Consider the following 67463-nt stretch of genomic DNA (forward strand, 5'->3'; position numbering starts at 1 on the left):
ACTTTCAAAAGACTATAATTAAAATATCAAGTAGACAACCAAAACCCATAAATCAGACAACTGCAATTCTCAAAGAAAACAAGCATTCTGAGAGTATTGCATGGCAATACATAGTCCCCTACCGGTAAAAAATTAATTGTACTGGAACAAAATGCTAACTTGATCTATAACTTGTCATGGTGTAAACTTTATAACTAATATCAAGTCAATACCTTCAAGCATGACGAAAAAAAGTGTGGAAAACTGATTTGCTGGACAGACAGACAGACAGGCAGGCGAACGAAATTTAAACCTAAAGTCCCATTCGATTTCGTCGGTAGGGGTCTAAAAAAGATTGACGAACACGAACCTCACCAAAATTCTGCATTAAATTCATTTCTTTGAAAGATTTAGCAGTTCCTGTTTTCTGTATAGAAACTTATGTATGTATTTTATGGTAATATTCTTTACAAAGCACAAAAATGTCAGTATTCACCACAAAAGCTAACAAAACCTTTAAACAGACTTATTAAGAAGGGATATAGTTACGATACTGTTGTCAGGTCATTAAAGATTGCATATTTTGGCTTTAATATTGATTCACTTATAGGGTCTTTGCATCGGAATTAAAAACATTTATTCTAAAACCAGTTGTTGGCATGACACGGGTTATGTTCTTCTCATATATTTTATGACGGTATAATACTAAACCCCTAACAGGAGGGATTGTGCCTGATATTCATATGATGAAGACATAATCTTTCAATCAGTTTAATTGAGGTCTGGAGCTGGCATGTCAGTAACTGCTAGTAGTCTGTTGTTATTTATGTATTATTGTCATTTTGTTTATTTTCTTTTGTTTCCTATTCTGACATCGGACTCGGACTTCTCTTATACTGAGTTTTACTGTGCGTACTGGTGTGCGTTTGTTTTTGGCTAGAGGTATAGGGGGAGGGTTGAGATCTCAAAAAACATGTTTAACCCCGCCGCATTTTTGCGCCAATCCAAGTCAGGAGCCTCTGGCCTTTTTTGTCTTGTATCATTTTTAATTTTAGTTTCCTGCGTATAATTTGGAGTTTAGTATGACGTCCATTATCACTGAACTAGTATACATATTTGTTTAGGGGCCAGCTGAAGGACGCCTCCGGGTGCGGGAGTTTCTCGCTGCATTGAAGACCCATTGGTGGCCTTCGGCTGTTGTCTGCTCTATGGTCGGGTCGTTGTCTCTTTGGCACATTCCCCATTTCCATTCTCAATTTTATTGATTATTCAATACGATAGAGGACGATCCAGTTCTTTGTTTGAGAATAAAGTTCCAAAGGAACATTAAACAGACATATGACAGATTTTCTATGCAGTAAATTCATTACCAATTGAACCGTGAATACTCAATTGTCAGTTCGATCAGATTGTATATTGTACTTTAAACACATAACATTATCAGTTGGAGCTATTTCTGCAATGACAACAACATTGTTGTAATTGAGAAAAAGACAGGTATCTGCCAACAATGGTAATAACAAATAGTTTTTAAAGAATGCAAGAAGGTTAAACTTATCAACAAAAAGACAAGTTAAGCTTTTTGTAGATGTAATAAAATCCAAGGCTATAGTTCATACCCTTTATTCACACACTTTTAACAACTTGAAATGCAGTAACAATGACAAAAAGTATTTACAAAATTAGCACTCTTTTGAAGTTGCTGTTAGAACTGTCAAGTATAATGTAACGACAACAGAGTTCTCCAGCACTTAGGTAAAATGTGTAAAATTGTTTTGAAAAAAATCCCATCGGCAAATACAAGCAAATGATAATATTAATACAGTGTTTTGCATGTTAAATAATAGATAACTGCAAGCTTAGACTGCATCCATTATTGACAAACATAGTGTTCATTGGCATTAATAACATATTACTGTAACAAATGACCATAGGTAAAAACCAACGCCAAAGCTGTTACTATCCTTATGGAATACGTGTAGTTGAAACTTAACTTTAGCATATTTTCAGATAGGTATTAATAAAATTTAAAATGTCATTTTAAAAACGAATTCCATTTGATTTGTTATCTCATACTGCCTAAATGCAAAACAACAATGAAAATAGTTGATTGTCCATTGTAGAAATATGGATAAAATGCTGACACAGGTAAAATGTGGTCTGAACTACACATAGTTCTTATTTCCATATTATTGTGTTGTTTCTCATATATACAAAAGTACAATATAAGAAATGCATAGATACTCTGGTATTTCAACTTTCTCAAATGTTTCTTACGTTAATTTTTATCAAAAGTAAATGCAATTATGATATACATTTCATAAAGAAAAAACAATAACAAAACAAAATGACACTAGAAAAATTTACTTGGCAGATCGTCTAAATTGTCATTAGAAGATTTCCCGGCGAGAGACCTTAAAATATGCTCTGGCCAGTTTTCTCATTTAATCTATTTACAAGAGGAAGGAATATTAAATCTCTCTCTCTCTCTCTCCCTCACTCTCATCTTTTATGCTCTTAAATGTTTACACATTATATACACTTTCTTATCGATCATAAACACACTGTGATGAAAAACTCACACACCCGTATTTCAAATTAAGTCACACTTTTAATCTTTTTTCATATATGAAATTTATAAAATCCGAAAACATTTCGTCAAAATAGTGTTTTACAAAATTATCATCCATGGAATGATTTTAATTTGTGATGAACATCTGATTATGATTCTAAACCAATAAAATTACCACTTTAACCTTCAAATGCAACACCAATGTCGACTACGGAGTTGAAGAATCATCCCGGAATGCCCAAATAATTACAATAAAAAACAGGGTCTACATTTCTAAGGAGTTTCACTTTTTACAGGTACAAAGTGACATGACCGTAACATTACATGAAAAGTACGTCTTAACATTGTACTAACATATTTAGAATTTAAAACAATAAACCAACAAATTAAAACTACTCAATCATTATGCATGATGGTCTGTATGGGGCTTCCAGAAAAGAGAATAATGGAACAATACTACGGAATAATGGTCCAAAAATAAAGAATAAAGAAAAATCGGACAAATAAATTGAGAATAGAGATAAAGAGGTGCTAAAATATAAAGAATAGAGAATGAAAGACAAAACATACAATGGCCTAAAAATAAATGGAAAGAAATGAAGGACCACCACACATGTCAAATTAAAGCAAATATTTGTTCTAAATCTAACTTTCTTCAAAGTGGTAAAATCAATAGTTTTATTCTCCATTTGTAACGTTATGGAAAATTTATCTTTTCCTAATGCCCCCATTGGAAACAAATGCATAAGCTTCAAATAGTGTATGATATCCGTGAAAATATGAAAAATAAAGGAATATCACATCAATGTTGAAAGTATACAAAAATCAAAGTGATACCGTGTTGTCCAAGACTGGACTCGTTTTTTTTTAAATAATAACTTCCTTCATGTTGGATGTATATTATAATAAATGTCTTATCTCAAAGCTGAATATACATAAATAAACTCACAGACAAAACAATAAAATCATTGCAAACAACACACCTATTATGCATCAAGCAGAAAAAATACACGTATAATAACTAAATAATAGTTGACATATTATTTAAGGTTTAATCATTATTTCTCAATAAATAGTATATTCTACTAAACCCAAACACAATATATAGTATTATTGGTTCAGGTTACCAAACCTATTCAGACTATAATCCCAACAAAACATTTCTCTGACACTTTCAGTTTCCAAACATTTAATGTAAAGCTAAGATCTATTCCTAATTGAATGTAAATAAAAAATATTTGAAGAATTGCCTGCCTTTGCTAAAAAAAATCAAAACCAAACAAAGTGGGATGGACATACAAAGCCAAAAATATCATGAAATACAAGGACAAAGGAACAGCACTTTTATTCATGATGAGTCTGTAACAGCAACCAAATTTTTTTTTCTTTCATCTTGGTATCAAAAAAGAATGAGTTAAAACTGATTCAAGCAAGGATTTGGAAAGAGCAAACTTACTCAAATGTCCCTATCATATTGACAGGAGAATCTCGATTAAAAAATCTATAGAATAAATACAGAGTCTTCTTCATGATTATGAAAATAATCATATTGTAATTTATGAATAAGTGGATATGCAACTGTTTCCATACTTTCTACAACCACAATTATTGGCACTCGATGTACATGAACAGTGATTATGGCTTTAATCAATTCGTTTTTTTAATACTACCCGAGTCTAAAATTAAAACAACTGATTATCTTTTTTTGCATTAATGCATTAAACTTTTTCAGCTTGATTTCCAAATGTAGATAAATTCTATGTTTGAATATTACTGTGGACAGATACGTTCTGAGACTAAATGTATGTAATCAACGAATATTTTTAATAAATATAATCAAATTTGTGAAACTACGAAATGCAAGAGATTAATGTAATTTGAGTAACATCAAATAGATGAAATAGAAGAGTAGTCAACAAAAACAAATTACAAATAATTAATTAACAATTATTTAAGTAAAATTTTCAATCAATGATATAAATAATAAAATAATCAATAAGTAAAAATTAACACATACTATGACCTAATTAAGAAACTATTTGTACAGAAATTTCTGGAAACTAAAAATTTTGGTTTTGAGTATTAAAAAACGTGGTGCAGTGGAATAAACAAGCATTTGAAAATATTTACTTATGCAGCGAATTGTAAAACTAAGTTCAATTTATTGCACAGGTAGAATGAAAACAAATATATGCTTTAATTAAATTATAAAATGTCGATTTAAATAACTTCCAAAAACATCTTACTTAACTAAAATTACAAGTATTAGTCTGTAAAAAAGGGTTTTTTTTTAATACTAGTACAGTAATATTATAAACTAAATAAAGACAATTATGAATGCGGTAAAATACATAAATCAAATCATGATAAAGTGTACTACTTTACAATGCAAAACATTTTGATGAAACAGAAAATAAATTGAATTTATTCAAAATAAATGTAACAACGTAATGTTGCATGTCAAGGATAGCTGAAACTAAAAAAAAGTTAACTTATTTTAGCCTTGATCATAATTTTATTATTAATAGGTTAACAAAAAGATAAAATATGGACACTTTAGTGAAGAAATGTCTCTTCTAAAGTCACTATAATATCATAAAGATTTGCAAATATGCATATTGGACCTTGATGGTAATTTTATACATAGGCTTTTGTAAAAATAGATAGTTTTTGCCTTTTGACGTCAGATCTTTACTATTGATATTTAATAAACATGCTACACATTATGCAAGTTATCATTATATAATCAAAACAAAAGTCTGATTTTATGTACCACTTATTGTAGAATTCTTGATACATGACTTTCGTTATCTTATCTGTTATCTATATACATTAGAATTTTAATCCTAAGCCATTTACACGATTTTGTACAAGAGGAAAGACAACTGTAATTTTTCTTTCGTATATTCTTAGTCTTTTGTTGATGTAAAGCTACATGTATATGTAAATTGTAATGTTGATTGTCTGTGTTACTCCATTATGCACATTAATCGTGAAAAAAAGTATGTTTATCAAACAGTCTTATCTTTATCCTGTGTATTTTCTAAACATCAGTTTATTAAATTTATTATTTCTTCAAATTCTGATGAAATTGATTACATGCATGTTTAAGATTCACAGGGGGAGGAATAAAACATATACGTTTTCCCCAAAGTTCATTGTCCTAGAAGAATTTCTTGTATATATTTTGTATTTTTTATGTACACGCCGCATAATTTTCATTAAAACTGCTTTGAAAATTTCAACTTTTCAACTTAAAACATACATGATACATGTCCTTGTGCGCAATAGCGGCTCTTCCTTATAGAATGTTTTAGAAAATGTCTTTGATAAAAGTACAAATAAAGTAAGTCCATGTTCAAGATCATGTTTTTACTGGCTCAATATGAGTTTCACAACCATAATGTTGGCATAAACCAAAACACATCATAAATGTTATACTATTTTTCAAAAGGGTATAAGAAAGCAAATTCAAATCTCAAATCTAAAAAATGTGTTGATATGATTTTAAAGATAAAGAAAATATAAATAATGAAGTAGTAGTACTAGAAGTTATAAAATTCAAAAGACTTTGGAAGTTACGAGAGCAATGAAAAGGTTTTTTACCTAGATTAAAAAATAATGAAAACGTTTAGTTTAACTATATCATTTGATATAGGACTACATTAAACTAATACAAGCTGCAGTAAATTTTGTTGCCGTTTCGCATCCGAATGAAAAAAAAATAATCAATCGAAATCCCTCTTCTTTTAAACATTATGAGAACAAAGTCTTCATCAGAAATATTGTCGAACGGTATAATAATTCAACAAGCGGGTAGTCGTAGACAAATGACCTCTGCCTTGAAGATGTTCGGAGATTTAATTACACATGCACAGTTATGGATGATGTGATAACGTAAGCTTACATCATATGAATATTTCAATGAATAAACACTTTCTCACCTCCCCATTTAAGTGGTATCACTTCTCGGCAGTCTTCGGATGTGCTGACAAGATTAAATTAAGCGTCGGTGACATCAACAAGTGAACTATTAAAGTTGTTTTTATTTGCAGTTAAGTGGCTTTTTCGAATTCATATTGCTGCTTGGAGTTTTTATTTATCATAAAGTTTTACTATCTACAAAATTTATCAGTATTAAAATTAATGATTTGGCAGATTGTATTAATTTATTCATAAATAATGTGAAAACATACTGTGAAAACTTTCTAAGTATTTCATTACTTCTTTTTGGACATCTTTAATTTCATGTTTTGTATACTAGTAGTCTGTTTATTTAAAAATTCTAAATGCAGGTTTAACCATTATCCATGGTCAAACTTTCCTCAACAGGCATTTTTATAGAATTTGTGTATTAGTAAAGGAACTATCAATAAAGGTGCAGATACATGTATAAAAGTAAAACATTTAACAATGGATTGCTGTACTCCTGGTTGAACAATTACTTTCTTTAATATGATAAATTTATACCCAAATGAATATTTTTTTAAACTCAGTTTGGACATCTTTATCAGTTTATTTGAGGATTTTGAAACATTGGTAGATCAACACTGTAAACTGGGTAAACAACGTTTTACTAGAAAAATGAAGGATATATCACCGTTCATGTGCAGTTATTGGTGGTGTTCTTTGTTGCTCAATCTTAAGTTTTCTGTGTAGTCTTTTGAAGACCAATGCTTGTTTGCCTTTTCTTTTTGTAAGTTTTTGATTGATATTTGGTTTAAAATATCTCCCCCTCTTTTTTTGTACTTTCATTTTGCATTAGTTTTGTGACTTCTAAAGGATTCTTTAATGTGCAAAACACCTTTCCTACCTTAACTAATATACAGCTAAAAGTCAAATATTCAATGAAATGCTGCCTTTATGTAAAATAATCTCGGTAGCATAAATGCTTCCAGTAACTTTTGACTAAAACTCTCGACTTCCATAGGAAACTTTAAATATATCTCTTGAAAAGTGATAAGTTATAACAACAGCTGAATATACAATTGACTTAAGGTGAAGAATTATTCTTAAAGTTTTACATTATCTTCTTCTTCTTCTATAGCACAACTTGTGTCTTTATTTTCTAGAAAAGGCGCAGTAACTAGTTCCTCTGAATTATGACCTGAATCACTGTCCTCTTCGTCATCCCCTGTCCTAGAAAATGCTACAGTTGAACTTGTCACACCATGCATATCAGCTTGTACTTTCTTGGAATAACTCATTTTCAATATTCCAAATTTACGCAACAATGCATTGCCAGGAATACAAAGGACAGAACTTAATACAAGAATAGACGCTATCATGCCAGCAAACCAGGGATATGGACTATCTTTGGTTGAAGCCTAAAATGTAAAACGAGATGAAAGCTGTGTAAATCTGACAGATATTTGTAGGAACTATCCTTAGAGGTCACAGAATAGATGGAAACCGTCTCAAAAGTTTACATTGGGACTAATAAGACATTTCATAAGTATAAGACCTTTTCATTTATGAAAAAAACTACACAACAAAGTCTTCTTGTTCCATACAGGCGATAAGGTCTTGAAGATATCAATACAAGCATTATGGTGAATGCTACAGACATTTGTGTGTTAATGGGAACCGGCAGGCTATTTTGTGTTGTTGAGAAGCTACAGATACTTGTGTGTAACTAAGAAGCTATAGGCATTTGTGTTACAGTAAAGCTAGAGACATGTGTGTGCTACTGTGAAGCTAAAGAGACGTGTGTGTTACTGTGAAGCTACAGACAGTTGTGTGTAACTGGGAATTCAGACACTTTCGTGTTGTTAAGAAGCAATAGACACTTGTGTTTTACTATGAAACTAGTGACACTTGTGTTTGAAAAAAGACCGTCGCACGCATCAAATCGCCAGTGGTGACTTTTGTAGTGATCATGAAATAATTTCGTTTGTATTGTATTCAATATATTGTCAAAATATCCGATCGTTACCTTAAATTATGTAGACGTTAAGAATGGTAAAACACAGTTTTGTTACAGTAAAAGTGATGTCAGTGAACCTTTAAAAACATGCATGTATTATATTCATCATGCAGGTTGAAAAACATGATATAGTTATCAATGCAGTCCATATTTGTCCTTTTGATCTAGTAATATTTACAATTTCAGTGACAGGTTGTCAGTTGAAGCCCTATTTATGTTCAACTCTGAGTAGAGTCTTTAATAAATTGTGTTTGTATATAATGTCATTTTACGATAAATATACATAGTATATGGTATTGATGTACCTTTTGTTCATTTGATAAGGGACTTCCCGTTTCGAATTTTCCTTGGAGTTCGGTATTTTAGCAATTTTACTTTTTTCCAAACTATTGCAAACAGACTTACCTCTGACTTGTCATAAACAGTGTATGTAATTGGATTTACAATTTTACTGATAAATGTAGCCAACAACAATCCAGCTATCATAAAAGGAGCCACAAATTTCCACGTTATCTTCCAATATCGACTGATGGGAGATCCAATCATCTGTCTAACATCATCTGCAAACCTGCATTTTAAACAAAAGCTTGTATAATTTTATGTTTAATTGAAAATAAAAATTGATTATTAGTCAGTTTAAACTGACAGCTTCTTTAAATTTAATGAAAGAACGGTCCATTCAGAATGTTCAGTTTTTCACTTCAAAATGCAAAGCAAAGCAAAATTATTTTATAACCTGATGTGATCGCTATCACCAAAGCATACGAGAGATGAAATTAAGTTTGTTTTTAAATTTTCAATTCATTTTATCTAGTTATTAATAATAATAATGTGTTATAATTTGACGATAAAAAACAATGCAATCTATTTTATTTCAAATAGGTTGATTTGATTGTAATTATCTGTTGGTGGACTGTTAGTCCCCGAGGGTGTCACTAGCTCAGTAGCCAGTACTTCGGAACTGGCATGGAAATACAGATATTTTCTTATTAAAATTTGCTGTTACAAAATTTTAACAATTGTTTTAAATTAAGAAATACATCTCCCTCATGAAAAGCTCTGATTCCTTGCCCAGCTTTGACTGTATTCCTTTTGTCATTTTCGGTTTATAAGCTATCTATTTTTAAATAAGTTTTGCATTTGTAAATATGTTGGCCTCAAGCATCACTGAAGAGACAATATAATAAATATAAGACAACAAATAAACTAACCTGTCTACTCCATAAACCCATCCTATAGAAATACTTTCAAATAAGGCAACTGTAATTAATGGAAATGAACCTGCATAGGAATCAAACAAGGCAACCCAGTAGGAACCGCTTCCAAGTACAAAAATAACTCCAATGCAACAACTCACTAAACATAATATTCCTACAAAAAAGTATAACATGCATTTAAATATATTTTCTAGTCATAAGCGATTCCAAAAATTACTGCACTATTGGACAACACGTTTTTCAGCTTTTGAATTAGAAAGGAAAGTATACGAGAACTTTAGACCTAGCTATAATTACATTTGACTTTCCCTGACTTCTTGCTTGTCTATCACAAATAAAATAGTGTGGATTAGCATGACAGGTGATACATACATAGCAGAAGACGCATACATTGTCGAATAACATGGTCTCTCTCCCTCAGGTTTTGTTTGTTACTTTGATTTGTCTTCTTAATCGATTTATGAGATTTGAACATCGGTAAATCAGTATTGCCTTAACTCATATAAAACCAGGCGTGAACATCGGTAAATCAGTATTGCCTTAACTCATATAAAACCAGGCGTGAACATCGGTAAATCAGTATTGCTTTAACTCATATAAAACCAGGCGTGAACATCGGTAAATCAGTATTGCCTTAACTCATATAAAACCAGGCGTGAACATCGGTAAATCAGTATTGCCTTAACTCATATAAAACCAGGCGTGAACATCGGTAAATCAGTATTGCCTTAACTCATATAAAACCAGGCGTGAACATCGGTAAATCAGTATTTCCTTAACTCATATAAAACCAGACGTGAACATCGGTAAATCAGTATTGCCTTAATTCATATAAAACCAGACGTGAACATCGGTAAATCAGTATTACCTGAACTCAGATAAAACCAGGCGTGAACATCGGTAAATCAGTATTGCCTTAACTCATATAAAACCAGGCGTGAACATCGGTAAATCAGTATTGCCTTAACTCATGTAAAAACAGGCGTGAACATCGGTAAATCAGTAGTGCCTTAACTCATATAAAACCAGGCGTGAACATCGGTATATCAGTATTGCCTTAATTCATATAAAACCAGGCGTGTTATGTAATTCTACGAAATAGAAAAGAAGGGATTTCATTTTCTTTATTTTCGAATTCATCCAACAGCCATTACTTAAATACTGTAACAATGACAGGTGAAATTTACTGCAAATTTGTCTGGATTGATTTTCTTATCTATTTGAGAAAACATACCTGAGACCAACCATTTCTTTTGAAGTATCGGTACACCTTGTATGTCATAGATAGATGTTGTGACACCTTCCAACGTCCCAAACTCACTGCCGATACCCAGTGACAGGAGCATCAAAAAGAAAATAATCGACCAGAATGGAGCTGATGGACCAAATTCGACAATGGCCTGAGTGAACACAACAAATGCAAGACCCGTTCCTTCTGCTGCCTACGAAGTAAAAAAAAGTGTAATGTAAGATTGTTTTCATTAGTTCTATAATTGATGTAGACTTTGGAAGAAACCATGGACTGCTGTACCCCAATTTTTGACATTTTTACTTATTATGTGTTTATTTTGCTCAAACATTGGTGTCAATATAATGGACTTCTATATGACTGTCATACAAGTGAGAGGTTTAGCTAGCTATAAAACTAGGTTTAATCCACCATTTTCTACATAAGGAAATGCCTGTACCAAGTCAGAAATATGATAGTTGTTTTCCATTCGTTTGTTGTGTTTGAGCTTTGGATTTTTCCTTGGAGTACGATATTTTTATTATTTTACTTTTTTCATTGTTTTACAACAGTCCATACCCAGCCTAAAAGTGAAATAAGGAACAGCCAAACAACAGTCCATACCCTGTCTAAAAGTGATATAAAAAACAGCCAAACAACAGTTCATACCCAGAGGCGGATTTAGGAGGGGCTGCCCCCCCCCCCCCCCCCCCCCCTTGTGGGAAAAATTTGGTTGATTATTTAGGGAATCACGGAAGCATGACTGGAACGGACCCCCTCTTAGGTAGTCAATGGGGCCCCACTTATGAAAATTTCTGGATCCGCCACTGATACCCTGACTGAAAGTGAAATAAGGAACAGCCGAACAACAGTCCATACCCTGGCTAAACGTGAAATAAGGAACAGCCAAACAATAGTTCATAAAACACTATACATTAAACACGAACTCAATCAATAACACGAGCGGTGAACTGAGGTTATTCAGAACACCTGGCTTGTAATGTAATGGCAAGTTAAAGTCAAGCCATCAATCGCATTCGGTGATGTCCTAAACGAGGAATAGAGGACGGGATATCGTTAAGACATTTGGAACATATCAGTGGTAATCTGTGACATAGATATTGTATAACGCTAAATCAAATCATGATGGAGTCATAAAACTTAAGAAAAGATGATGCCAATTTTAACGTCAAGAACCCTTATAAAAACAAGGAGATGTGATATGATTGCCAATGAACTATCCACCAGAGTCTAAATGAAGTGGATATAAGTAATAAAAGGCCACTGAACGGCCTTCAACGTAGAGTAAAACACATACCGTATATAGTCGTCTATAAAAGGTCAGACATAAAAAAAAATGTGAAACAATTCAAACGGGAAAACTAGCGGCCTAATTTAAAACAAAAAAATTTACGAAAATAAGAAAATGACAGACATTTTTACGGTAACCATCACGAATCGGTTGACCGATATAATATGTCTGTACAGTCTTACGAGCGACATGTTTCCGCAGTCTTAGATCTTTAGATACCAGACTAGTCGTCTAATCTGTAATTTTACCGATTGTGTCTTATTCCTGAATGCGATATTTTGACTGAGTGTTGATTCGCATTGAGGGTGATACATGCATGAGAGCTATGCATACCCTGTCGACCCACCTGGTGTCGTCCCTTTTGGAGTTCATGCGATTCCCTCAGTTTTTGTTTGTTACCATGATTTTTCTTCTGAATCGATTTATCAGAATTGAACTTCGGTAAACTACTGTTCTCTAAACTTGGATAATGATAGGATATGTGTATAAAGCATACGTTTATGTAGTATAGGGGTGTTTCAAGTAACCGGTTCCGTTTAGCCGAAATGCCACAAATTATACGGACCAGGGTTTGATCCGAAATAACCAGCAAGTGTACGGAAGTGAGAATCATAAATTAATGGGCATAAATGACAACAAAATATTGGAATTGCACGTGTCTGTAGTGACATATTGGATTTGAATGAATGTAATCTGTGTATAACTCGTAATTCATTAAGTAAGGGATTTCATTACCACAAACAACTTAAATCCTTTATAAATGCATTCATAGATGTTAAGACAAAGAGATATTGCTATTAAAGTTATTATCATCCTGTTGAACCTTATACTTTTGCATTGCATAAGTTCATGCTTTTTATACTGCTTTTGTTGTCTTTACACTTAGTCCGTTGGAAGTATACTGATTGCTACGGTAGTCTGGGAAAACATGATCTATTTATTTATTGAATTTGGGCTTTGAACAAGCTTTTAATAACTACGAGGACTCTTTGGTCGGTACATTGAGTCTCCTGTTCCAGAAAAGATCTTCGGACGCACGAAATTTACTAAGTGTTATGTTCATTCACCATCTTGAAATATTGTTCAGCATGTTAGATAACGTGCTTGTCAACGCAGTGTTTTGACAAAATAACGCTTTCTTTTACTTTTTTAGATTAGAGGGCTTTTTATCTAGTCATTCATATAAAAAAATATTAAACCGGGGACCGAGTATCGGGGACCGATTACATTTGCATTATTCTTTACTTTTATAGCAATAGCAATTTGTAATTCCAATTCGGTGAGTAATATTATCCAGTGTCAGTCGTATTCTGGTCAATTCGTCATCTTTTCATTCCATTTCATGACTGAACCGCGGAGGTAAGTTTCTAACTCATTTGTCAATCTTGTCTTTTAATAACTACTTAGTATACTTGATAAGTGTGTAACTTCTAGATTGCATTTATTTCAGAAAACAACAATGTTAAAGGTTTGTTTTCGTATCTTTAATAAATGAAAACAACTGTTTATAAAATGAATGCATCCGAAGTGCTTTTCTGAATTTACCTTCATCATGAACGCTCAATGCCGAATCTTCAAGCCAAGGATGTAAAAAAACGAAACAGTTGAAGAGCTGTATGACTAAAAAGAACCTTAACATAGTAGCCAAATCAATATAAGGTCAACTTTGCCTGAGTGAGTTGAAACCTTAGGTTCTTAATAATTTCTAAATCCATAAACGAACAATTCTAGAAATATTTTTGATATAAATCATGTCTGCACCGAAATTCTGACTACTGAGCTAATGATACCCTCTGAGCTAAAAGTCCACCTGCGGTATCGACCCATTGTTGTAATCAAAGTGCTTGTAAGCACTGAAGGGTAAAGATTGCTTTAATTTATCAGTGGGAAGTAAAATTAAACATTGCATTGTAAAAACATTCATTGGTTGTAGTTGATTCAACTACAATTATGGACAAAGGAAGGTAACTTCAAATTTACTTTAACAATGACATCATTGATATTTTTAGAACAGAAATTAGATTCCTGCACCTTGCAGAAGTTATGTAATTTTCTTGACAAGTATAACATTATTTTGTAACTTGAATATCTGAGCATAGATTTCATTGAAAAATTACTGGAAATGTTCATGGATAGGATGTTTAGAAAGTTATGATCAATGCACTATATTTTGTGGATCTCAAAAGTAGTAATAAACCTTGGGAGATTTAGATATCAAGTCAGTACCATAGGGTTTTGATTGCATCTCATGCAATCTTTACCCAAAACATGAAAACAACACTTTATCATTTTCATTCGTCATAAGCACTTTTCTGGATTTACCTGCATAAATAAAAAAGGTGAGCAAAAAGAATTTTATTTTAAAAATATTTCATTTTGAATTAAAAGGTTTTAACAAGACTGCAAGTAACAGAAACTAAGCACTTTAAAATGAGTTAAGCATATATAAATAAAGTTCAACGTGATAAAGGGTTTTAACCAAAATTGATCAGTGTATGTACCTTATTGAGATCACACTGTATGTACCCGTTTGAGATCACACTGAATGTACCTTGTTGAGATCAATCTGTATGTATCTTATTGAGGTCAAACTGTATGTACTTATTGGGATCAATCTGTATGTACCTTATTGAGATCACACTGTATGTGCCTTCTTGAGATCCCTGTTTGTACCTTATTGAGATCACACTGTATGTACCTTATTGAGATCAAACTGTATGTACCTTATTGATATCATCTTTTGATCAGTGAGATCAAACTGTATGTACCTTATTGAGATCAAACGATATGTACCTAATTGAGATCACACTGAATGAACCTTATTAAGATCAAACTGTATGTACCTTATTGATATCATCTATTGATCAGTGAGATCAAACTGTATGTACCTTATTGAGATCTAACGATATGTACCTAATTGAGATCACACTGTATGTACCTTATTGGGATCAAACTGTATGTAACTTATTTGAATCATCTTTTGATCAGTGAGATTAAACTGTATGTACCTTATTGAGATCAAACTGTATGTACCTTATTGAGATCATCTTTTGATCAGTGAGATCAAACTGTATGTACCTTATTGGATCAAACGATATGTACCTTATTGAGATCACACTGTATGTACCTTATTGAGATCAAACTGCATGTATCTTAATGAGATCATCTTTTCATCAGTGAGATCAAACTGTATGTACCTTATTGAGATCTCACTGTATGTACCTTATTGAGATCACACTGTATGTACCTTAATGAAGTCACACTTTTTGTACCTTATTGATATTAAACTGTATGTACATTATTGAAATCAAACTATATGTACCTTATTGAGATCACACTGTTTTTATCTTATTGAGATCAAACTGTATGTACCTTATTGAGATCACACTGTATGTACCTTCTTGAGATCACACTGTGTGTACTTTATTGAGATCAAACTGTATGTACCTTATTGAGATACCTTATTGAGATCAAACTGTATGTACCTTATTGAGATCACACTGCATGTACCTTATTGAGATCATCTTTTAAATCACAGTACCAGAATTGTTTTCCCATCAATGTTTCATTAAATAATAAATTCTTTATGGAGGAATTTGTCTGGTATTCTTGTAGATATACTTCTCTAGTAAGTTCGCTGGAGTTCAGAGTGGGGTACATTTGAAGTAACTGGTTTATATTTCTGTAATAAAGAAAATTGATTTCTTAAATTGGTTTTGGTTATTAAAGAGAATTAAGGGGAAATCTATAATCAAGAGAGAAAACAACTATTGGATGGTAATACCTCCAACAAACTTAGTAATTTGATGCAGCTAGTGCGCATTTCTCAAATCTGCATTTGTTATCAGTGGTGTTTTATAGACTGTTGTTTGTTTTATAGACTGTTGTTTGTCATCAATGGTGTTTTATAGACTGTTGTTTGTTATCAGTGGTGTTTAATATACTGTTGTTTTTTATCGGTGGTGTTTTATAGACTGTTGTTTGTCATCAGTGGTGTTTTATAGACTGTTGTTTGTTATCAGTGTTTTATAGACTGTTGTTTGTCATCAGTGGTGTTTTATAGACTGTTGTTTGTCATCAGTGGTGTTTTATAGACTGTTGTTTGTCATCAATGGTGTTTTATAGACTGTTATTTGTTTTATAGACTGTTGTTTGTTATCAGTGGTGTTTTGTAGACTGTTATTTGTCATCAGTGGGTTTTGTAGACTGTTGTTTGTTATCAGTGGTGTTTTATAGACTGTTGTTTGTCATCAATGGTGTTTTATAGACTGTTGTTTGTCATCAGTGGTGTTTTATAGACAGTTGTTTGTCATCAGTGGTGTTTTATAGACTGTTGTTTGTCATCAGTGGTGTTGTATAGACAGTTGTTTGCCATCAGTTGTGTTTTATAGACTGTTGTTTGTCATCAGTGGTGTTTTATAGACTGTTGTTTGTTGTCAGTGCTGTTTTGTAGACTGTTGTTTGTCATCAGTGGTGTTTTATAGACTGTTGTTTGTCATCAATGGTGTTTTATAGACTGTTGTTTGTCATCGGTGGTGTTTTGTAGACTGTTGTTTGTCATCGGTGGTGTTTTATAGACTGTTGTTTGTCATCAGTGGTGTTTTATAGACTGTTGTTTGTTATCAGTGGTGTTTTATAGACTGTTGTCTGTCCTCAGTGGTGTTTTATAGACTGTTGTTTGTTATCGGTGGTGTTTTATAGACTGTTGTTTGTCATCAGTGGTGTTTTATAGTCTGTTGTTTGTAACCAGTGGTGTTTTATAGTCTGTTGTTTGTCATCAGTGGTGTTTTGTAGACTGTTGTTTGTCTTTTGGTCGTTTTTCGGTTTTTTGTCATGGCATTGTCAGTTCGGTTTCAACTTATAAGTATGACTATCACGTCAGTATTTTCTGCCTCTCTTTTAACAAAACCCACATACACAAAAATAGCATATGTTTAATTCTTCTGTTCAGTGGGCAATATATATGTGTTCCTGTTAAGTCTATGTATCGTCATAGACGAATTCCAACGAAGGTTACATCGGACATTGAACACTAGTTCTATTTGGAATAGAAAATAACTCGAATGAAATTCACATTAAAACATTGACCTTTGAGATCCTATAAGTTTTTAGAGTCATGAAAGCGTTTTTTTTATCCTTACCTGTCCTGACAAGTTTCAAACATTAGCGTTGCTTTAAACCCAAGAACTGAAAATATTACAGTTGAAGAAAATATAGCGGTAAACCAATTTGTTAATGCCACAATGATTGCGTCCCTCTGACAATTGTTATTTCTTGGATTATAACTGGAGAAAGCTATAAGTCCCCCGAATCCTAAACCGAATGAATAAAAGATCTGTGTAGCGGCATCGAGCCACACTTGTGGATCTCCAAGTCTTTCAATCTGAAAAAGAATTTTACATTTTGTTAATTCTTATCATTTTCGTCAGTAGCAAAATCATTCCATAATTGCAGCAAAGTTTTTGGTATTCTAGTTTAAAAGGCTTGAGGGTGTATTTGTCTCTAAGGCGGCAAATTGTTCGTCTATTAATCGACAAACAGACGATGTATTTGAAAACGATATAAAACCCTTGTCGCCATGCATGACACATGATCATAATGAAATGAGCATTCTATAAGTAAAGTGTCCCAAATTATTATTTTTACAAAAAAATATGAGTTTTCGGAAAATTGGTCAATCCGAACTTTCTTAATGTTTATTTCTGTCGCTGTATTATTGACGATTACTGTACATCTATTTTAATTCATATATGACATACAATTATGATTTTACAATCCCATTCCAGCTTAATACGCATTTACTCAAGATTTATGGACTTTACATAACGTAATAGGATCTTAATGCATATCTTATCTAAACATGCTAAAAGTGCTGATATTTCAAACGGTCAATGTCACTCTTAAAGAGATGTTTGCACTGCTGAAGGCTTTTACATCAACGATACTGAATGGACACTTTATTGCACTTTGGCTCGAGTGTTTTGTTCAAGGTTGAACTCTGATAAATACATTGTTCTAATTCTAAGACATGGTAGGAATTATTGATGACAAGTACAAATGATACTTGTTTACTCGTAAACAGCACTATTATCTGACGCCAGTTCAAAACAAAATATAACAATCAGATTTACAATGCATCTAATTAACTAAATGCAAACGGAATTTCAGATGCTGTGATTTACGCACACCTCCAAAACTTTTGCCTGAAGAACCCAATCATTTTCGGGAAGGGAAGGTGCATTTTTCAACCAATACTGCTTCTAACTATCATATAAATGTATATTTCTGGTCATGATGTTGCCTTGTTCTTTGTCAAAGAGCCTCGCCAGTGGTTGTTTTTGTATTGTGACTGTCATAAGATAAAAGCCTCGTTAGGGGTTTTATTGGAAACCTGTCTGTCATAAGTCAAGAGCTTTAGTATTATGACTGTCATAATATGAGAGCATCGTCAGTAGTATTATTTTAATTCCTATTTTTCTGCCTTAAATGTTTAGTGTTCCCTCTTTAAGTCATTCACCACCTAACTAGACTTGATGCGATTAAAACCTTGTTATATAAAAATAAGAAGATGTGATATGTCAGATTGCCAAAAAGACAACTTTCCATGTTATGATATACAAACTAAGATATGGTTATTATATTGGAGGGTTGCTGTCTCATGAATGTAGAGTGCCATATATCCGTTTATCCATATTTAAATCTGCATAACTATCGATTCTCATAAAACACATGTTCAGAATCTTTCTTTGACCTACCTCTGTCCTTTATGCTTTGTATTTACAAGTACAATATCTACTTCTTAATTAATGACATGAACTTTCCTTGTTGTTTATCACAAGTCGGACTATGACATATCGTACAATGAGATACACCGTTAATGTGTTATGGAATGCAAAATGTTCACGTTTGTCAGTTTTAGTTAGACGGAAATGTTTTGTCTGTAAATTATGAAAAGGCGCCCTCTAGACAGAAAATAGCCTGATCAGGTTGATAGACGATCAAAGGTGGCATACATGTATTTTACATGTAGAACTATATGTAACTTCGCTTTATATGTCAATAAAATAAAACAATGAGTAAATCGTCATGTAATTGTGTATCATTATTTTTTAAGCTAACAAAAATCATAAAAAATAATAACACCAGAAACACAAGAAAGCGTGTTGGCGGAGACGGGGTTAGCATTGCTTCTGTCAGCAAACCAACCTTATAAAATGGTTATGGTTATAACATGTTTATCTAGCTTCTTCAAAGAAATGTCCGAATTCGCGAAACTGAGAACATGTAAAAGGTTATATCACATCCGATGACGTTTTCCAAGCGTAGAACGTTTATACTGTGATTTTGTCGGGTTTAATCAAAGCTTGTCCTCATTTATAAGAGTGGTTTTGACTTAAAATGTAAACAAACACAAAATCAGGCAATTGCCAGGAATTTAATCAATATTATCAATACATGCGCGATCATGAATATTTATTAAAATAGCACTCGACATGCCTTAAATTCCATCAAAAGTAATATACGCCACAGTTATATAGGATCACGTCACATTACTTAAAACTATGTCACTAGCATTTTGTCTTCATTTGAAGTTTTAGACAATGACACACTGCAGTAATTTTTGAATCAATCATATTATAAAAGTAAAAAAAATATAATTCTCTCAGGCAAAAAACTGTCATTCAAGGTCGGTATTTCATTAAACAGGTGTACATATTGACAAAACTAGTGCAGTCTATTAAAACCACCTGACACAAGCAATCATTGATCGTTTAAAAAAGTGCATGTTTCTACTATTGTCATTTATAAATGCCAGGTTTATTGTATGATACTGTTTTGACGACGAAACTTTTAAAACACCTTATTTTATTTGGGCATTGTTCTACCGAAAAAAGGCACAAATTGTTGACTTTGTATTGCAAAGATACACATTGTAGACTTTGTATTGCAAAGATACACATTGTAGACTTTGTATTTAAAAGATACACATTGTAGACTTTGTATGGCAAAGATACACATTGTAGACTTTGTATTGCAAAGATACACATTGTAGACTTTGTATTGCAAAGATACACATTGTAGACTTTGTATTGCAAAGATACACATTGTAGACTTTATATTGCAAAGATACACATTGTAGACTTTGTATTGCAAAGATACACATTGTAGACTTTGTATTGAAAAGATATTGCAAAAATGTCACATCATCCAGACACTTTATGATCTTATTCCTCCTTTTTTAAGAATTGATAGACGCTAGCGGAGACTTACTGAACGACCGTGTTACAACCAAAGAAGGACATGAAAAGATCAAAACAAAAATCAGCAATGAATACTAAAAGCTAATGCTTAGGCATTTATACGAACTCCCATAAAAAATGTCAAAGATGTACTTTAAATTTTGTGTACCAAAAGCAAATTTAATATAGTATTTCATAGCATTTTATACCTACATCGTGCGCAACATCATTGTATAAACTTGATATAGTTTGTTGGTTATTTTCGGATTCATTTAGATTCATTTTAATTCATTTAGTCGTTCATTTAAGGGACACATATACCAACCTTTGGAGTAAATAGATGCAACAGGCCATCCGTAGCTCCTCTTAAAGTTATACCACGTCCAAAAAATATGATAAGTACTATATACGGAAACGTAGCTGTAACATAAACAACCTACAATACAAATTAAAAATAATATAATACACAGTCCAGTTTTATACTACCATTATAAGTATAGAACAGAGTGGTTCCCACATCTAAATATCGAGAAAGTTTGTCGCGATTCGCAGTGTGAAGCTTTTTTGGAGGGATTGACCGGACGAAAAAGCAAAATATTAATATTGATGAAAACTAATAATTTTTCGGTTATATTCAGATGAAAGTTTTTCTTGTTCAAAATCTATAGTCTTTCAAAAGGTTTTGAAGCTTGTCCTAATAACGTCGGTTCAAACCTCATGACGTATTATTATTATTGTATATATTATAACTAATTTGATTCGTTAAGAAACAGTCACATGTTCAACTATATTTCCAAAGGTAGACCGAAAACATCAGATAGAAAAGTGATATTGCACGGTTAATTTAAGAATATCTGACACAATTGAAGCAACCAATCAAATTAATTGGTGCACTACCTCTGTCTTATTGGCAATAATAATATGATAATTGTAGCATTTGTATGAGGTCGATACTATCAGATTATTACATGGCATTTTTCATATCATATGTATAATCAGCCCAAGGTTCAATATCAGCCCAAGAGCCAAAGGCTCGAGGGCTGATAATACATCTGATATGAAAAATGACATGTTATGATCTTTTTATCTATGCTTCAACAATGGAGAAAATAACAGTTTAATATATTGATCCTTTTAAGAGGTTCTCAAGAAGAAGTTCAAAAAGTGAAAAGTTTACGGACTTCGGACGTCAAATGTAATACATCCGATATGAAATCTTTCTATCATATGCATCAACAGAGGAGAAAAAAAATCAGTAAAATATATTTTTATTTTGACGATTTAAAAAAATCAACAAAACATAATGAACACTGTTTAGAAAGTCAACATTTGTAAAGTAACTTTCTAAATTATGCTGGAAACTGAAAAATGCATTTATTGTATCATTTGTTTTTTTTTTTTTTTTTGCATGTTACATAACATATTCTCCTGTTTCCAAATAATTGTTTTGGACCCTAATTTGTAATGTTTTTCACTGAAAACGTACCATTGAGGTGTATTTTTCGGAATTTGCCGAGTATCGCCGGAATGCCATGCGATAACGTTTTGGAAAGGCATGTGATAATAGTCAGAAGCATGTGATAAATTTTTCATATCAGCCCGCTCAACACCATTTCGGAAAATATGGAATTTACGTAAATTTAATGCTTTTATCATACTGTAAAAAATTTAAGTTATTTACTCTAAGTATATGATAAGAGGATTTCTCTTATTCTTCGTCAATTTATCCCTTTCTGCACCCATTGTATAAAAAAAATTTAATCAACGTGTGGTTCGTTTGATCTCAGTTCTTCATTGGTTAAAATCCGATTATGACGTCGAATTTTCTTGCTTTCCTCTGAATTTCCTATTGTGACGGCATGAAAAAAGGCGACCATGTCTGATGACGTCACATAGAAAGAACACATCTTTTTGCAGATCATTCGAAAAGAAGGAATGAATTTGCCTGCGTATTGTTTGAAAATCATTAGAGAAAACAGATTCCACCACCAAACCTCGTGTAATACGATATTTATCCACTCTCGACAGTTAAATTTTAAATATTTAAAACGCTGGGCGAGCCTCGCCTTTTAAATTTGTGAAAATTTAACTGTCTCGAGTGGATAAATATCGTATCACACTCGATGCAGTGGTAGAATCTATATATATATCGACCTCGGAATTGGTCCTCATTCAATATACTTCTTTCAGGTCGATATATCCTCGTATCGACCTCATACAAAGGCTATTATTGTATATGTAGTATACATTTTCTATATTGACCTCCAAAATAAATGCCTGAATTCTTTGAGACGCGATTACATTAGATATGGAATAGTTAGGTTCAAATCATTCTAATAACAGTTATAATTTAGTTTTTGAAGGTGACAACCCCATTTTAAAATAAAGTCAATCGTTCAATTCATAACTATATTTGCGAAAATGAGATAGGAACAGATATATCACAAAAGAAATTTCGTGAATGGAGATTCGAAAATGGTATCATTTTAATAACGTATAGATAACTATTATTCTTGTTCATGCAGCAAGAAGTGGGTGACGAGTGAACCAGAACCACAATTAGCATTACATGAATGTAAACACATATAGGTGTCAACTGGTTCAGGTTCTTATGCCTTCATTTCGTTGATTTATTTTTTTGATGAATCAAAATATGATACAAATTATTTTATACACGCATATGCATTGTTTTCATACCAAAGTAACTATAGACCTTTAAATAAAGTTTTTTTCATAATTATCCATGTCTTCAACTTTTCAAATCCGATTTTTATTTAAAAAGGGATACGAGACTAAGGAAACAATAAAAAACCAAAAGTCATATAAAAACACATACAACACAATGGCAAAAACTACGAAAAGAAAAATAAGTCTAAAAAACACTGCACAGAAAATAAACTTAAGATTGAACAACATGAAACCCACCATAATACAGGGGTCAACTCTGGTGCTCCGGCAGGGTAAGCAGTTCCTGCTCCACTAGTTGCAACCGTCGTCTTACTCATTAAAGAAAAAAATCGGCGATAAGGTGCATTCGGAAAGTTACATTCGACGAAAAGAGAGCGGGATTGTATCTTTGACAAGTTGAACATATCTGTGGTCAACTTGCAATTGATGTCTCGTTTTTCTATTCAAAAGGAAAGATAGAATTGAATAGTTGGTGAAAATTTGTTACATTTCGATAAGGTTATATGCTTAGGACTATCAGTAACAACATAAAAACTAAGAAATTGAAGTACGAAGAGAACAATGTTCTGTGTATATCATTGTTTCCAGATTTAACATCATTATGCAAAAAATAATATTTCAGAAAATTCAGTTTAACCAGTTTTAATCCCTTTTTCTTGGTAACATGAAAGTAAGATATACATTTGCACATAACTTTTAAATAGCACAGTTTATTGAATAACTTAAACATTGATAATTCGGGTTTGAAACTAGAATGACACTTAACAACGTTTACACCAATGAAAAATTAAATTCATATTTGATATTAGATAAATATTAATCATGTACTACATTGTCAATGTTTTATTGACAATTAATCAGAACGGGAAAGAGAAATTGAACCGAAATGTCGTCTTTCGTTTAGGTATTAAGATACCAAAAGCTTGGACGCATGTTGCCTGTAAATGTGATAGTGTGATCGGGTATGGTGTCCATATATTCTTGTTTACAAAATATTTTAGTCAAAGCTAAAACATCCTGCTATATCTATGTAATATCTTTTGAAAATATATGTCATCTTTCAATTCAAAATTACACGAATTTTGATTTATTTCAAAACACCGTCGTCTACGAAAAGTATGAACTTGTTTAATGCCAAAAATTAAGTACCGTGTATAAACGCAATGGCATGTTAAGTTTTAGTAATGTATTTTAACTGCAGACGACAATATTATAAAACGTTTCGTTTGTATCGTCATTTTCGAAAATCTTACAAGAAGATTAAGATATTATAATAATCGTGTATTATATTTTAATCTGTATAAATAATAACAGTTTAGACAATTTGGTGCATGGAACTGTTTATTACAAAACTTGTTGATTGAACTTTTAAATGCAATGAAATGTTTATGTTTTGATAGTTCATTTATCAAAACAAAGGTATTTTATACATTAAACTTCAATAACATGTTTAGTGCATGGGTTATGCATTTATACAAGATTCACTTTGATCTGCATTTTAACTAGAATCAAATGTTATGTTCATGAATGGCGGGAAATTATATTTTTGCGCCGTGACTTTCATATCCGCCTGCAGGTTGTTCCCAGAGACAAAGAATCCGTAAAAGATAGTATTTAATTAAACGAAAACGATGATCAAAGGCGATTATGGATGAGCTATAAACTGGTTTAGAAACATATCTTTGTACTTTAATTTGTTTTTCTTTCGAAATAACTATTTTCCATCAAATTTAGGTCAAATCAAGAAAGCTGATAAGATTACAAGAGCGACGAATTGGACATATATGCGATATTACTGCAATGTCAAAGATATATAGAATTGTTGATCACTCGGAAAGTCAGCTCTATTAAATTGTCCCCTGTTTCGTAGTAAGGTCATGTAAATTTTACATTTTCCGAACATTTAATCGTGTGTTTTTTTAGCAAGAAATTCTACTTTTGAACCTTTTCATGTTTATCTATGCATATATTCCGTCAACATAGGGTTATCAGTAGTAGGTTTTTTTTATCCTGTTATATAAAGGTTTATAGCTTACTGTTCGGTGTGAGTCAAGGCTCCGTGTTGAAGTCCGTACTGTGACCTATAATGGTTTACTTATATAAATTTTGACTTGGATGGAGAGTTGTCTCATTGGCACTCATACCACATCTTCTTATATCTATTAGCACGTTTAAAATATCAAGCTCACATAAACTTTCTTTTTTTCGGCAATTTGTAGTTTCCATTTGGCATATATTTTTAGCGGGCTCTTTTGATATTCTTGCTGATAAAGTCCGTATAAAAACAAAAATGCCCTAGTTTCATATGACGTAAGAAGTTTGTTTGAGTTTATTCTAAACATGCTGTAACTTTGTTTTTCCTCATCGTTCTTGTTTTTGCATTTAATTAAATAAGGTTCTAAACTTCAAGCTGAATCGTATTCCTAAACATATAATATATACATAATTTACTCTAACATGGGTAATGTTTTCTTGAATAATTATGTAAATTATCTCTATTAACCATATCTTGTCAACAATTTCTTTTAAACCAAACTTTAATTTATTTATATAAGTTTCAAATCATTGACATTCCTGTATAAGTATTGTAAATTAAAGCATTGATACAATATGTTAATCGTAAAAAAACTATAGATTAAAGTAATGATAAACTATCCGGGATTCTTGGTGACCTGTATAAGTAATGGTCATTAGGCAATGCTACAACCTATCCGAGATTATTGGTTACCTGTACAAGTACTCTTAAACAAAACAACCTATCCAGGATTGTTGGTTACGTGTACAAGTACTGTTAATTAAATTAATGATACGACCGTTCCAGGATTCTTGTTTGCCTGTACAAGTACTGTAAATTAAATAAATGATATAACAATTCTGGGATTCTTGGTAACCTGCACAAATATGTAAATTAAATATTCACGATTCGTGCATGTCCTCATAATTTGGCTATATGGCAAACATATGTTTTCCTATTCAGTTGATCCATTTCCATATAAACCTTGTAATATATGCAATAGAGGTGCTAAAGTTAATTATGTAAGCAAGATTCTGTGAAAGTTTCACAAAAGTATGTCAAGCCGTTCAGGAGCAAGTGTGGGTACCAATGTAGGACAGAAGAACAAACAGTCTGACCAACGGGCGGACGGACGAACGAACAGACGAACGGATGGATGGACGAACGAACAGACGAACTCATCAAGCACTGCATGTATACCTCCCCCTCATTGAAGCAGCGAGTATAAAAATCATAGTGTATCCAAGTCATTTATAAATGTTATCAGTGATAACGATTCCTCTATAATTAGCTGGATCGTGTACCACATAAGACACAAGTCAGATTTATAAATGGGAGTAATATATCATTTGAAAATATTTAATTAATTTTTATAGCTTTATGTATAAGTGGAGCTAGAATAGACTATACATACATAAAACATTTCAGTCATTACTAAATATTAAGGTTTTTAAAGTTCTTTTAGTTTTGTTATTTAAAGTTCAGGACTGAAAAATCTTTTTATTGTTGTGAAATGACATTACTTTAGAAAACAAATTGAAGGCATTTTTCTATCCTCTCATCAAATAACTTTGTTTCGCAAAGCTTATTTCTCAATCACAACCACAGTGATCTAAAAAGATTGTATGATACTGCAACCACTGGTTGCTTCACAGTGGTTGCTTCACACACTTGACCCACGTGACTTTTTCAAGCCTATAGGCATCGGAGAAACCAGCAACTGATCATATAATGAAATGTGAATAAACCATAAGAATATAGCGGTGTGATATTCATAAAAAGGCAAAACAAACATACAACAAAGAACAATATACAAGTCTAGATACCCCGACTTATTACAGGCACAAAATGTTATGAAAACAGGTGTAAAATGTATTAAAAAAATCCATTCGTTCATTGTGTGTTAATTTAATCAATGGGGTTTGAAACTAGAATGGTTTTACACTAGAAATTTTTTTGGGGCCCTTTATAGCTTGCTGTTCGGTGTGAGCCAATGCTCCATGTTGAAGGCCGTACCTTGACCTATAATGGTTTACTTTTATAAATTGTTACTTGGATGGAGAGTTGTCTCATTGGCACTCATACCACATCTTCCTATATCTATGTATCATGTTTGTAAAAATAAATTAGGACTTATACTAGTACAAAATTTTGTAATTAAAAAAGTTCAAACCGCCCTTTTAACAATCATATGATACGCTCAGAGCCATTAGTTCGGAAAGTCGGAGATGTATAAATGTAGAAGTGGTAATCATTCAAAAAGGGCCTAAAAATAAAGGTTGAAGATACCAAAGGGATAGTCAAACTCATAAAACGGAGACGAACTGACAATGTCATGCCAAAAAAACGAAAAGCGACCAGTCGGCAAACAACAGTCTAAAATAGCAAACTATCATTGATAATTGGAACCTTGATGTTAAACGTTGTTATAATTATCAGAAAGATGACTCAAACCTACAGTGAGGTGAGAGTTTTTTTTTTTTTTGCTCCGTGTTGAAGGTCTTACTGTGACTTTGAGATGAAGAACAGTAACAAAAGCGCTGTTTCTTCGCTTTTTGTGTGTTTTTTGCTTAGCATGTACTGATTTTGTGTCATTGATGGATACCCCAAATCCTTTGTTTTTCTATTAATCATTGACAAAACACATAAAAACTACATCTACTAAAATAACATGTAATTCAGTTTGAATCCGTTTACTTGCGTAACCAGAGATAACTTTTGTCTATCTCACAGAAATCTTTCTATCTCAGAATAGAAAGGAATGTCGGAATGTTTGTTTACAATCAAAATGTTAAATGATTATGTTTAGCTGATCTGTTTTCTACAGCAAAATGAACGATAAACATAATGATTGAGAACTATTTGTTCGCTTAATCATGTTAAGGTGTACTCTCGGGCATATTCGTTAAATCATGCTTATAGGTGTACTCTCGGGCTGTAAACGTATATTTGTTCCGCCTAACAGAAGTTCCAATGGACATGTACTTCTGTTGTTTGCAGTACGGTTGAAAATGAACACGGAAGGCATATTCTATAAAATAAGAGAGGCGATATGATAGCAAATGAGACAACTATCCACCAGAGACCAAATGGCGTGGATGTAAGCACCTTTAGATCACCATATGGCCTTCAACAATGAGCAAAACCCATACCGCATAGCAAGCTATAAAAGGCCCAAAAATAACCGTATGCAAGAGAGGCAGATGCAATTCATTCATGGTGGTCAATGTACAGATGTAGCAGGGTCAACATGTAACACAGAATTCTGCTCATTCCGGTGTAAGGAGCTGTCTTGAACTTGCAGTAAGGTGGGTTTTGTCCCATGTTGAAGGCCTCATTGCGACTTTGAGAAGAAGAACAGCAATAAAAGCGCTGTTCCTTTTCTTTTCTTATACACGTGCTTGCGGTGACTGTGTAATGAATTGATACATAATATCCTTTCATTTCTATCAAAATGAACTAGAGGCTCTAAAGAGCCTGCGTTCACCTGGGTCTATGTGCATATCAAACAAAGGACACTCTCCAACATTGTAGACGAGAATAGACTTCATGACAAAAATCTCTATTTTGTTGATCTTGTTCTACTGATCTTTTAATCTGTTTAGTTTCTCTCTATCTTCTTTAGTTTTTGCTCAAAACACAAAAGAGGGTAAAAAAATCCTCAATGAAGGGCAATCACTCCTATGAAGAGTGACAGTCTACTAACAATATCGGCGAAATTTGACTTCAAAACAGATCTTGCCTTGCTGATCATTTTTGTGATTTAAAGTGTTTTTTTATCTATTATAATTTAAATCATATAAGGCATAACGGAAAAAAATGTTTCTCTCTAAATATCATAGTTTTCATGATAATAGGCAAAAATGAAAAAAAAAATAGTTAAATTTGTCATTTATGGGCAATATCTCCTTTAAGAATTTGTCTTACAGTTTTCACGTATATGGAAAATTGGTAGAGCTCATTATGCTGAACATTTTTGCTCCATTCAGATTTTCTCTATTTATAACGGTTCAAAAAATAATAGACAAAACTTGCATTTAACCCCTCTGTTCTATTTTTAGCCATGTCCGCAATGTTGGTTGGTTAGACGGGGTCATCGGACACACTTTTTTAAACTAGATAGCCTAATGATGATTGTGGCCAAGTTTGGTTAAATATGTCTTAGTAATTTCAGAGGAGAAGATTTTTGTAAAAGATCTAAAAAATTTACAAAAATTGTTAAAAATTGACTATAAAGGGCAATAACTCCTTAAGGGGTCAATTGACCATTTTGGTCATGTTGACTTATTTGTATATCTTACTTTGCTGCATAGTATTGCTGTTTACAGTTTATCTTTATCTATAATAATATTCAAGATAATAACCAAAAACTGCAAAATTTCCTTAAAATTACCAATTCAGGGGCAGCAACCCAACTACGGGTTGTCTAATCTGTCTGAAAATTCCAGGGCAGATAGATCTTAACCTGATGAACATTTTTATCTCGTGTCAGATTTGCTCTAAATGCTTTAGTTTCAGATATATGAGCCAAAATCTGCAATGTTCTATTTTTAGCCATGTCCGCCATGTTGATTGGCGTTCCGGGTCATCGGATACATTTTTTAAACTAGATACCCTAATGATGATTGTGGCCAAGTTTGGTTAAATTTGGCCCAGTAGTTTCAGAGGAGAAGATTTTTGTAAAAGTTAATTGACGACGACGACGACGACGACGGACGACGGACGACGGACGACGGACGCCAAGTGATGAGAAAAGCTCACTTGGCCCAAAGTTAAAACGAATTAAAAATTGATAAATAAAAACCTGATTGGGTTTGAATGCAACAGTCAACCCCGTACTGAGTGCGATTCAAGTCTAGTTAATCATACCTTGCCTGAGGACTTTATGCCTTTCCATATACAGGCATAAATAACTGCCCAGGCAAACAGCAGACATAGTAACATTTTCCATTTGATGCCATCACTCTCGTCGATTCCTGGCGAAATGTCTAAAGCTTGTCTGTACCAAAAGTACGAAGTCGGTCCTCCTTTTTCGCACTCTATATCTTTTATTGTACCGTTAATTCGTTCACAGTCGGACCACGGTAGTGGATATTGGAAGGAGTTGGCAACATAATAAAAGCACCACATTATAATGGCATTGTAATATATGCCCACCATAAATGATGTCACAGCGCTGGCAACGCCAATGCCAGCGAGATAAGGATGAACTTTCGTCCAAACGCCGATGCTGCCTCGCCGGAAGTGCTGTCCGACGGCAAATTCGAGGTAAAGTAGTGGCATTCCTTCGATGAACAACATAATGAGGTAAGGGATGAGAAATGCTCCTGAAAAAAATGAATGATGATTTTCTGTAGAATGATTGCTTCGCAGATCGTTCTTAGACTTAGACAATTAAGGATATGCTAGAAGGACCACAGGGACTTACTTGTATCTGTCAAGTTTTGTTAACCAATATAACTTCAGTGAACGTATAAATATAGGAATCTGTTAACGAGTTGGTGCAATGTTCTTTTATATGCAGTTTCCCGTCAATCATGCCAAAAGGCATGGGATGTAAAAGTCCCATTCCGACCGTACATGTCTATGTATTTATACATCCCGCCCTGTCAAACGAATGCCCCTAAATAGAGAGCGTACCCTAAGTCGAAATATTGGGAGCTAATTCTATTCCTCTTTGTACCCTCTCGTGGTTATGATCACCATAATTCAAGTTAAACGTGTCCTTTCTGCGCCGCATGGAATTTTTATATAAAATAGGTTTATAATAACGCATATGCTTGGGTAAAAAAATTGCCTGAATACGCAGGACATATTTGCCACTGGACGATATAAGCAAACACCATTTAAAACTTAATTATGAATTGCCAAAGGCAAAATTTTAATATAACACGTATATACCGGTCCTATCGGAAACCCTATATAAGCTTTGTTCAGTGTGATGTTCCATATCCCGACAATTTTAACATCGAATATATCACAGAGATAAGTTATAATAGTCCTTATCAATGAAAACAATTTAAAACGCATGTTCAAAATTAGAAATATCTAATAGTTCACTGAATTTGAATACAATTCTTGCCACTTGAAGTAAAACAAATCAAAATTATGGAATGAAAATGAAAGAGGACACTGACTAATTCAGATTAGACTAAAGAACTATTAAAAAGCTTTTTGTTGTTGTTTTTTTGTAATTCTCAATAGTTTGCGTCAAATCGGTGAACATGTTTTTGGCAGCTAATGCCCCTTTAAGTGTAAAGATGTCGCGTACAGGTAAGAGTTAGAGTTAGAACAAATAGGCCCTTGAACGTTCTCAACACGTGTTTCTGTTAAAAACATTAATCTGGAGCGCTCGTGATGAAATGTTTGGAGAGCTAAAATTTAGCATGTAATTCGTAAAAACCTTCGACTGGAGAGGGCTCGTGACCGAGAGAGCTAAAATATAACATGTTTGAAATCATAAAGCCAAAATGGCATAATAAGAATAGTCTAAGGTCAAACACATTTGATGACCTTTAGAAGGGTAAACGTATATCACAAGGAACGTAAGTATAGTGAGTTTGATGGAAAAAATAATTACAAAAACTCAAGGCATTATTGGAGCACCAATTTTCCTTTTTAAACCCGATTCATCAAATATGGTTTTGAACGATGCACTTAAAACAGTGTGCTTGTCTCACGTGTCACTATACAAACTATTTAAAGTCCTGTCACAACGATAAAACTAATCATCCCCTTAACAATTAAGGCCAGGTTCAGAAAAGTAAACTTGAAGCTTCCGGTCAATATGCTCCCATCTGATAAGTTGACCTCACTGACCAGATCTTTGTAAACAAAATTAGTTACTAGCAACTAAAATATAAATAATTTAAATTCTGGATCTAACCGTTCGCAAAAGGTGTGTAGTTAAACGGTAAAAAATGCTATTATATTATATTGAATAAATGTTTTGCGATTTAAAATATCCTTCTAGTAAACAAATAAAAAGAAACTCGGTCAAGTATTTTTGTTCATGTTGTGAAAATGGCGGGATCGATTTTGAGCTAAATCAATACTACATTGTTTTGTCTGTAGCAGCTGTTTACATCTTGATTTTCTGAGAAAATACAAAATAAAATAGTGTCTGAACGATGGTTTCTGCAGAAATAATGCAGTCAACTGTAGGCGTAGAATATTTCATGAATTATATATATATATATATGTGTGCAGAAAATAGTTTGGTTTTCTGGTGGCGAAGGAATGTAACCCATCTTCTTAGAAAACATGCACACGTGTGTTATATTTATTACTTAAGAGGGTCTGTTAAGGGAATGAATGGCCTGTCCATTTATTATGTTCTTATAGAACAAAATAATAAGTATTATAATTGTTCATCAGTGTGGGGAGTTTTTATCACAAAGTTAACACATGTGTACACTAAGGATTCGGCTTGGCATTTATGTACAATCACCAAATTAATTGTCTAAATCAAACATCCATCAACAGGACATTAAAATGGAATACTCCGATAACTCGACAGCTTTATGTGTACTATTGTTCTAAGAAAAAATTACACATACATGACATACATGTGTGCTTGTTGTTTACATCCTCTAATGAATAGTTGTCTCATTGGTAATCATACCAAATATCTTTATTTTTACATAATTAAGAAGTCTTGTGAAGAATATCGCATTGGCTGCTTGGTTGATTGATTGATAATTGGTTGCTTTACGTCCAGTGGCAAATAGTTCATGCAAGATCAGGAAGAAATAATCTGACTGCATAATAATATGTGAGGATTAAATTTAAAGAAAATGAAAAAAGATTATCAAACAAATCCTTTTCTTTGAAATTGTTCCCATTTAAATATTGATTCAAGTATCAAATTACCGATGTATATACTAAACATATCAACAAAACGAATAAATTTTCGGTTGATTAGCTCCCCCCTTATTAGTTTTGACAGAATTTACACACAATATAAATTATACATTACCTCCTCCATTTCTTTGACAGAGGTAAGGAAATCTCCAGACATTTCCTAATCCAACAGCGTAGGATATAACCATAAAAAAATATTGTAATTTAGAATCCCAAGCAACACGTGGTTTTTCATTTACTTCTCTTTCAATCGTTACTTCTAATCCTGGATCATCAGAATATAACTTTTTAGTTTCTACAGTAATATTTTTCTCTTTTTTACCCATTATATAAGTTTTATTTTTAAATCCGTTAGATTAATTAATGAGATTTGCCTGGATCAACGTAAACAGAGCAGCGCCACTGTTACTACTACAGTAGTTTGAATGAATGAATGAGTGGAATGATCCATGTCGTCGGCAATGGGGTGTGAAGGTTGATATCAAAATTATTGCATTTTGTTTATTTTTTTGTTGCGTGATTCTTTTTTTTTTTTGTTATTAGTCGATAAATAAATAAAACCAAAGGTTTTAAAAAGAAACATTTAAAGAGAATATGTGGTGGAAAAAAATACACGATAGCCCCTTTTTTCCGACGTGTTACTTACATATTTGCCTATTCGTTTGCATTTAATAAAGATATCTTTAATAGTATTTGTGTCTATTTCTTTTCTCAATTAAATTACAAATATCAGAATTTATGCGTTTTACTTCACCACTTATTTCCGACATGACAAGTACAACCAGAGTATAACAGATGTTTAATACAGATAAAAAGATAAATAGTGCGTGGTATTTTAGTCATAAATTTAACGAAAATGTTGAGATGCTTTCAATTTGCATGTTATACATATTTATAAATCTTAGGATATCTTTTTCTTGGATTAAGTGAGATAAAAAAAAAAGAGATCATGTATTTTAATTTTATTTAAAATACTGAGATAACATTTAGTATTTTACTGTGATATATTTCCCTAAACAAATAAAAAGATATGTTTGGTTAAGGTCAGTGAGACATCAACCCATAACTGTTTTAAAACAACAAAAAAATATCATAAGTAATTTCAAGACTACGCGATTTCTGTGTTATGTGTCAATTGAATGAAACTTGACCCGGCCACGTCCACTTGTATTTGTAGTATTTGTATTTTTATCCATCTGATGAGTTAAGCCTCTTTCAGCTGATTTTAATAGTTCGTTCTTATGTTGTACTGTTACACCACTGTCCCAGGTTAGGGGAGGGTTGGGATCCCGCTAACATGTTTAACCCCGCCACATTCTTTATGTATGTGCCTGTCCCAAGTCAGGCGCCTGTAATTCAGTGGTTGTCGTTTGTTTATGTGTTACACATTTCAGTGTTTTTCGTTCATTTTTTGTACATAAATTAGGCCGTTAGTTTTCTCGTTTGAATTGTTTTACATTATCATTTCAGGGCCTTTTATAGCTGACTGTGCGGTATGGGCTTTGCTCATTGTTGAAGGCCGTACGGTGACCTATAGTTGTTAATTTCTGTATCATTTGGTCTCTTGTGGAGAGTTGTCTCATTGGCAATCATACCACATCTTCTTTTTTATATTATATCAAGAGATTTAAACGTAACAGTAAAGCGAAGATCGTCAAGTTTATATAAATTCAAGAATCATTCTTTGACTTGGGGGCTTCGGTGGCCGAGTTGTCTAAGTAGTCCAAATACTGTATCACTATAGCCTGTTAACACTGAGGGTGTCAGTTCGAATCCCGCACGTGGCAGGTGTGGTCTATTCCAATCTTAATGGACTACACGGATTATCAGTTTTCCTACCGAAGGTCGTGGTTCTCTCCGGGCGCTCCTGCTTCCTCTGCCAATAAAATCTTACTGTCATGAAATAGTACAATAGTGTTTGTAAGAGGCGTTAAACACCAATCAATCAATCAATATTTGACTCAGTCGAAAAGTGATTGATCACAACCTTGGAATGTTGCTACTTTAAAAAACATTTTATCCGAGATATAAGGTTCGTATTCCCTCAGACAACCACGTTCTGTTAATTTTTGTACAGACATTATGTTCGGTGTCACTCCATTTTTATACTTTTGGCGAAATTGGCAATTGTTTGTATGCTCATTTTAGTCATATAGTTTTAGGCAAACCTACATATTGATAAAAAGAAATGCGAGGGTATTCATCAATGGGACATCAATCCAACGACACAAATTTCTTTTTGTTCATATAATTGGAATAAAATATAGCCAAAATGTCATGATATGTAGCTCTTCTATATGAATGCTGCAGTACAACATATTCATTTTATAATGAAATGTATATATACTTATATCTGGTGTGCATCGTATATATAAAAGGATTTTACACCAACGTGTAATGCTTCTTAGCTCATTACATTCAATCTTCATGGCTTATAAAAATTAATGCTTCATGGATCATGCAATGGTATTTATTTGAAGTTATTTTTCAAGCTTGCATATTGAGATATCACAATATACAGGCAATAAATTTGAATGATTGAAGATTATTCGGATTTTAAGTATGGATAATATACAACCATGAAACTGAGTGCCTAGTGTTCCTTACAGTAGCAGTTTTACAAACTTGAATTACATTATGTCTGCATTAACTGTAAACTCGTTAAGTAATTTTTCTTGATAATTACCGAAAGGTTCTCTTAAATCATATAAGTTTTACCTGGTAACACAGATTTAAAAAAAAAATAAAGAGTACAAAAGTTAAAAACAAACGCATTTTAGTCCCCGCCTACATGACATGAAGGTGACATTTATAGAAAAAGTCATACATTCTTTCATCAATCTTATCATGAATTCCTCGTCCATGTGTTGCAATTTGGTCTGACGAGAAGATTGATAAGTATGGTAAAAATTTAATTATAATTAAGCAATAGTATATGTAGTTTAAAACGCGTGGAAGGTTAAATTTGAAAGATGTTAAACGAAGAGAAGAAAATTGTTTTGTTTATCAGACTAGTCAAGTTTCATAAAAGATGCGAAGCAAGGAGTATTAAAACTAGCTAATAAGTAATAAAAAAAACAAAAACAAAAACAAACAAAAAAAAACAAATAAATAAACATGTTTTTTTTATAGATATAGTAGTCAAATTTAAAAAAAAAATCATTCAGTTCACGAGTTTACTGTTTTCATCGGTTTTCAATATTTCAACAACTTTCATATTTATCAACTTTTAACTCATATTTGTTTGATATGGAAGTGACCCGTTTTATCTTAAATAGATCAATTTACATACACTTAAATCTTTTAAATAGGGATAAACGGTATCACACCTTTTATTCCACCGCATCATGTTACAGTATGTTTCATTACCTGGATTGAAATGAAATACTGTGAGATTCAAAAAACCGATTTTTCAAGTGTGAAATAAATCCTGATATTTGACTTCTCATACGAATATAACAATAGATGCTGTGAAGACGTTGTTAATGTAGTTGCATCATTCATAAAAATATATATATATATATATATATAATTTGAACATTGCTGAAGGTGACCTATAGTTGTTCACAATCTTGTCATTGGTGTATAGCTGTCTCATTGGCAATTGTACCACATCTCCTTATTTTTAGCTCACCAGGCCCATAGGGCCAAGTGAGCTTTTCTCATCACTTGGCGTCCGTCATCCGTCGACCGTCGTCGCCGCCGTCGTCGTCGTCGTCCGTAAACTTTTACAAAAATCTTCTCCTCTGAAACTATATACCGGACCAAACTTAACCAAACTTGGCCACAATCATTTTTGGGGTATGTAGTTTAAAAAAATGTGTCCGATGACCCCGTCTAAGAATCAAGATGGCCGACATGGCTAAAAATAGAACATAGGGGTAAAATGCAAGTTTTGTCTATTATTTTGAAATCCGTTATAAAAGAGATAATCTGACAGAAGCAAAAATGATAAGAATGTTGAGCTGTACTAATTGTCCGTATACGTCAAAACTGTCAGACAACTTCTTATAGGAGTCATTGCCCTTAAATGACAAATTTTATCATTTTTTTTTTTCATTTTTGCCTATTATCTTGAAAACTATCATAGATGGAGAGAAACTTTAGAATGCAAAATTGATCAGCAAGACAAGATCTACAAACAAGTGATATGGTCGAAATCGTCAGTCGACTCCTTACTAGAGTTATTGCCCTTTGATGACATTTTTTTCCAATTGTTTGCGTTTTTGCTTTATATCTTAAAAATTATAATAGATATATAGAAACTTAAATAAGCAAAAATGCTCAGGAAGACAAGATCTACAATTGACAATTTTTTACCATTTTTTTTTTGCGTTTTGCCTTATATAATAAAAATTTAAAATAGATAAATAAACACTTTAAATCACAAAAATGATCAGCAATGCAAGATCTACTAACAAGTCAAGTTTTGCCGATATAGTTAGTAGACTGTCCCTCTTTATAGGAGTGATTGCGCTTAAATGAGGATTTTTGTTACCCTCTTTTGTGTTTTGAGCAAAAACTAAAGAAAATAGAGAGAACCTAAACAGACAAAATGATCAGCAATACAAGATCAACAAACAGAGATTTTGTCATGTATTCTATTCTCGTCTACAATGTTGGAGAGTGTCCTTTGTTGAATATGCACATAGACCAAGGTGAGCGACACAGGCTCTTTAGAGCCTCTGGTTATACTTAATTATTCCGATATGAACATTATTTGTGAATACATCGAGAAGACAGCACATGTACGTACAAAAATCAAGATGTCCTCTATTTTAAGTTGACAAACAAGTAAACCTTTTCACGAATAATCATTTCCAAAAAAAATATTTTCCTTTATTTTTGAAACCTAAAAAGATAGAACTTTTAAATCTATGAGAATCAGGGTGTAGTATATATACACTTTAAGTCGATTCGTTATCACGACTTAGATACTCGTAATAACGACTAAGCTAACTCGTTATCAAGGCTACAAGCTTTCTCGTTATCACGACTTAGTAAATCCTTATAACGACTTGGCTTACTTGTTTTCACGACTTATTAACTCGCTATAACGACTTAAGTTAATCTTGAGCAATCTATAGGCTTATTGGCAATCATACCACATCTCCTTATTTTATATGTCGTTATAATGAGTAACTAAGTCGTGATAACAAGTGTAATGAGTTAGGTTAATCTTGATAGCGAGTTAGATCAGTTGTTATAACGCGTAAGCTTTGTCGTCATAACGAGTTACCGAGTCGTGGTAACGATTCAAAATTAAACTCTAACCTGCTTCCGTATAAATCGTTATAGTCACATGAAAACAACGACCTGATCGAAGAAGAAAAACTTATGGTTTCGGAAATTAAACTATGCTAAGGACTATACGTGGAACACGGAAATTCAGTCAGTGTAATAACAAAAACAATAAATCCTGGAATCACAAATCGAAAAACATTAAAAGAGTTGATTAATATTTTGTTTGTTCGCGAATTTCACATCATTCGCTGATGAACAAAATTCACGATTTTCACCAAAAATAATAAGGTGTGAGGGCTGCTAACATTATTAAGAGAATAACGGAGATGTAATTTATTCGCACTTGGCAAAATACAGCGAGTGATTGTCTACTTACTATAAGTGCACAAAAGTCCGACACTACTTCATTGTTCTAACACGGGTTTTTTTCTCATTTTTTTATTACGGTTTTTTAAGTTGTTTTATTGTTGTTTCAGACCCTTTGACGTTTATCCTTGATTTTTCTGTATTTATTCCTTTGCTTCCTTTAATAGTTATGAATAGTTTCTCAGAGAAAAAACTTGATCCTATACTTGACGTCCATATATCATCAATTATCAATAACGATCGGTGCTGACTTTGCTTCCTTACTGTGTTCTTAGTTTATAGGCGGCGAAGCTTCAGTAAACTTTCTTTCGTTTTTTTAAAATGGCACTTATATCATAAACAAGAAATATATTATCCTACAATGTACATATGTAGAAAATATGACCCGAATATGCTCAAGAGAAATAATTTGACGGATAATATAGATTCATTAAGTTGATTTTTGTTTCATTAATATACAAATGTGCATCATGGTTTTGATAAGAGATTTTTTTAAAGTTCGAAATTAACTTGTAATCAATGTTAATCAATTTGACCTTGTGTCATTGTTATTGTCTTATAATTATATTTGTATGAAGATGAGTACTTGTAACGTGTCGTGTCAACGTATTTTTGTTCCTCCTAACAATCTGGAAACTTTGTTATAAGCAATGCTATGATATATGTCTATGTGTATAACATTCATTCCGTAAGGAACAAATATTGTTAGAGTGAGTGACCCATATTCGCCGCATAATTTGTTCATTTCCACTTACATCCAACCTACATTCGAATATTTGGAACTTTTTATGTAGGTTTCAGAAATTTTACTATATGAAAAAAATGTTTGAAAGGAATCATCTTCAAAACATTGGTTAATTGTTCTAAAAATAAACGCAAACTCAAGAGGAAATTAAGTTGTTCGTGTACCATGGGGGACACATTTTCGCCGCAATGTATGATATGACCATCCTCATTATCCTGGTATATTATAAAAACGAATGTTTGCAATTACATGAATTAGCTTGAGAGATCATTCCTATACGATTTTTCTCACAAATATTTTCTTTTAAGACTGCGCATGGTTGCCATATAAGATCATATAAATCTAACATAATTGCCAAAATCGTCTAAAACACCTGCGAATTTCTGTATATGTGCGAATAACCTTGGAAATGGGGGTAAAGAGGAATATCAACCATTCGAACATTACAAACAGCCTTTAAAATATTTAGGCAAGTATTGGGTAAAGGCACACGAATTTTACAGAAAAAATAGCAAAACGGCGAAAATGGTTCCACGGCGAATATGCGCCACCCACACTACATTTCTTCCAGTATAAATAATATTCCAGAATATTGGAGAATGAGGATATAATATGAAACAATGTTGCATAAACTGTCTTAGTTCAAAATGTAAAGGTTTTGATGTTGTGTTCCCTAATGTTAGACATATTTAATTTAAGTGTAAAGATTTTAAAGAAGTTGATGACTAACAGGTATATAGATTTATTTGGACTTCTTAAACCTTTTTAACATATGATATCAAAGATGAAAAAAATAATTTCTGCTTATATAAAAGATTCTATTTCAGCTAAAAACGACCCGATTTGTCGATAAATTATTTTACAAACTTTATGGTTAGAGGTTGAACTATCTCAATCAAAACCTTTCTTAATTTCTACTGTTTACATAACACCAAAACCTCACCAGTCCAAAACTTTGTGTCCCCTCAATTTCTCAGGTATTATTGGACCAATCTTGATGAAAGTATACCATAAAAAGAAACACATGTGTAGCTATGCAGTTAGCCACCGTTACCATGGAAACAGCAAAAAAGTGGAAAGTATTTTTTTTTATTTTTTATGAATAATTTGACTGAGTATACCGGTTGGTCGCCACTATATACAGCTTTGGATGGTTTTGATCATTTTCGAAACTGTTCAGCAGAGGCTCAGTTTTCGAGAATATGTTTAACATAGAACCCTATACGAACAGACACATGTAGCAGTTTCTTAAAGATTATCAAATCAAACTAACAACAAATTATAGATCATGATTATAATGAATATAACTCAGAGAAAGTTGAAGGTTAAACTATGGTAAAGATTCAGAAGCATTTGTTTTACTTTATATCTATAATAAAATTAAAAACGAAAACACATATGAATCCACAACGTTATACAAGTTTATTTTCTGACTATATATCTAAGGGAGGTAATCCGGTTCCTCTTCTGTAATAAAAGCCTTTCAATATATGTTCGATTTTGCTATGTTTCCTAACAAAAGACTCTAATGGTTTATCTAGACGACTTCCGTAATGCGACGATGACAGGACAGGTATAACCCTCTGTTGTTCCTGTAAAAATAATAGATTATATTTGAATTTGTGAAGGGCAATGGAGCATATTTGAAATCATATTTAAAATTATTGAGATATTTTTCCTAGTAAACGGGTCATTACCCCATAATAGCATTTTAAACGGGTGACACTATGTCGCTTCTCCAAACGTCTCAATAGTAAGATTTGACTTCTGTCGCTTCTCCAAACGTCTCAATAGTAAGATTTGACTTCTGTCGCTTCTCCAAACGTCTCAATAGTAAGATTTGACTTCAAGTTGATACTTTATACTTTACTCTGTTTTGTTTACTGCACTATTTACCTCGATGTACATGAAGAACCATATTCGATTTATCTCTGTATGAAGTATATATACAATCAGGTGATGATATATAAGAAGCTGTTATTCATAGATATTGTGTAGGACAAGGATACCTTTTTTGGTTAGAGATGTACCCATCTTTGCATTGAATGACATCGTTGAGGGTGTGAAACCGGGGTGCTCACTTCCTAAATTCGTTTTTTTAATTTGTTTTCACTTCCCACATCTTTTTTCCTAGATCTAAGTTTTTTACCCCCCCCCCCCCCCCTCCCCCCCATTTTTACCCCCATAGCCCACTTCCGTACTTTTCTTATCCCTTTAATGCAACATCCCAAAAGTGTGTCATCCCCATCATCATTTATACCTTTTTTTAGATTTTCATAATATGTTAGTCATACTCAACCACCGGTTCTAATAGATATCAACCCTCTATTTTTCTGTTTCATGTAAACACTTAGGCGCCAGGGGGGTTTTTGAAATGCATATACTGCCTGATAGAACTGATAAAAAAAATAAACTACTATGAATTTCGTCTTGAAAAACTTCCTGCCACCTCCCTTTCGTCACCCAGATACAGATCCAGTATCCAGTAAAAACGTTTGCTGTATGGCATGTAAAAAGACTACGCAGTAACCATATATGTACCACAATAAGGGTCCCGGTTCCGCCTAAATGCGCCACTGCCACAAGAATATTAAATGCTATAAAATCGTGCACTAATTCATTAATCATTTTCAAATTCAGGCCTGTGAATTTTTTATACATATGATCGGACAGGGGATGTTATAGCAAATCAAATGAATCGTGTTATAACAATGATTTCAAAGAAAGTTAAACGAGTCTTACAACTATTCTTATCGAAGGATGTGTAATTACCTGGTGAAACAATTTCTGTGAACATAGCATTTCAGATTATTGTCGTTAATGTCAAGTCAGAAAAATTAGAATATTTAGTTACATATATATATGCATAAAATCATTTTTTTAAATTTGTTCCGTTAGTTAATGTGTGTTTTCTGGTGACTTTGGATTTGAGAATCTTTATACTACATCAGAGTGTTGTACATTTGTTAATTCTTTCGATTATCTGCTGAACATTACTATTTTGATATATACCTCGTCTTGAACTGACAACCCGATGGTTTTTATACTGTTCCTGTCATCACGATGCAATTTACTATCATACCCATATTTTATGTGGAAAAGGCGGTCATAAGTTGTTAATACATCAGCCTGAAAAAAATACACTCATCAAATAAAAGAGCCCTGAAATTATTTCACACCAGGGCCGTTATCAATCAGTCTTTCAATCTTCACTAAAAATCGAAGAGTGTCTCAGCGTCATATTCATCCATTATAATATAATTATTTCTGATGTTTAGTCAAATCACAAATACCGAACAAAAATTCTATACTTCAATTTTGATAGATTTTGACAAATTTGAGTATGCAAAAATAGGAAAGACAATAAAAATCAGAGATCCAATAAAACAGATAACGCCAAAACCCCCAAAAAACCCAACAAAACCAATAATGACAAAACATTACACAGCAAATTAAAATTAACCAACACGAACCCCACCAAAAACCGAGGATGAACTCAGGTATTCCGGAAGGGTTAGCACTTCCTCCTGCTCCACACGTATAACATCCGTTGTGTTGCTCATGGGGGGTAAAAATCCTGTACAAGTCAGAAACAAGTCAGATTAAATATCATTTCAATAGGTAAATTTAGGTATTGCCTTTCAAGAACAAACTCATTTTGTTTCACGCAAAATACGAAACAGCGTCTCTTATGAATATATTTGAGACTTTAAATATTTGAATTCCACAAGGTAGATAACTTTCCGATTTTGAACTTCCTAGTGAAACATATGCAAAGGAAACTTATCTAACCAACCCATATTTACATATAATCGTAAGAGGAAAATCATTTTGTGTGAAATTCACATTCTTCTTTTTTATACTTACAACAGTTTCTCGTTTTCTGTGGTTGTATATGGTATTACAAACAGGATCTAATTCTGACCTTGACCACTGTTTTATGCCTCGCCAATGTCTCGAACCATCTCCGATCGTAGCCAAATGTTTTCTTCTGATATTTTCCGTTCTCTGTTAAAAATAGATATTTTCAATATGACATGAACAACTGCAGAATAACAATAAAACTTTAAGAGTCGTTGGATGTTGTTATTTCGTGTGGGCAGTCTTTTCGGTAATTCCTTTTACCCTTATTATGCATTATATAGAGGTATATGGCATTGCCTCTTAAAAATGTGGTTACTCTATTAATATCTTTTTCCCGAAATTTATAGAAAAATAAAAAGGTCTCACCATTTTTACTAACGTTAGCGGGGAACTAAGTGGGATCCTTTGAATAATCCCATGCTTTTCTATTCATGAACCATACCATACAGTAAATGATCTTCTATTTGCAGATATGTATGTAAAATTGTTTTACTTGGGGCGTCATTTCTGTACTTTACCTTTTAAAGCCAGTAAAAATTTGGAACATACGTCAGGAGACCATGAATATTTTGAACAGAGAACAAAGATTTGTTTTATTGTTGATGTAAGTAACACGGAAACATATAGACACACACTTACAGAGTCGAGGCAAAACATATACTCACTGATAATACGTTTTTCCATAATCCATCTAGTTCTCCTGGATTTACTTCACTCTTGCCATACAAAGACATTCGTTTTCCATCATCATCCATTTTACTGCCGACTTCTCCTAATCGTTTCAGACTAATGTTACCATGTTCTCAAAATTAACGTAATAATCTTATTCTGTGACGTCACTATACGTTCTGTTGTTGCTTGTATTACAATTTATCTTTCCTCCTATAGATTTCTGGGGATGTAATTGGTTAAAGGACTACACTAGGTGACTACATATATTTGATAAAGGGTGCCCTAAAAAATATGGGGTTAGTTACCATATGGGGTAAGTAAGGAGTTACTTCCCTTTCAAAACAAAAAAGAAATCTGAAAGGTTTCAACAGACGAAGAAATTGATAATGAACGATTGAAATAATTCATAAAACAAATTTAAAGCTAAAAAGTTGTTATTGTTGGCATTTTTTTTTGTATAGACAAATGGAAGTAGGTTCTTAATACTAAGTATTGAAGACTTAATCACTTTGATAGGCCGCTAGTCTAAATACCACATGTGAAGATAGTCGGTAAGATAAATTCTTTACACGGTGTGCTAGTGACCTAATACAATATATATGGGGTCAGTAAATTCCATATGGGGATTCGCTCTCATCCCATATGGAATTTACTGACCCCATATATATCGTTTTAGGTCACTAACACACCATGTAACTAATAGTATGTCTTACATATATATTAGATATATTTTGATTATTGAAATATCGTGATCTGTCCTTCAAAAAACCTGTTGTTGGTAATGGGAGACCAGTACAGTTGTAAATATTGCTCTATACAGGGGCGTAGCTAGGTATCCAATAAACTGTAGGCACAATTTGCGGCAGGGGGTCTGGGGGCCGCTCAAGGCCCGCAGCAGGTCCAGGGCAGAGCCCTGGTAGGGAGTTCAGGGGGGACAAAAAAAACATAAAATTTACTGGTCATTTTATCATGATAATATACATGAAGAAAAGTTCGAAAAATTATACATAATTTTACAATAACATCTGACTGATAGTACATATATTCATTAAAAAATTAGGCACGCAAACACTAAGACTACTATAAAATAATACTATCCTTTGGACTACGCATCAACCATTCATCTTTTGATTCTTAAACCTTCACCCTCCGGCCACAAAAACACATACATACTCACAGTCGATGCCTCATGCAGAAGTTCTGTTCTGTTCATACTATCTAACAAAATTAAAGAAATTCACATTTTCTGATATCCTGTATTGTAAAATCCCTACCTGCTTAGGAATTTGAATAATTATGGTCATTACACGTAGATCTGAGAGTACTCGAAGTTACTGAAAGCTAGTTGATTGATTGATTGGTTGCTAAACGTCCAATTGCAAATAGTTCATGCATGTTCAGGACAAAAACAAATTTACAATAAATGCAACAGGTATCTAGGTCCTGTAATAAGAGTCGTCCAGGATGAAGGTCTGGAAATTTGGAAATGCCATGCATTGGATTATGAGAGTTTATTGCATAGGAACAGAAATTTTGCCCTTCTTCAGACCACCTACGAACCCCTCAAAGGGTTGTTGCAAGTGTTCTTAACGTGCATAAAGCGTGGCATTCTCTCTACACTAGGCATTGGATTTAATGTCCTCATTCTGACCAGACGTGACTGTGTATTTGTACATCCCGCAAAGCCAAACAGGCTCCCAACTTTGGCAAGGGTTTTTTGTAGGTCGGATGAAGACCAAGTGGAAAGCTAGTTGAAAGCCAACAACAACTAATTAAAACAATCATGTATCTATAAGAATAAAGTGTCAGGGTTTTGAGCATGTTGAGGTTCATTAAGGTATTTGTTGAAAGAAGTGAAATGATCAGGACCAAAGTTCTAGTTTTTAGTTTCTATCTATAATGACATACAATTCTATCCAATACTCCATTCTCTAAGGATGCATCTTCACGTGCATCTACAGATAACGTTGTTTATTATTTTTTTTAATAATAAAAATATTTGTGAAAAAATTATGTGTAGGCACGTGCCTAAAGTGCCTAACGGCAGCTACGCCCCTGCATGATATTTGATTAATGTCCGTTATTGATTATAGAAAGCAGTGCCGGTATTGTTAACTTCGACCAGTAGACGATATTACAATCAGTCACAAGTCGGTTATTGATTATAGAAAGCTGTACCGGAATTGTTAATTATGACCAGTAGACAATATTACAATAAGTCACACGTCTGTTATTGATTATAGAATGCTGTACTTCATACTTCATTTGGTAAAGAAGATGCCTTTATTAAAATTTTCTTGGAAATTCTCATGCACTGTCAAAATAGCTGATTGAAACTTTTATACAAGAGCTAATCAACCTTTTTAAGCACAAGATTGTGTTATTCAACGATTGATCTTATAAATCAACCCATCACTTGCTGATCAAACTGTCTGTATAAAAGATAAAGTAAAACCATAATACCAAATGTCTAAGAAACCTTCCAAATATAATCCTGATGCATTAGTATCACCACTGACACATAGATATTACATATTTTATTTACATAACAAATGTATATGTACAGAATGCTATCACAGACAACAGGCATAAAAATATTCAATCATAAAATATCAGAATACAGGAATGTTTTTTTGTCTAAACACTTTCACATAAATTAAATGATAAAACATTATAAGATCAAAAGACAATATAATTTTACTGTTTATTACTTACAACTGGTAGAGAAATATCTAAATACATAATCAATTTCTCTCAGAATTAAATATTTATAAGTAATAAGGAAGATAACTGTTTTTAAAGTTCAAAATAATAAATATTTCAAAACTCAAAATTCAAGAAAAAAGATTTCTACCTGCTGAAGTTCTCAATCGTGTGTTCTTTTGCTCCACTGAAGAGAGAAATATTTTTTTTTCAGTTAAATTTTCCTGTTAATATATCAATTTTGTAGCTGTCAATGGACTTACAAAGTACTATCAAGATTCATTTTCACGGTTACGGACAAAGTTTATAAATTTGTTCTTACGAAATCCTATTTTTACTTGTACCTATATATTATTTTTATCACAGTCAATAATAATGATTCATTATAAATTTAAAACAAAGGTAAAATGTCTACAGATTACCCTAATCATATTGGTGGGTGAGTGTCTGTAAAAAAACTCCAACATTATCTAATCTTTATCTGTATGGGAAAATGTAATATGATTCATTAAGACCCCTGATCACAAAATTCTCTGTCATATAAAGATATACCACATATGTTACACTTTTTATTTAGGGATATTTTTACTTTTTTTAATTTTATGTCATTAGCATTTAATTTAGCATCTCATGAGCATTTGAACAGATATCCTCGTTTTCAAATCCAGTTTATATTATTTTTTCAGAAATTGTTGAAGGAAGTCACATTGACACATTTTCCTTACTTAATCTTACTTTAGTAGTCGTATGTTTGAAAAGAGGACATTATGCATATATTTTTGAAAACCGAAATAGTGAAAAAGCACTTCTGTAGCTTCCTGTATAGAACAGGTACCCTTATAGGCACTTATCAAAAAATGGTTCAGAACTGTAATTACAATCTCAGGAAAATATGAGCTATTCATCATATCTTTAACTCAGGTTTTTTTTATTTCAAACAGTTTATATTTTCATTCATACATTTCTCTTTGTCCATTGAAAATTACAGGTCTCATCGATCAACACTTGTAAATAAACTGTTTTCATTGTTATCACATGACTTGGTTCTACATTGTTATCACATGACTTGGTTCTCCATTGTCATCACATGACCTGTTCCATCATTCTCCATTGTTGATTGGCCATCTCACTCCCAATCTGCATTTTGGTCCACATCTTTTTATGTGTTTTAAGTGCCATCTGTAAAATAAAGATCTTCAAACATTGGAATTGAAAATAGTCAAAAGTAGTATGTATATATCGAAAAATTCAGGGCAGCATTGATTTGATTTATAACACTGTAACTCATATACAGGGGTAAATAGGAAAACAAATATTTTTACCTTAATAACATTATCAAGCAGCTAGGCATTTAGAGTATTTTACTGAAAAATTCAGGTAAATTGTGGAAAATTTGAAGATGAAAAATGAAATTGGTGTAAAATTTTCAAATATTTACACTCTATGACCTTCCTAAGCTGAGATTTATTTATAGAGAAGATGATTGCAACCAGTGTTATAGTCCCTCTCTTTTTCTATAATTGGAAAGAAGTCATGTTTGAAAAGAGCATGCTTTTTATTGATCTGGACCACAAAAAAAATTGCAATATCCCTTTACAGATATAATTATGTGTTATGAAAATATTCCCATCTATAACTAATCAACACAATAGGGTGAGCTTTGATGGTGAACCAATCGGGTTTATTTCAAATGTTATGTTTTATGAGAAAGTATTAGAGTTGCACAAAAAGTAGAATTACTTAATTTGAGTTCCATACCTCAGCAATTTCTACTTTTCTTTCCCAATTTTTAACTTTTCTCTGGATTTCATATAAATCAGCTTTTTCTGTGACATAATCCATCACATCAGGCACTCGGAAATCTGTCAATTGTTGTCGAAGTTTACGATTTATTTTCTCAGCTTTGGCTCGTTCCTACCAAAAGATATATCATACAATCAAATCATTAATGTATATTCAATTAAACATCTCCCTTTATCATTCAATGAAATTAACCCTCTTTGATTTAAATATGTTTCCTTTTTAGTACTTATTATTTGTATTGTATATTGGCTGTATGTTTTAACTTTTTGATAAATTTTTACTTTTTCTTCATTTTCAATATAAAAATAGATATTAGCAAACCTTTTAATACTTTCATTTGTTGTTTATAAAACATTAGCTTAACAAATCTACTTGTAAATTAGAGCTTGACATAATGCATAGACACCCATCTATTGTTGAGACTGTTTCTTGACCTTTAGATGTTTTTTTTACTTTTGGGTTGCTGTCACACTGACATATACCAAACATATCATTTTAATCCTATTATAAGCAGTGGATTAAGATTTGTACATACATCTTCTACCACTGTAGTTTCAGCATCTATCTTTGTCAATAGTTCATTCCGTGATGATATTTCTGATTTCAATCTTTCTGATTCCATTGTCAGTGTATGAAGTTTTTTCTGAAATGATCAAATTTAAAAAAACATGAATGAGAAATGTTTTTCAACTTTAAAAGCCATATTCAAGTTACATCTATACAAGTGCATATATATATCTTGAAATACAAATTATATGATAATGAATTTTATAGCCTTTTATAGCCCACTATACGGTATGGGTTTTTGTCATTCTTGAAGGCCGTATGGTTGCCTATAATTGCTTACATCCACTTCATTTGAACTTTTGTGGATAGTTGTCTCATTGGCAATCATACCACATCTCCCTTTTTTATATTTAAATTACCTTCCCTTTATCAGCGTTAAAGTATGCAATATCATTGATTAAATAGATCAATGTCAGTATGCATAAGATAAGACAGTCACATATTATTTTCTTAACTGAAAAGGTTTAACGGATATATAATTAGATGGTAAAAATTGAATGAGAATATGTAGAAACAATGTTTTGTTATTTTATTATTTACTAGAATATATTTTGTTTGATCACTTTTTTCTTAAATTTTGCTTTGATCCTTCTATATGATAACTTTCCATATCAAGCGACTCGACTGAGAATGGTTCTTCTCATCTCTCAAGCAACTCGTCTGAGAATGGTTCTTCTCATTCCAGTAGAGTGAGAACACAGTGACATCATAAAACAACACTGTCTAGGAAACAATAAACAGATTATCTATGGTATTTCGACTCATGGTGGTTACACGGCTATACATTGTAGTCATTTCAGGGATATTGTCCTTCGATGAATTTGTAGCCAAGAAACTGCCTCTGGTTTCAGAACCATAGATAATCTATAAGAAGTCCCATGTACATTTGCTCAATTACATTCATATCTTCTAAAAATATTTATTCTAAATGAAAGATTAAATAAATTGAAAACTTACTTTATATGAGTTTAATACTTGTAATGATTTACTGGCTTTCAGTTTAAGATCCATGAGTTCTGTATTTTTCTCATCAATTTTTTCTAAATACTGTTCGTTTTCAATCTTTAATTGCTGGAAGTCAACTTCATGTAATGCCTCTCCCATTTCTTCTTTCTAAAAAGATAAGGTTTATTTTCATCTTAAAAAGCCTTGTTCTATGTATTCTTAAGCTGTATTCAGATAGACTTTCAATGGACAGTAGGTGAAAACATCAATACAGTATTATATTTTCCTTTTAAAAATGCATCCAGAGAATACTTAGTTCGACATTATTAAAACATTATTATTAGCAACTCTCTATTCTTCAAAGTCTTCTCAAAACAGGCCTGATGGAGAAAATAAGTGTTTTTAAATATTTTATGATTTCTATACTGTTAGTTTTCAATGAGGAACTATCAGTGTCCTTTAATCCTTGCTTCCACAGAGCTGATATAACATAATCCAGAGACTTTGAAATGTAATTATCCCCGTCTTGGTAGTCAAGAAATTTTCTAATGAATAAGAATTTTTAGTGTTTTTTTCCACTCTTCCTGGTGTTACTTCAAATAAGGAACACTTGTAGTTGTATAATCAATTAAATCAAAACTAATCATGTTATACTTTGTTTAAGGTGGTACATAACACTACAGGGCGATAACTCTGTAAAAATCAGCTCAACGTTTTAATCACGTTCTATTGTTAAGGAAATGTTAAGCTTCTCAATGATCAAACTTAGTGTTTGTCAAATTACTATATGTCCAATAAAATTTTTCCGATTAAGTGTGTGGTTCAAGTTTTTTGAAATTTTTATATTTTTCTCAAAGGGTCAAAGTAAATATTTTGTCAAAATTGTATGAAAATTAAACAAGCCAAATCAATTTTAGTCAAGGTGTTTGGTACCACCTTAATCTATTTTTTATTCTATTTTTATATTATGTTTGAAAATAACAATTGCAATTAATCACCTCATTTTGGGCACTGTGATTTACAAATAAAGAATTTTGTTGTTAGTTTGTGTAAATGATTTAAATTGTCATTGAAGAGTGATGATAAATGTTTTTCACAGTGTACCTAAATGGAAATCTTCCAAAACTTACGCTAGAAATGAGTATCACTTGATTGACAACTCTAATATTTATAATCATAAGTTTTATATAAAAGAAATAGACCATTGCCATAGGAACAAACAAAAACTTATACTGTACCTGTTTGAACTGAAGATCTAGTTTCATTTTCTGTACTTTTAACTGTGAATTCTTTAGTCTTAATTTTTCCACTAACGTGTCCTGCAATGATAGATCAAAACAATTAAGACTATTTACAATAAAGTCAAACACTAAATATTGGAGAGAGTTATTGTTCAGAACTGTCAAATAATAGAATAGAAGAACATTATTTTTTAAACATTTCCAGCACATATTTAGATAAAATTCAGAATAACTTTGTACCCATGAATTATGTTGTGTAGTCTCAGTATCATAGTAAATGACTTTGATACCATTAAAAAAACATCCTAAACACTGTTGCATATTCCCACAATGCATCACAATTTCTGAATTGATGATCTGTCCATTTAAACAGAATATTACACATCAAAAGAAGAAACAGTGCTGAGAATTGGAAATGATGGAATTTCAAAACATTTCCAAAAATATTAATGTTTTAACCCTTAGACCAGGGCTTCCAAAACGGTCATATATTCCGGACTTGACCGAAACTTTCATAAAAAGACCGGCTGCTCTCAGCCTCAAACGGTCAAATAGAATTGGTGTGCCACATTTTGTTATTCAAGGCATTTTCATGAAACGGTCATTTCAATTTTTACCAACTATCGATCGATAAAAATGTCCGTTTGGGGCTTTGGGCATGTCCGTTTGGGCATTTTAGTTTATAATTGTGGCAATCTATTTCGGCCATAATTGGGTTTAATAAAACAGAAGCAGCATATTTCAGATACTTTGAAGTGTCTCAGTTAGTCTAATCCTCTGGGTACATAAATGTACGGCTTGGTCTTTATAGCTTGTGTACATCAATAAAAAGTAGAAAAAACACGTTTTCTTTTATTTAAATAACAACAAGCTGTCAAACAATTATCCCTTCAATAAGTTATATTGAAGCCATAAATCATTCACTGATTACAGGTTTGTTACCTTTGATGAGGTGTCCTTAGCTTGTCTTTATCAATAGAATTAATGATGCATAACAATGTACATAAAGGTAATCAGGTAAACGAGGTCAAACATGTAAGCGTGTATGGAACAACATCCTATTTAATTAAGCTTTATAGATATTATTTTAAATGAGCATTCAGTTTTAAAAAGTATCCTGATATTTAAAAGTTATTCTTCAAATAAGGATATTTGTAAATGAATAAGTATGATATATATTATTTTATTTAACACTGTACATCGTGTTAAATACTGGGGTACTCTCAAGGGGAAAATTTACTAAAATATATAGGAAAAACTAGACCAAGCTGAGTTGTCCAATAAATAAGGGGGGCGTTCTCTATTCTTGTTTTCATATTAAAAACTGTTTTTATAATTAAAATCATAAAGAATAATATCCAATCATGACAATCTCCGACTGTTATAAAGACTTTGTCTCAAATTGAACTTTCCAAATCTGCCATCATGGGCAAACGTAAACGTGACGATTCCGATCAAAATTCGAAATCTGCTAAAAATGCTAGAAGCTTTATTCATAAATGGTTACAACTGTTTTTATGGTTAAGATTTGACAGTATGCTAAATGCCATGTTTTGTGACATTTGTCAAAAACATAAACTTAAAAATAAATTTGTAAAGCCTGGTTCGACAAATTTTCGAAAGTCAGCCGTTGTAGAGCATGCTAATAGCAATGACCACATTCAAGCTCTTAAATTAGAGACAGCTTCCAAAAGTAATCCAATTGTATCAGTATTTGAGAAAGTTCATGAAAAGACTGACAACGGCGCAATGTGCACCTTGTTCCGTAATGCTTACTTTATTGCTAAAGAAAACTTACCAATGGACAAATTTCAGTCAATAAATGATTTAACTAAGTTAAATGATCACTTCTAAATTATATCAAGAGAACAATGCCTCCTCCGAATTTATTCAGACAATTTCCGATGTTATAGAGAAAGAGGTGATGTCCGACGTAAAGTTAAGTCCCGCCGTGGGAATTATGATCGACGAGTCAACTGATCTGGCTACGCAAAAACATTTAATTTTGTACTTATCATTGTACAAAGAAAAATGTTATCACTGTTCAGTAGATTTTACACGGTTAAAACAATATCCTTCATTGGGCCTCCTCAATGTTATCTATAAATACCGCATCAGTTGTAAAAGTCACGTGGTCAGGTAATCAATACACAAAAAGAAAAGTATCACGTGTATTGATGATCAAGTTGTACTGCAATTAAAGCCAACATCAACAGTTTCAAATAAGATGGCCTTAATTTACAAATTGTTAAGTACTCACAGAGAGAAGATAGATTATATAAACAGAAAAAAAACATGAGAACAGTCAGGTACTGAAGCTGATTGATGCAACGATGGTTACTGTATTACGATACACAGAAAATGACACAATACCGAGGATAATATTTTATTTATTTTTAGAATGAAGAAAACAAAACAGTTATAAATAATTTTATTGCATATAACACTACTAATTATTAAGACACATATATCAATTTGTGCATCCTCTCAGTTACATTTAAGTATCCAGCTGATCATTGACCGTCAAAAATATTTCTTTGAAAAATGTCCGGCAGTCGTCAGGAAATTTTGGAAGCCCTGCCTTAGACTGCTGCATTCATTTCTATTGTACTTTTGTGTATTGCTGAATAAAATTTTAATCACTGATGAAATAAACATGTTTACTTACAATTGCAATATCTTTGTAAATGTAAAAGTATTGTTATATTCTGTATTTTTTATTTATTTTATTTTTGTGTGAGACTCTGGTCATTTGTTTTATTAACACGAATCCATCAATGTAAAAACTTTTCAAAGGTATCCATGACTTCAGAATTGAACCAATATTGTTAAAAATCTCTTTTAAGAACTAGTTCCATTGCGATTATCAAAAGAAAAAAGTTTCTTCTCGGACCAACGTTTTTTTTATGCAACTATTTTCCGGTATTTTCCTTCCGACTTTCGACTTTTACTTCCATGTACAAATATGTTTTAACAACAAGTTTATTGATATAAATTTCGTCAATAAATAATCTTGACAAACATAATGTTTGAATCTATTGATGTCAGTGATCAATATTGATTCACAGTTGAAAGGCGCAATGATAAACATCGCAAATCCTATTTCATGTCATCCATTTCGAACATCGTCTGGAGAATCCCCGTGGTTCCCGCTTTAAAAGTCTTCTGTTCGCAGTTTTGCTAGAATGTTTCTATTTCCATCTATTATATCTTCTGTTCTCGTCCAAATCATTTAAATTGGCCGCCGCTGTTACATCGTTATCATTGAAATACTTCTGAACGTGTTGGCCATCACTCCAAACAATTTCCGCCATTTTGTTACTTTTTTCATCTAAATTTTTCACTTTCGGTTTCATCGCTTATACCTGATTTAAAGTCAAGAGAAACTCGAAAGTACGCCGAATTTTAACCAATCAGAATCCATACAAGTCTAAACTGCCGCAATCTCATAAATATTGACTCCGCCCATTCCATGGGAAGTGTGCAAACAAATGAGAAACGGAAACGACAATAGTCACGCGTAGCAGTAGCGGACTGCTTTATCTGAACGACAATAGTCGCGCGTAGCAGTCTAAGGGTTAAATTGTACTTTAATTTCTCTATAAACTATTAAAGGAGAAAATACTGTAAACTAGATGTTTAAACAGAATTATGTATGTTCTCCCACCATATAAAAAATACAATGGTCATATCTACTAAATAATTTATGCAGAGAGTTGACTTGATGTGTTCATTACTCACCCTGGAAAGGATTTTGTTTTCAAAATGTCTGGAAACTTTTTCAGCAATAACTTTGCCTGTTCTCTGATTAACTGCTCCTTTCAGAATGTCTCTTTCAAATTCGTAACTTTCTTTCTTGGTTTCACTTAGTGTCAATTCACATTCTTCCATTATAGCCTGGAAAGAAAACAAGTTATGTTAAAATGTGAACAGACACTTTGATATTGGCAAAGTCCACAAACGTATTTGTTTTGTTTAAATAACTGAATCCAATGGCTAAAAGGAAAATTTACATAGATATTTTCAACAGCTGAAATTCATATTATTTGGTCAGTCAGGTAAGATAAAGATTTTTTTTTTTAAAACAAGAAAAAAGAAAATTTGTTTTTGGTGAACATAGAATGTCTTTGCTACCAACATATAATTTGAGTAGTTTGATGTACAATGTATTAACTTGCTTTCTGAACACTAACCACATTACACTACCATGGTAATAATTATAATACTTCAGACAGTGGAGAGAAGGATGTCAAGTTCATGTATGCAGTTATTTTTATAATAAGAAGAGTAACCAAAAGACTGTGTTGAGTCAGACAGATAAAAGAACATACATGTAATAAACTGTTGACACAGAGATATGTCTTGTCTTCTTGTAATTTTGATAGTACATGTATTATGCATATATTGCATCCAAATGACAATATTTAAACATGTAAATAATGCAATAAATTCAAAGAGAATAAACTATGACTTAAGGTGCAGGACTAAATAACCATAGAAATGAGAAATGCTGATGCTTATAAAACTGAATACCAAATAGTATTTCATTGACTTATCATAAGTAGTTCTTTACATTTACCTAAACAAAAATTTTAACTTGTAAACAATGTAAAAGTTTCAGTCAATAATCCATGATGAGGGCTTGGGCCATATACTCTCCATGGAAAAGAGACTTGTAAATGCTAATACAACTGCAAACAAACTATCATTGACTTAACATTAGTGGTTCCTCTAACACTGATCTAATCACAAACTCTAACATGTTACCAGTTTTTGGTGGGGTTTGTGTTGCTCACTCTTTGGTTTTTTATGTTGTGTTTTGTGTACTGCTGTTTGTTTGTCTTTTTCTTGATTGGCCATGGTGTTGTTAGTTTGTTTTCAACTTGTAAGTTTGAATGTCCCTTTGGTATCCAATAGACCATGACTGAAGGGCGGCCCCAAATAATCTCCACGGAAATGAGATGTGCCTATGCTTATGCATCTACATACCAAATATCACTGACCTAGTCAGACATACCACTAGTAGTTCCCTTTAAAAAGACCTAATCACAAACTAATACATGTAAAGTAAGCAAAAGTTTCAAAGTTAATATACCATGACTGAAGGAGCGTGGCCAAATTATCTCCATGGAAATGAGATGTGCCAAAGCTAATACAACTGCATATCAGATATCAATGACCTACCATTAGTGGTTCCGCATAAACTGACCTAATCACAAACTAATACATTGGTGAAGACGCTGCCGCCGCTAGTAACAGCATACCAAAGTCTCGCTTTTTGACTCCATCAAGGGGGGGCAAAAACAAAACTGTATTTTTTATTGTAGATTTGGTTAACTTCTTTAGAAGTGATTTCTTTAATTCATGTATCCTGATTAAAAAAGATAAGCTTCAGTCATTAACTGAACACCTACTCTAAAATTATCAATAACTCTTTCACAGTTGTCTCTGTATTTTTCTATATCTTCTTTAAGATCATCTAATTCTTTCTGGGCAATATCACATTTTTGCTCTGTTGTCAATCGGAGAGATTTGTCCAAATTAGCACCACGTGACTTAGACCTCTTTCTGTTCATTCCTCTTGATAGATCTTGATTAGATGACGATACTGTTAACCCTGCTCCTATCCCACCCAGTGCTCCTCCTGAATCCTTTGGCTCACTCTTCTTCAGATACTTTTCAAACATTTGTGTCTCATTTTGTAACACTTGGTTTTCAATCCTGAAAATATTAAATCTTTGTTTAGGAATGTACATATAAATTATGAGCAATGACAAAAACATTTCAGTGGTGTGATACTTCTTCATGATACTTCTTCATGATACTTCTTCATTTTGACAGGATTGATGATTGTATTCATTAATGACTTAAGTTATGAATTATATCCAGATGAAGAAAGCTCAGTACTTACAAGTACGTGATGAATCTACAGTCAGAATTGGACATTAAATCTGATGACTAAGGCTGACACAAATTTGTGTATAATCACATAAATGGTACCAATTTTTCTGCACCAGATGTGCATTTCGACAATCAATCTCTCTTCAGTGATGCTCGAGGCCAAAATATTTGAAAGTCCTATGCTTATTAGAAGGATGAAGAGCTATAAACCAAAAAGGACAAAAAAGTATAGACAAAGCAGGACAAGGAATCATAGCTTTGCATAGGGAGATACATTCCTTAATTTTAAATAATTTCAAAAATTTTGTAACAGCAAATTTTAATAACACAAAATCCATATTTTCATGCCAGTACCAAAGTACTGGCTACTGGGATGGTGATACCCTCTGGGACTATCAGTCCACAAGCAGAGGCATCGACCTTGTATGATATGCTGATAAATAACACCCTGACATTCTTTTAAATATAACTACAATGTATTACATGATGTATTAGTTTTGAAGATCTAACATCGTAGGGCTAAATTTGAGACAAATTATATATATAATGTATTGCATCCTGTAATTATACTGAAGAGATGAGTAGATGATAATTCTTGTACACTTAAAAATACTTTGTGTATTGTATTAGATGTCCTTGTTTAATTGAGAAGGTAACACCTCCCGAAACCAAAGCTGATTTTTATCAGCTATAGTTAAAGGAGGGGATAAGGCGTCTGCGCAATGCTACGCGGTGTTGTCGTAGAAGTATGAAGTGAAAAGTTTGTATGTCTTGTAACTATACTCATTGTGCCTTAATAAAATTTAGTAACTTTTGAATTCTTTGCAAGACCCAAAATGTCATAACATGTATTTGATCACACAATTTTGCCGATATTATTATATGGTTATGAAATTTGGGGTTACTTAAATCCCCTTACGACAAGATTAATCCCGGATTTTTCCTTAGATGAAATGCTTAAATATTTGCACTACTTAGAAAATCTAGATAATCAATTTCTTATTTTAAAAGATGCCTATTCAACTTCCAAAGAGTTGTACGAAAATAAACAAACTTCTTGGTATGGATAATTGTAAAAAAAATAACAAAAACTCATTATATAAATCTTTGGCAAAAGCAAAAAACATCATTATCAGTTGGCAAAATGTGTAAATAGGAATTGGAAACTAAAGAACTTTGAACTATAAAACCAAAGTATATTTCATCAATATTAGATTAAAACGCTTATGACATGATCAATGAGAGGGGTAGGAGGGGTCCTGATCCTGAAACCCCAGGCTTAAAAACATGAAATCCCGAGGTTACGAAATTAAAGAAATTAAAATCCTGACATCCCAAAATTCGAAAGAATTCCCGGATCACGAAAGGATCAATCCTGAAATCCCGAGCTTAAAAACACCAGATCCCGACGTCCCGAAAAAGGTCCTGCCCCCCCCTCATCAATGGTGACGGTGTAAGGACCTTTTTCAGGATTGAGACTTTATAATAGTGGGAATTTGATAATAACCCTTATCGAAGCTCTGTAAATAATGATATTTTTTTCAGGACTTTAGGATTCACTGTTTTCAGTGTAAATTTTTCAAGAAATTCGGGATTAGACATCTTCTACCCCCTCTCCATGAGAAATGCATAAAGTAATCTCGCCCTTGCAATCCCCTATGGAGGTTTGAAGTTGTCTTTTTGACTTTGGAAATATACGAGAAATTGCACAAATCTGAACGTCTACGTCTAGTCTACTATTTGATGTCAGATTGATCACTAGTTATTTCGTATCACATCACTTAATCTGGTAATCAAAATGATGTGTAAAAGTTTACATTTTCTGTTGTATCAGTTTGTCAAGCTGTTCATCGTTTAGATCAACCAGGGGGTCGTCCCCAGCTTCGTTACTTGTGTCCAAACTCATACTCTCCGAATCCGCCATCTTGCTTGTTTTCGTTGCTAATGGTTGACATCCGGGCACTATTGTCATTTTTGTGGGTGAATCTAAAATCAATACCCCAACCCGTTAGTGTAGTCTAAAAAGGTATGGAGTGCTTCACAGTACCATGAAAATCATGGATTATATCTGGAATAGCCCAACATGGTCAGATTTTGTTTTTTTTTATTCTGTGGTTTCAAGGGTAAAAGAGAATTTCTTATTTTATTTCCTTAATAATATTTTTTTTTTATTTTAAGTACTGTATCATTATTTCACGGGGTTTCTGTTTAAACATTATTAATATTTACAATATGACACACAAAGTGGAACCTAGCAGGGAAAAATTCGCAATCCTATAGCAATTTGATTCATTGATCGGGGCTAGAATACCCATAATGTTAATTTATTCATCATGTAATCTTCCGTGTATGTTTTATGTCTTTATATTGTATGTGTTGAAATATTATATTTGTTGTCATTGTTATTAATGCCGGCAAAAAGATCTACAGAGCTTATGTTTGTAATTTTCTTATAAACCCCGACTTAATTTTTTTTTTAAATCTATTCCATTCGATATAGGAGCTAGGAAGTGGATGGGGGTAACAGAATAGTGGACCAAAAAAATAAAGAATAGAGAATAATGAGATGCTAAAATATAAACAATAGAGAATAATGTGGTGCTAAAATATAAAGAATAGAGAATAACGAGGAGCTAAAATATAAAAAATAGAGAATAATAAGGTGCTAAAATATAAAGAATAGAGAATAATGGGCAAAAAGTATAAAGAATAGAGAAAAATGGCATAAAAAATTAAAGAATACCGGCAGAAATGAAGGAACCCACCCCCAACAGACCCTCATTTAGTCCTTTCGGCCGTAAGGCGTTATAATAATAATAATAAATTCTTTATTTAAAGAGGGTTACTCAATAAGAAGTAGTCTAATTTTCATTGAGGCCCTCAAACAAAATACATGTATACAGTTAACATTCATACATTCGATTCATACATTAAAATACAATATATATTACTAGTATATACACAATTCAATCATTCAAACATACAAATGGCAATAAATGTCAATAATTGGTAAAGTTTTGATTAAATTTTCTTATTCTTACAATAAAAGAAAGAAAACAAATTATTCGACTTGCATAGAATTTTCAAGAAAAATGATTATAACAATGTTTCTTAAATAATTCCACATTTCGACATTTTTTTATTTTGAGTGGTAAATTATTCCATACCTTTGTTGCAGAATAATGAAAAGATTTTTTATAAAAATTTGTATTTGGTCTTGGAACAAATAGATCATTATTAGAGACAGATCGTAAGTTGTGGTGTTGCTCATCATTAATATTTAGCATTGTTAAGTAATCAGGTGTTAGTCCATTTACAATTTTATACATTAGAATTGATTGTTGGTATTTTATTCTTTTTGTAAAAGATAGCCATTTTAAAGATGAAAACATAAAATTAGATGGAACAGAAATATCGCATTCAAGTATAATTCTTGCTACTCTTTTTTGAAGTTTTATGATTCTATCTGAATCTTTTTGTAATAAATTTCCGGCCCCAAACTGAACTACAATAGTCTATATATGGTAGAATATATGCATTATAAAATAGTTGTCTTGTGTGTATAGGCAAATATACTTTAATTTTAAACAAAAGTGATATTTTAGATGAGATAATCTTGCATATACGATCAACATGAGTCCTCCCAGCTTAAATTTTCATCAATGTCAATTCCAAGTAATTTGAAAGAATGGACATTTTCAATACATGTTTCATTGACGGTAATACATAATTCTGATAGTTGTGTAAGTTTTTGTTTTGAACCCAATTTCATACACTTTGTTTTTTGTGCATTAATTTCATACTGTTATTGCTACACCAAGATTGTATAGCATTTAAATCATTTTGCAATATGCTGTTTATTTTTTTAATGTTTTTATTATGTAAATGCAATGTTGAATCATCAGCATATAAATCCATGTCGGATTGTTTAACATGAAGTGGTAAATCATTTATATAAATTAAAAATAACAGAGGACCTAAAATAGAACCTTGAGGCACTCCATATTTTACAAACGATTTATCAGATTTAATGTTAGCGTATTGAACTTCTTGTTGTCTCTCAGACAAATATGATTTTATCCAATCTATCGAATGTTCTCCGATATGATAAAATTTTAACTTTTCTAAAAGTATGGCATGGTTAATAAGGTCAAAAGCCTTACTGAAATCTAAAAACACAGTACCAACTATTTCTCCATTGTCTAAATATTTTAACCATTCATCAATTAGCTTAGTCAGCGCTGTTTGACATGAATGACCTTGCCTGAAACCAGACTGAGCGATATGTAACAATTTTTTATTATTTAAGAATGCATATAACTGTGTACATACATGTCTCTCAAAAACTTTAGATATGGTATTTAAAATAGAAATTGGACGATAATTGGAGGGAATATCTGTTGGTCCTCCTTTATGTATAGCAGTTACTCTTGCAAGTTTTAATTTTTGCGGAAAACGATTCGACGTTTGTTTATTAGAAAAGTTAGTGATGGCGATATTATCTCTGCACTTAGCTTTAAAGTTTTGGACCAATTCCATCTAAACCTGCGGATTTATTAATATTAAGGTGTTTTAGTTGTGAACACACCTCTCCAACAGAAATGAGTTTTAATTTAAAAATTTCAGTTTCCTTTAATTTTGTACTAGTAAAAGTTTGTAGCTTAGAAAAATCCATATCTGAAGTATTATTTCCAATAAGTTTTTCAGCTACGGAAGAAAAATGAACATTTAGTGTATTAACAATATCTTTGGGGTTCACATTTCTATTTCTCATTTAAGCCAATGTATGTATGTTCGGGTTGATATCTCCGTTATTCGGAGCTCCCCTTGAAAGCGAATAGAATCTAAGCAACAATCAAGAAATCAATCAGATTTAACTCTTGTTACATTAGAACTCCAAAATGGGGTGTATATCCTATCAGAGACATATATACACAAATATAAAAATAAATTTGGAAGATTCATCTAAATCAACAAAGTTATGACAAGTGCTAGAAATATGCTGAAATAGTTCATCTCTCAAATTATTATAAAATGGGCATTCGATTAAGAAATGACGCTCATCCTAAACTTTATCAGCTGTACAATTTAATCAGTAGCGCTCAGATCTATCAATATGATTTTCTGAATATCTGGCTGTTTCAATAGTTAATGGGTGAGCACTGTATAAATGAGTCGGCAGTGTAACAATGATTGCCACCCTTCTCTTATATACAGCTCGCAGGAATCCATTGATTCCATGCAAGTTCTTTAACAGCAACTACATTGGCTTTAATTTGGTACGGTAACTAATTTACTTTTCAAACTTTTTGAATTATTATTTTAATTGATTTTATTTGACTTGAAATACTTTTCCTTTTGATTTCATTTGCGAGCTATTACTATTTTACTGGGACTATTCTACTAATATGTTATATGTTAGTATAAAAATCACAGTATTTAATTACATTTCATTTCTGAACTTAACTTTTGAAATACTATTCTTTTTTTATTTCATTTGTCTATGTTTTGTTGATAAATATTCCGTATCAACTTCACAAGTAATACATGATGATCTTGAAGTATAGATTCTAGATACTGATGTTGTTTATCATCTTAATTACGTGTTATTGTGTTCTTTTTATTTATCTTTGAATATTTTTAACCTTTACTGTTTAGTCCATTTTTGGTAAAAGGTTGATTGATTGATGTTTGCTTTCCGCCTTAGCGCAAAAAGGCTATATCGCGGCGAGAGCTTATTCAAATATTTTTACAATTTTAGGTATATTTTTAAAATCAGACAAAAGGTCCTTCAATATACTAAAACTTAAGTCTAAAGCAAAATTGCTTATTTACGAATAAAATTCAATACTAGTAAGATAAAGGGATAAAAATTAAAATCATTTTATAATATATTCCAACTTCTTTTAAGAATGAAATAATATTTGTAACTGGAACACTATCAAATAAATCATACATGTTATTGACATTGAAATGCTTCCTACGAATATCAGCAAAGTCAATACAATTAATTAAAACATGTTCAATAGTATACGTGCAGTTGCAAGGTATACATTGTGGTTCATCTTTATTTTTTAGAAGATACTCATGTGTTATTCTAGTATGACCAATACGGCATCTAGAAATAACACACTGACCTTTTCTGCACATAAAATTATTAAAAGGTTTACCTAATTTAGGTTTAATTTCATGTAATTTATTATCCTCTTTTTTACTCCATTCATTTTTCAATATATTAAAAACATATTCTCTAATATTAGATCTAAAATCAATATATGGTATATCACAGATATATAAAGGGTCATCCAGCATTTTTTGCTTCCTGGTCTACAGCCGTGTTTCCAAGGATTCCAACATGACTCGGTACCCATAGAAAAATTATTTCTTTATGAAGAATTATTAAATTCCTCATTACATATAAAATCTTGAAAATTGTCGGGTTTTTAATTTCATTTTTGGTAATATACTTTTGGCGTGGCTCGGTATTTATACATCTCGCCATTGTGTTATTGTTCTATGGTCATTTTTTGTATTCTTGTCTTTAATTTTTGCTCACGTACTTTGCTATGCAAATTTTGTTTTTCTTGCTGAAATAGTTATTTGTTTTTGAAGTTATTAAGATTTTAACACAATGTTGACTGTTGTACCCCAATTTTTGACATTTTTTACCTATTATGCCTGTTTGTTTTGCTCACATATTGTTGTCAATGTAAATGAATGTAATTTTATGCGACTGTCATACAAGTGAGAGGTTTGGCTAGCTATAAAACTTCTTATTTATAAGGGTTAAAAGGGGTGAATGAATCGCTCTTCTACATGGTATATATAATTGCCCAGTAATGTGAACAGAACGACACAATGTTATAGAACATCGAAGTATAGAATAAGAAAAAGCTGTGAAAACGTGAACTGTAATGATTATTATAAATGATTGGTTGATTGATTCGCATTGATTATAGTGATTGATTAAAGTCAAGGGGAAATTGTTGCATGCATATATTAAGACTGGGAACAAATTGTCAATTTATCCAAAAGGAATATTATGCAAAGTTGGTTGACCTAGCATAGTGTGATGTTTGTTATAATGTTGCTGTTGCACATAAAGGGCATTTGATTGGATTAGTCAATATTCTTATTCTTTAAGTGATTGGAAGACTTTATCTTAAATAGCAATGATGCGAAATATATTTAGAGGGAGATTGATCATACTTTTTTTTCTATTTCGCTCGTGGAGGTATCGTTATATAATAGTGCTCAATTTAACTACTTCCCTAAGAATAATGTTCTTCGATCAAGCTGATGAAGATCAGACAGGGGACTTCAAAACATGAATGTGTGTAATGTGTGTAATGAATTGTAAATAGTAACACGAAAAACTGTAGTCTTTTAGATATTAACATCGTGTAGACATGTTTTAACTACATACTTCTGATAAGCTAACACCGGGAGACACGCTGCTCTACTTTATCAAACTGTATCATTTTGATTTTTTTATCTGTTAGGTTATTTTATTGCTGACTATACGTTTTTCTCATTGAAAAACTAAGTCACTGTGCTTATTTCAAAGTCCGAGGCTTGTGAAAATTCTCGTATTTTGTAAGGATTTTACAAAAAAGTAGAAAACTAAATTATCATGATCTTTCCAAATGAAATACCAGCAAAAAGCTTTTTCAGAAAATAGACTGAAGTCTGGTTCACCGAACTCGTTTTCGTGCTACTGATAAATAATTTCACTGTAATGCTTGCATAAAAGTAAATTATCATATATATATATATATATATATAGAGCTTTACTCGTACATGCAGAGAAATTAGAAAAAAAACAAACTTTTTTTTGTATTTGTTTTTCTATTGTAAGATAAAATCATATGATTTTTAGTCATTTAATTGACGACAAGCTCAGCTGCATTTCTGCAGCAAAATTTGCTAGTTTAAGTAAAAATCAGCACCGACAAAATAGAGATGTGGATAAAGGAAGGCATCCATATTACCGTACTATACATGATCGGTAGTAACACAAATCTTGAATAAATCTCTGTTGAGTATTCATTATTAGGGGAGTAATATCATATAAATTAATGTTGAAATACTATGCTAGACTAACTGACATTGAAGTTGATAACGACAAAAAATTTGATCTATTAAGATCTGCATTCATAGAAGATAAAACATTGTATTCGCAGAAGATTTCTTGCTGGCTGCAATCATTATATAAGCTAAAAAAGTTACTTAATTTGGGTTCACTTCAGGTATCATATACTGCGTTTGAGGATTCATTGAAAAACTTTTATAAGTGCAAGATATTAAATCAACTTGAGCATATTAAATCTAATAACACAGGTGAACTAAGATTTTATTGTAAAATTTGCTCATCATTTGACTTAAAAGCTTACCTAAGTTTTGATATACCAAAATATATGAGAGATCACTTCTCACAAAAATTAGAGTGCACATTCACTTGCATGCCGTTGAAATTGGGAGAAACAGTACACCAAAAACTTGAGCAACGGAAAGATTCTGCAAATCTTGCGGAGATAAAGTAGAAGATGAAGTGCACTTCCTTTTATATTGTCCCCTATATAAAAACCTTCGAGAGAAGTTTAATATTTTCCAAAATTTGATTAAAGATGATGATATAAAATCAGTAATCTATTTACTTAATCCAAATAATTTGGCTAATGCCAAACAAATATGTAATTATTTGAGACAAGCTTTTGAAGTTCACAATAACGCTCAGTGTCAGTTGGTCTACCATAAGTTATGGAAGTACTATATATAGTTTACAACAACAAAAAATAGACTTTTATATATCACATTAATTTTCTCTTGTTGTGCATTGTTTAATTTACATTATTTGTCATGATGTATATGTCATGTATGTTGTACACTTGGATTACGCAATTTATCATAAGTGCTTTATCCAATAAAATATTTGAATTTGAATTTAAATACCCGGTGACATGATTTTAAATTCACCCCGGAACATAAATAGAACTAAAATACCCGCGTTCTTGATGGTCAATTATAAAAATCATGTGACGGCGAAATCCATTTCTGTTTATAGTGGGAGACTATAAAGTTAGTCAGATAAAATATAAAGTTACAGTTTGAGATGCACAATCCTTGTATATAGGTATTGAAGATTCTTTAAAGTTTCTTTGTAAACCAATCACTGATTTAGAGGTGGGTGTAATTAATGCAAGATTCATACCTTACCTACCCCACCCATATAAAAATATAGTATGCAATGTAGAGTTTGGATGTCTTTTAATAAAACGGCGCTGGTTTAAAATCGAATTCGTTGTAAAATTCACAAATGTTCTGAGTGGCATCGGGTATATTTTGAAATGGAGCTAGCCCATTGTTTGGAAATATAGGACAAACGAGAGGTGATGGTACTAATCTTTATTCCAGATCTAGTGTAGATGGTGACATGTTCACAAGATGACTTAATTCAGCCTTCAATCTCCCCTGCATGTTCACAACATGACTTCAGCCCTTAATCTCCCCCTGCATGTTCACAAGAGGACTTCAGCCTTCATACTCCCCTGAATTTTCACAAGAGGACTTAAGCCTTCAATCTCCCCTACATGTTCACAAAAAGAATTCAGCCTTCAATCTCCTCTACATGTTCACAAGAGGACTTCAGCCTTCAATCTCCCTTACATATTAACAAGAGGACTTCAGCCTTTAATCTCCCCTGTATCAGTGGCGAATCCACGGGGGGGGGGGGGGGGGGTCCGGGGGTTGGAACCCCCTTTTTTTGGACGATCAATGCATTTGAATGGTTACATATGGTTGGAACCCCCCCCCCCCCCCCCCCCCCCCCCCCCCTTTTGAAAATGGTTGGATCCGCCCCTGTGTATGTTCACAAGAGGATTTCAGCCTTATATCTCCCCTACATGTTTACATGAGGACTTTAGCCTTCAATCTACCTTACATGCTCACAAGAGGATTTTCAGCCTTCAATCATCCCTTCATGTTCATAAGAGGACTTCAGCCTTCAATCTCCCCTGCATGTTCACAACAGGACTTCAACCTTCAATCTCCCCTGCATGTTCACAAGAGGACTTCAGCCTTCAATCTCCCCTGCATGGTCACAACAGGACTGCAGCTTTCAATCTCCCCTGCATGTTCACAAGAGGATTTTAGCCTTCAATCTCCCCTGCATGTTCACAAGAGGATTTTAGCCTTCAATCTCCCCTGCATGTTCTCAAGAGGGCTTCAGCCTCCATCTCCCCTACATGTTCACACGATGATTTCAGCCTTCAATCTCCCCTACATTTTCACAAGAGGATTTCAGCCTTCAATCTCCCCTACATTTTCACAAGAGGATTTTAGCCTTCAATCTCCCCTGCATGTTCACAAGATGA

The 67463-nt window shown here is 32.5% G+C and overlaps 3 protein-coding genes across 3 annotated transcripts; all 3 read right to left on the bottom strand.

Annotated features, from left to right (window-relative positions):
• Nucleotides 1-1586: 1586 nt before the first annotated feature.
• On the bottom strand, nucleotides 1587-33482 carry LOC127702520 (sodium- and chloride-dependent transporter XTRP3-like). The gene is made up of 9 exons (XM_052206751.1): nucleotides 33155-33482; nucleotides 30046-30503; nucleotides 20800-20910; nucleotides 17376-17617; nucleotides 15745-15916; nucleotides 10929-11136; nucleotides 9689-9848; nucleotides 8883-9045; nucleotides 1587-7878 (listed from the first exon to the last, which is right to left on the bottom strand). The coding sequence occupies exons 1-9, from the start codon at nucleotides 33363-33365 to the stop codon at nucleotides 7564-7566; spliced, it is 2040 nt and encodes a 679-aa protein (XP_052062711.1). The 5' UTR covers nucleotides 33366-33482; the 3' UTR covers nucleotides 1587-7563.
• A 7345-nt stretch (nucleotides 33483-40827) lies between these two features.
• On the bottom strand, nucleotides 40828-44048 carry LOC127702541 (uncharacterized protein C5orf49-like). Its single transcript, XM_052206787.1, has 4 exons — nucleotides 43924-44048; nucleotides 43262-43402; nucleotides 42407-42523; nucleotides 40828-40986 (listed from the first exon to the last, which is right to left on the bottom strand). Exons 1-4 carry the CDS (start codon nucleotides 44011-44013, stop codon nucleotides 40828-40830), a joined length of 507 nt encoding a protein of 168 aa, XP_052062747.1. The 5' UTR covers nucleotides 44014-44048.
• Nucleotides 44049-46452: 2404 nt separating this feature from the next.
• On the bottom strand, nucleotides 46453-59042 carry LOC127702529 (coiled-coil domain-containing protein 113-like). Its single transcript, XM_052206769.1, has 8 exons — nucleotides 58908-59042; nucleotides 56604-56910; nucleotides 54931-55086; nucleotides 51187-51267; nucleotides 49961-50116; nucleotides 48972-49079; nucleotides 48392-48547; nucleotides 46453-47812 (listed from the first exon to the last, which is right to left on the bottom strand). Exons 1-8 carry the CDS (start codon nucleotides 59012-59014, stop codon nucleotides 47717-47719), a joined length of 1167 nt encoding a protein of 388 aa, XP_052062729.1. The 5' UTR covers nucleotides 59015-59042; the 3' UTR covers nucleotides 46453-47716.
• Between the last annotated feature and the right edge of the window lie 8421 nt (nucleotides 59043-67463).

The sequence above is a fragment of the Mytilus californianus genome, unplaced genomic scaffold, assembly GCF_021869535.1.
Source record: "Mytilus californianus isolate M0D057914Y unplaced genomic scaffold, xbMytCali1.0.p SCAF_5, whole genome shotgun sequence".
In the NCBI taxonomy this organism is placed as follows: domain Eukaryota; kingdom Metazoa; phylum Mollusca; class Bivalvia; order Mytilida; family Mytilidae; genus Mytilus; species Mytilus californianus.

What these genes read in the sequence shown, in the direction of transcription:
- LOC127702541 (XM_052206787.1), bottom strand. Translation starts at nt 44,013, where the DNA reads ATGGATGATGATGGAAAACGAATGTCTTTGTATGGCAAGAGTGAAGTA. An exon ending in ACAGAAAACGAGAAACTGTT is followed by an intron (nt 42,524 to 43,261) that starts GTAAGTATAAAA and finishes TATTTTTTTCAG; the next exon opens with GCTGATGTATTAACAACTTA. An exon ending in GGTTGTCAGTTCAAGACGAG is followed by an intron (nt 40,987 to 42,406) that starts GTATATATCAAA and finishes TTATTTTTACAG; the next exon opens with GAACAACAGAGGGTTATACC.
- LOC127702529 (XM_052206769.1), bottom strand. Translation starts at nt 59,014, where the DNA reads ATGGCGGATTCGGAGAGTATGAGTTTGGACACAAGTAACGAAGCTGGG. An exon ending in AAACTGATACAACAGAAAAT is followed by an intron (nt 56,911 to 58,907) that starts GTAAACTTTTAC and finishes TAATATTTTCAG; the next exon opens with GATTGAAAACCAAGTGTTAC. An exon ending in AAGTATTAAACTCATATAAA is followed by an intron (nt 49,080 to 49,960) that starts GTAAGTTTTCAA and finishes TGATCATTTCAG; the next exon opens with AAAAAACTTCATACACTGAC.
- LOC127702520 (XM_052206751.1), bottom strand. Translation starts at nt 33,365, where the DNA reads ATGGGTAAAAAAGAGAAAAATATTACTGTAGAAACTAAAAAGTTATAT. An exon ending in TTTGAAACTTGTCAGGACAG is followed by an intron (nt 15,917 to 17,375) that starts GTAAGGATAAAA and finishes TCTTTATTACAG; the next exon opens with AAATATAAACCAGTTACTTC. An exon ending in TGGGTTTATGGAGTAGACAG is followed by an intron (nt 9,046 to 9,688) that starts GTTAGTTTATTT and finishes TTTAAAATGCAG; the next exon opens with GTTTGCAGATGATGTTAGAC.